Genomic DNA, 66858 nt, shown 5'->3' with positions numbered 1-66858 from the left:
TGTTCCTTGGCTCACAGTAACCTAACTCTAGTCTCTGCCTCTGTCTTCACATGGCGTTCTCCCTTAGTATCTGTCCCTCTGTATACTTCTCTTTTTTATGAGGACACCACAGTCATGGGATGAAGGCCCACCCTAATGACCTCTAAAAACCCTGTTTCCACATAAGGTCACATTGCATGGGACTGGAGGTTATGACATCAAAATAACTTTTTTTTCGGGGGGTAATGCAAACCCTATTCTGTGGCCCCTAAAATTTCATATCCTACCCACATGCAAAATACAGTCACCCTATCCCACTATACCCCCCAGTTTTAATCATTCCAGTATCCGTTCTAAGTCCTATATTTTATCTAAACATCAAATTAAATCATCTAAATCATTCAAGTCAATTATGGGTAAGACTTGATATATGATTCATACAGGAACAAAATTCATTTTCATCTGTGAACCTATCAAACCAGACTAGTTATCTGCTTTCAAGGGGGACAGATGGAGGATAGACATTTCTATTTTAGAAGGGAGAAGAAATCCAAAGGAAAAGCCTGGGTCCCAAGCAAGTCTGAAACCTAACAGGGAAACAGACCACATTCAATTTTAAGGCTCAGTGAAAGTCCTCATTGACTCCATGCTATGACCTGAGGAGCCTACAGGGGTGGTGGAGTTGCCTCCTCAGAACCAAGGAGGTGGCCCAAAGTCATTGGACCTGCAGCCTGGGCCTGGCCCCCACTCTGGCCCATGGTGGCAGGCAACAGCAGCCCTGCTGTTCTCTGAACTGCCCTCACATCATTCTTCCCTTTTCTGAAATAGATTGGATTTGCAGCCAGACAGCTATGTCAGTCCCTTTCTTGCCCATAGAATTCCAGAAGTCTGATGGCCTTCACCTAGCCCCACATCTGCCCCCTTTCAAACTGGCACAGTTTCTGCTGAGGTCTTTGATTGCATCCATAAGTCACATTTTGGGTGGTTTTCTTTCTCCCCATTTTTGGCTGCCTTTTTGTGTTTGTTTCTATATAGTAGATAGATCTCCTGTGATTCCTATTCTTTATGGGGTAGCCTTATATAGTAGGTATTCTGTTGGGTCCAGTGGTGTAGACTCCTTGATCACCTGCGCTGGGTGCTTCAGGACTATCCCTTGTGTGGGTTATATTGGCCATCATGTAATTGAGTCTTGAATTCTATTAGCCTGTTATGCATGGGATCAACCCTCAGGCTGGCTCTGAGGCTCTACCTTGACCAAAGCATGCAAGCAGAATATGCCTCAACTGGGTTGTTGCCTGAAAAATCTCCCTTTACATGTGCTGCTCTGATGTCTAAAGCTGGCCATTGGGTGTGTTGGTTTAGGCCAATGTAAGACCCTCCCTGTGACTGGCCCTCTGTCACCTGTTTGGAGCTACAAGTGATCCACAGTTTGTAGCTGTCTCTGCATAACTAGGGTGGGCATGGGAAGGATCAGGCTGCACACCAAGGCCCACTTTTACCAGCACTGGGCCCAGAGGCAGGTCAGCAAAAGTCCCAAGGCACCCTGTGACTCACCTCTGGCTGCCTCAGCTTGCTGACTGCCTGTTAGGTCTGTCACTAAGAGAGTCTTTGGTAGAATCGGGATGACGGGGCTGTTGGATCTCATCTGAGAGGGAGGTGCCTGTTCGGCTTCAGGGAGGGTGGTGGATGTGACCCCCATCACATTGCCACAGGTCTCAGTCTGTCCTGGATCTTGACCTGACCTCAGCAGAGCAGAGCCACTAGGAGTCAAGCAGGTCAGGCATTGGAACCCAGAGCGTGGGTCTACTGGAAGCCAGGAATGTGGTTCTATCAAATCTCTCATGAGGAGAAGCACCAGTCAGACTCACAGGAAAGTGGGGGGAATAGCTCCCACCTCAAAGCCAGACAACTGAGGCACTCTGTCCAGACCTCACTCCTTGGCCAAGCAACTGAATTCCCAGCAGGGCCTAATCTTCAGGGTGGGGCAAATTTCTTTCCCCCAGGCTGTTGCCAGATGGAGGGGAGTGCTCTGCCCAAGAATGATGGTGATTGTGGTATAGGAGAATGCCTCTGTACAGGGATTTTGGTAGCTGTTCCCCTCTCTCTCCCCAGAATCAAGCAGCAGACTCCTGAAATGATTCTAGTCTGCTCAGCCTTCCCTCCACCAGAGCCAAGGGTAAGTGACTGCATATGAGATTTCTGCATTGGCTCTTTAAGAGGGTGCCTGAGTCTCTGCAGATTCCCATCTCTTTCCAGCAGACAGAAACCTTGCTACTTTTTACAGCAAAATACTATGTGGTTGCCTCATGGTTCTGGTGCTCTGGGCTGGGTAGCCTGGCTTGGAGTTTAGACCCCTCCTTCTCAGGAGGATTTCCCCCACAGCTGAGATTTCCCTCCTGAACCTCAGCTGCAGGTCGTGGGATTGGGACCAATGCTTTTTGCATCTCTGCCCTTCCTGCCAGGCTCGATGTGGCTTCTTCCGTGAATCCTTGGTTATAAGACTCTTCTTCATTTAGTCTTGAGTTGGTTATTCGGGATGGTTTTTCTTAAATTTAGTTATAACTCCAGTTTGGTCCTGAGAAGAAGTGAGTGTAACATTCACCTACTCTGCCACAATCTTGGATCCTTCCCGCAAGTATATCTTTATGGTGTAAAAACACTTACAGAAAGAAAAAATAAGCCTGGAAGAAAATAAGCCAAAAACGATATAGCTAGAAGGTGTTATGTATGCTTTAAATAGTTTTTGCTATGCTTTACTTTGTTTTCCAAGACTTCTGCATGACATGTATTGATTTAAGCAGAGAAAATCTTGAAATGCTAAAGTTGGTTTTAAAGGTTTGGTTCCCCTACTTCTTGCAATTTATGTGAAGTAGGGACCAACAAACCTTCAACTTATTGAAGGCCATTTAGCTGAGAACTGACCTCTACATTGCAAATCCTGTGACTGGGTCTGTCTTCAAGCTGCTCAGCTTGTCAGCAGCATCTAGAACGATCAGTTCCTCCACCTTGAAATAAAATGAATTGAAAGCGGGACTTGCAGGACTCCTGATTTTCCTGTCTTACACTCTTCCCCAACCGGGGTTGCCCAATTCTCCTTCTCATTTTCTAGCCTCTTCACTAAAATGTTCTCTGATCTTTTCTCTTACCTGGGTTCATTCCCTAGGTAACTTCAGTTAGTTGTAATGGCTTCAATACCATAGATATGTTGACAATTCCCAAACTTATCGTTCTAGGTCCCAGAACTTCAGACTTAAACCTAGCTGCCTTCTTGACACTTTATTTGATTGTCTAACAGGTTACTTCTATGGTCTGAATAGCATCTTACCCACAATTCACATGTCAAAGCCCTAACCCCTAATGTGACTGTATTTGGAGACAGAGCCTGTGAGGAGGTGATAAAGGTTAAATGAGGTAGTAAGGGCCCTGCCTTTTACCCACCCTTATTGGAAGAGACACCAGAGGGCCTGCTCTTTCTCCAGCCCATATGTGAGGATATAGGGAGAAGGCCAGAAGTCACTCATCTCCAAGCCAGTAATAGAGCAGGACCTGATCATGAACTTCCAGTCTTTAGAACTTTTGAGAAAATCAATTTCTGTTGTTTATATCACAAGTCTGTGGTATTATGTTATTACCCTGAAGCAGACTAATACACCTACTTAAAACCTGTACCTTCCATAAGGTATATACTTTCTGTAGTTTCTTCAGCCAAAAATCTTGAGTTAATTTTTACTCCTCTCTCTCATTTTTCCATATCTAGCCAGTCAGCAAATCCAGCTCTAACTTCAAAATATATATATTTAGAAAGGAACCACTTTACCCTACCACACTAGTAAAGCCAGTGATTTCTCTTTTTTTCACCAAAATAACCAAATACTTTATTTTTTTTAAGCAGATAAACAGCAAAGTACAATGCAGTATCCAGATTCATTATAAAAATAACTACTGAAGCTTCCAAAACATCAAAAGAAGCTGAATCAATGGTTACAACTCTATAATTTTTAGCCATTATAAAGAGTTTTGTTCGAGATCTAAGCTTGATTTCTACATAATATTCACATGCATTCCTTGTGCCGATTTATTATCAAAATGGGGACACTTGAAGGGCAAGTCTGGCTTTGTCTTGATTTCAAAGATAACACAGCAGCAACTTGTCTTAGAAATCCTGTCTCCTGATGTTATAGCACAAATTCTGTTTCTGAAAATAAGATCAGACTAGATTCCTTTGAACTAGTTCAGGTCCCCAAGCTTTTCAAGCACCATGGTATCTGGATATGCTCACACATAAATTTTTTTTTTTTGTCTTTCGACCAGAAATCCAAAAAGGGGCCCCACTTTCAGAGTCCTGTTATTGAGGATTTTAAGAACCACAGTAAATCCAAGTAAAGGCAGTGGATGCAATTATCCATTACATTTTCTATTAAGGAAAAATATATATGAGAGTACCCTGTCAAATGGGAAAATGATACCAATTATATGGTTATTGAAAAAGAGTTCTACAAATTCCTTCTTTCAAAATTGTGTTCGGAGGTATTTAAGACCAAAAAGTCGAGAAACTGTTCATATAAATAATTTCTTCACAAGGAAAAAGCCCTCATAAAAAGTGGCTGAGGATCCAGCACAGTGGACCAAGGGAAGATGGACCAATGATGAGCTCGGGCTCTGCATCTCCAGCATGTGTTTATGACATGGATGTGTGCCTAGACCAGTGATGGGCATCTTTTGAGCTCGGTGTGTCAAAATTCGCCAAAAAACCGAGCATAGCTTGGGTGGTGTGTCACTTCGAGAAAAAAACCATAATTTCGTGATATTTATAGTTTAAATAACAAAAATGTATAATTGTAATATATAACTATTTAATAAACCAAAAACTAATTATTTAACTTACATCCTTAGTGACTTCTTTGTTCATCTATCAGTCGGATTCTTTTGTTGGTCTTGATATTATTTAACTTGTGTGGGGTGCTGTGAACTAAGATAAGTGAGGGGGAGGGGGAATTCTTTAACTAAGCTGCCTATTAGTGACTTTTTTGTTGCTGAATTTCATTGGCTAAATCTTCAATTGAAGGTTGGTATTTGTACACTTCAAGCCCAAGTAAGCGCTACTAACTTCATCAGTCAATCTGTTTCTTTTGTTGGTTTTGATATTATTTAACGCTGAGAATAAAGTCTCACAAAAGTACGTAGAGGGAAAAATTGTGAGTAAAGCCATTGCTGTATTTTTCAGGGTGCTAAAAGTGTCTGGTAATCGGTTCCAGGCACTCCAAATTTCCTGTTCGTAGTGGCACTCCTCTTGATTCGTCAAGCAGCACCTTTCCAGATTCTCAAGCTTTGACCTCAAGTCGACAAACACCTGAGCCCAGATGCTGTCTTGAAATTCTGCAAGTTGCATCTTATGTAAATTAAGATGGCTGCCGCTATTTCTAATGGTGGGAAACGGCACCCATAGGACAGGCCCTCGCCTCTCCCAGCTGCCCCTCACTTATCTCAGTAATGATGGTCAATTAGAAATCCACGACACCCCAGAACAGTAGATTGGATGATGACTGCTGTGGTTATGTGGTTGCTGGTAATGGCGAGCGTCCCCTGCACGGCATTCCGCTGCTCCCTTCTCTGCCAGCCGGAAGTGAGGTCAAAGATCCCCTAACGGCCTAACCGGAAGTCCCAGGACTAGACGCTCTGTGCTGGAGTTCTGTTGTTTTGGCCTACACACCTCCCGCACAGACTGTCTACACTACCGCAAATGCTCGGCATGTGGCCCCATACTTCTCTGGTATGCGGCTGCATGTCATTGAAAATGGCTACGCATGTCAGTGCTGACATGCGTGTCATAGGTTCGCCATCATGGGCCTAGACAGTGTGGATAGTTCCTCCGTGTACTTAAAAAACAAGTTAAGACATTAAAGTGAATTTTTGTGTTAGTGAAAAGCCTGCATACAGAAATTGAAAGCCAAGGCCTGAAGGCAAGATTTTTGTCGTCAGACTTGAGAACAGTTGGACATGATGGTAGGCACCAAAGGCTGGCTTAGCTGTATTCAGGCTGGAACAGTATCAAAAATAAGGCAACCTGTGCCTTCTCAGTTTGAGCACATCATCAGAAAGGCCCACTGAGGCAAGAAAAGAAGCTGGCAAGGCAAGTCATAAGATATTCAGACAGGGTGATGATCACAGTTAGATGAGATGATTTGGGTTGTGGGCAGGTGCGAAACCCTTGACCCAGCACCCAAAGTAAATGTCTCTGCATGTCCTGTGCACAACTCTGAGCAGCAATTTCTGTGTTTTGGAGGCGACATTTTCTCCCCCAAAGACACAAAGTTGGAGCCCCCTGAAGAGGTGAGACCACCAAGGTGGAACCTCCATCAGGGGTGGAGCTGAGTGAGAATCACAGAGGACTTCCTGCCACAGATGGCTCCTTCCAGGTCTGGTCAAGTCCTATGAACGAATGTTTGTAGGTGCCTGGAAGAGCTTTGCAGGAATGGTTCATGTCCTGCAGGGTGTCCACACAAAAAGGGATAAAGCAGCAGTTCGCTGTGCACCTGAGTAGGCATATGCTCCCACAGGAGAGCAGGTGAGGGCACTAGTGTTATAGGACAGCTGGTTACAACCATCTTGTTGCAGGAAGGGCAACACATTTGGACCAAGTTGTCGAAGAAAGAGATTGTCTGCTGCACATAGATAGACCGTGTTGTGTTTGGATTCCTTTCTCTATTTCTTGTGTATCTCTTGTATGCTTGTGTTCTGTAGTTATCACATGCTTCATATATACCAGACTAGGTTTATAGCACTCTACTTTAAGTCAATAGTGGTTTAAGTGAACACATTTTAAAATCAGTACGAATTTTACTCATTTCCTCCGTTTGTTTTTGTCATTTTTTAAAACTTCTTTTGTGTGTATGTATACCTTAATTTACTGTTGTAATTGCACATAAATTTACTACTTTTGCCTTTTAACCTTTGTACTAGCTTTAGTGTTGGTTAACACACTGATTTTATTATTTGCCTTTGCCAGTGAGAATTTTTTCTTTGTGGTATTTCCTTATTTATATTTTTTTATGACCCCCTCAACCCCTAATTTTTAAAGAAGTCCTTTTAACAGCTTTTGTAATACTGACTTAGTGGTGATAAATTTTAGATTTTCCTTGTCTGGGAAGCTCTTCATTTCTCCTTTGATTTGGAATGATAGCCTTTCTAGATAGAGTCATCTTGCTTGTAGGTGCTTATTTTTCATCTTTTTGAGTTGTGGACAAAAATGGGGAGTTCCATGAAAAGTAAACTCATAGATGATCTGATCATAAATTTCTAATGGGGACAGGTCATAGTAGGTAGTCATGCCCCAGGTCTATAACTTTTTAGTAAAAGGTTTACCTTTGCCTTAAGCAAGTCCTATCCATTGTTTCTGTGCATCTAGGTTAACACACTTTTTTTTTTTGGTATTTTTCTGAAGTGAGAAGCAGGGAGGCAGAGACTCCCACATGAGCCCTACCAGGATCCACTGGGCAAGCCCACCAGTGGGTGATGCTCTGTCCATCTGGGGCATTGCTCCTTTGCAACCAGAGCCATTCTAGTGCCTGAGGCGGAGGCCATGGAGCCATCCTTAGTGCCCGGGCCAACTTTGCTCCAATGAACATTGGCTGCATGAGGGGAAGAGAGAGAAAACGGAGAGGGGGAAGGGTGGAGAAGCAGATGGGCACACTTGTCCTGTGTGCCCTGGCTAGGTATCAAACCTAGGACTTCCACATGCCGGGCCAATGCTCTACCACTGAGCCAACTGGTCAGGGCAACACACTTTTTTATAACACAGTTTTGTGTTCACCACCCCAAGTTTCCGCTCATCACTATTTATCTCTCCTATGCCCTCCTCCACCTCCCCTCACTACCTCCCAGTAATCACCACACTGTTGTCTATGTCCACAATTTTTTCTTTTCCCCTTTTGCTCAATCATTCCACCTTATTCATCCAGCACTCCCTCACTTTTTAAATAAGCTGTAACCACCCTTAAGAGCACATATAATATTTTTTTTAAAGGTGCTTCTTTATTATTGGTCAGACTAATGCATAATTTTTCCTAATGAGGAACTCTGGTAAGGCTGAGTGGTCGTATGTGTCCTAGCTAATTGCAATGGCAGTATTCAAGGTAAGCGATGGTGGCCTAGATTAGAGTAGTGATGGTAAAGATGGAGAAGAGTGAATTGATTCAACAGATATTTATTCTGTAGGAATGAAGTCACACTAGAGCTATAAAGTAGGACATAGAGGAAAAGATAAATGGAGGCTTCATGGGAATGCTGACATTCAAGGCAATGTGGTATAACTGAAAAATCCCTGGACCAGAGCCCAGGTGCATTTGAATCTTAATTCCAGCTCTGCCCTTGAGCTGATTATGTGATCTCTGAGCCTCTCTACAGTGAGTGAATTGAAGTAGATAATTCTCCCCATTTCTGTTCAGGGGAAGGAGCATAACATAAGAGCTATGGTCTTGGGTCTGGGAATTCCATTTATGGAATCCACTGCCTGGATTCCATTTATGAAGAGTGCATATAATCTTGTTAACTATCCTGTAGTCCAATTTCCACCTTGTCACTTCCATGTAATCTTTATAGTCCCTCCTTAATTTTAAATGTATAAAAGAAGCTGCAAAACTGTTATTCTTTGGAGCACTTGAGATCCTGTTCCCCAACATATGTCATCAGTTTGGCTCAAATAAAGTCATAAAAATTCTCTTCAGGTTGGGACACTTCTTATATTGACAGAATATTTCATGTCAATCCCTTTTGACCTGCAAAATTTCTGTTGAGAAATCAGCTGAGTCTTATAGAAGCTACCTTGGAAGTAACTGCTTTTCTCTTGCTGTTTTTAAGATTTTCTCTTACTAAGAGACATGGACAAGAGTGTGGTGGTTACCAGGGGTGGGGGGAGGGAGGACATGGGAGGGAGGGAGGGAGAGAGTTAGGGGGAGGGGGAGGGGCACAGAGAACTAAATAGAGGGTGGCGGAGGACAATCTGACTTTGGGCGAGGGGTACGCAACATAATTTAATGACAAAATAACCTAGACATGTTTTCTTTGAATAAATGTACCCTGATTTATTAATGTCATCCCATTACCATTAATAAAAATTTATTAAAAAAAAAAAATTTTCTCTTAACCTTTGGCATTTTAATTATGATGTTTCTTGTGTGGGCCTTTCTTGGTTCATAAGCCAGTCATTTCTCAACTGGAGTGCTGCAAAAAGAAGCATTTCAAAGATATGTTAACCTAGATGCACAAGAACAAAGGACAGGGCTTGCTTAAGGTAAAGACTGACCTTTGCTAAGGATGCTAAAGTCCAAGGATGTCACTGCCTACTGTACCTGCCCAGTTAGAAATTTATAATCTGATCATCCTGTGAGGTTACTTTCAGTAACTGGACTCGTTAGATTTATTATAGAGCCCAATTTTGACCCATACTCTTATTACCAAATCTGTTGGACCCTGAAAATAAGATACCTACTAAAAAGGGCTATTGGTGGCTAACTGGCTCAAATTAACAACAAACAAAAAGCAGAGCTTAGCAGACATTTCTGCCCAGGAGCCGCTCATGCAAATTGCAGTTCAGGGAGAAGGTTGCACTGAACTACCCACCTTTGTGCTCATCTGCCGGCCTACAGTGGGTTCCTCCCATGTAAACCCTGCTGAAGGTCTACTGGAATCCTGTTTCAACCAATAGGACTGAGGCTTTCTTCATCCAATCAGAGCTGTGCAGCTACATGGCCCCTCCTCATAAACTTAATCAAGCAGAGCGGCTCCATTCTGACTAATCAGGACAGTGCTTTCTGGACCAATCCGACTGTGAGGCTTTGGCGTTCTCATTTGATGAGGAGGGGCCTCCTGTCTATATAAGTTAGAGTGCACGTCCATTTGCACGGGGTACTGAAGAATGTTTCCCAGACTGGAATGAGATGGCGCCAGAGCAGAGAGCAGACAGCACAGCACAGGGTAGCGCCGTCCAGCTGGAGAGGGGCCTGGCCCCAGGGAGTGTCACAGCGCTCCTGCTTCATAATGGAGCTGAGGCACCATTGAGCTGTTCTTACAGCGGTGCTCTCTAATAGCTGAGCTGTTTGCACTGAATCAAGTGTCCTTCACTGCACCCCACATTGGGGATTCCTGCTGGTGCTGAGTCGGCTCCTGGGACCATGGGCTGACACTGCTGGCTCACATCTAGGCTGCTGCAGCCCAGGCCCACCCACACAGACCCACCCACACTCCAACTCCTTGGTGTTTACACGACAGTCTCGTGGGCTGCACTAACCGCACCTGTGTGAGAAACGCCTGTCACCAGAGCATTGCTCAGTTCCTCCTAGCTCAGTGCCCACCTGTGAGCGTCGCAGTTCGTTCACTGTCCCACCACAACGGCACACTTGTGCCCGCCGGTCCTCACCAGCGCTCAGGAGGAAAGTACGGAACAAACAGACCGTGTAACATCACATACCAGCGTCTCTCCCAGAGGCCTGCAGTCCCATCCCGCCTCCTGGAGCGCAGAGGCGGGACTTTCTGTCTGGTTGCCGACAGCTTCCGGGGTGGGCCGGAAGTGCTTGGAGAGGAGTTGTCGCCCGGGAGGCGGCACGGAGCGGCTGCTGTGTTGGGCGCCATGGGCAAAAGGGACCGGGCGGAGCGCGGTGAGAGCTGGCTAGGGCGCGCGCGCGCTGGGGTTTGCCCGCGAGTCCAGCGGCTCCCAGCGGCGGTCGACCCGCACCCTGGGGCTCGAGACGAGGGCAACCCCGGCGCTGGGTCTGCGGCCGCGGCTGAGGGGGAAGCCAGCAGCAGTCGAACCGAGGGGGGGTGCGCCGGCTCGCGGGGTCCGCTTGCGGTCGCCAGGCGTCTGCAGAGCCCGCTCCTCTGTCCGCGTCTGCAGATAAGAAGAAGTCCAAGAAGCGGCACTACGAGGAAGAGGACGAAGATGAAGACGACGTCCCGGTGAACGACTCTCAGGAGGCGGTGCCCTCTGCCGCGGGGAAGCAGGTGGATGAGTCCAGCACCAAACTGGACGAATACGGGGCTAAGGACTACCGGCTGCAGATGCCGCTGAAGGCCGACCACGCGTCGCGGCCGCTGTGGGTGGTGAGCACGCGAAGGCGGGCGGGCGGCCTCCCGGGCTGCCGCACCCCGAGGTGCGGGTGCGGGTGCGGGATGGGCGGGCGCGCGCCGGTGCTGCCGCACCTGTCTCCCTGCTCTCCAGTCCCGCCTTTCAGGCCGTTCTCCTTCCAATTCTGCCACAGCTTTGCGTTCTTCGCTGTAAAAAAATTAACGGAAGACATATTCGTTAGGCAGCTGTTTTGCTCAGCTGTAAGTAACTAATGTTCTGCAGTCATCTGAATTCTAGTCTGAAGGTAACCCGAGGAAAGCTGGTACGGCGGACTTTTCTGTGGACAGCAGTGGGAAGCGCTGCTGATTTATGAACCTCGTCTGTTCTCTGCCCTTTTTGTATCTGGTCAAAGTCACAGGTCCAGGTTGGCTGAGGCATGCTTACAGCAATAGCCCTAGTGTTGGGTTGGTGGTGACAGGTTGCTTTTCCGGCAGCTTCTCTTTGATGCATAATGACAAGGAAGAGTCTCATTGTCAGGAACGCATCAGTGTCTTTGTGTCTGGTGTTTTCCAGGCTCCAGATGGTCACATTTTCTTAGAAGCCTTCTCTCCAGTTTACAAGTATGCTCAAGACTTCCTGGTGGCCATCGCGGAGCCTGTGTGCCGGCCAACCCATGTGCACGAGTACAAGCTGACTGCCTACTCCCTGTATGCCGCAGTCAGCGTTGGGCTGCAGACCAGCGACATCACGGAGTACCTTCGGAAGCTCAGCAAGACAGGCGTCCCCGAGGGCATTATTCAGTTTATTAAGGCAAGTGGGGGGCTTGGGCTGGCACTTTTGCCCTCCAGATTGGGAACAGGTGTGACACATTGTTAACTGGGGCATTCAAGACAGTGCCATTCAGGTCTAGTGTGTGGAGCATAATGACTGACTCCTGCAGCTGTTTCTCTCTGTTTCTGCTGAGCTCATGTTTCCCAGGAGCTGTTCACAGCCAGTGGGGGCTCATACAGTGGGGAAGTAATTCAAATCCATTCTGGCCAGGGGTATTTGGGAATGCAGTCCAAAGTTAATGGTGTTCTAGGCTGCTTCCTATTCTCTCCAAAATTCATATTTTGGAGCCTAACTACTAATGTGTTGTATTTGGTGTAAGGAAATAGTAATTAAGGTTAAGTGAAGTTATAGGAGTAGGCCGCTGAGTCAAAAGGATTAGTGTCCTTATAAGAAGAAACTCCAGAAGGAATGTGTGCGCTCTTTCTCTCTTGGCATGTATGCAAGGAAGGGGTCATGTGAGCACACTGTGAGAAAGTAGCCCTCTATAAGTCAGGAGGAGAACCTTCACTAGAAGCTGCACCACTGGCATATTGACTAGACTCCTGGAAATAACTTGCTGTTATTAAACCACCCAGTCCAGATTGTTCTGCATGACAGCTCAAGTAGACTAATATGGATGGTAAACTCCGACTAAGGCTGAATGCCTGCATTGGACAAATAGTCAACAACTCTCATTAGGGAGAGGCAGAGAGAATTTCAGATGTTGAAGTGGGTAGGGTTCCATGTGCAGAGCGGTTGAACATGGTTGGGTTTGTTCTGAGAGATAGCTGAATGCCTTTCAGAAGAGATAGGCAGTGTCCTTTGTTGCCCTCTGCTGATCTAAGGGGAGTTGGATTCAGACCCCAAATCTGGAGTTGCATAAGAGGAGTTCCACAGACCTCCAGCATAGTAATATATCCAGCCTCAGAGAAGCTGGCAGGGGCCCTGGAGGGAATTCTCTTCACTGGTGATATGGAAGGCCGCCTGAGAGAGCCTGCACCTTGCTGAAATGAACCACATTGGAACCCTGCTGGGAGCTTCCTGTGGAAGGGTTGGTACAGTGCAGTAGCTGATCCAAGAGGGCAGCAGTGGAGGCAGGCAGCAGCCCTGGGTCTTAGTGGTGGCTTTTCATGACTGCCACACAATCTCTGCTGCATTCCACCTTAAAGACTGTTGGGAACCTAGTAGGATGTACCTTGTATTCTCTACCATAAAGAAGCTTATATGCTAGTTGGGGAAATAGGGACATTGGTGAGGGGGCCGGAAGAGCTGAAGTAGTACCGACGTGGTGGGATGCACCTGTGGAATAGGGTAGGGCCTGTTGAAATGGAGAGGAGGGGAGAGGGAAAATAAAAGATTTCAGCTGTGTTTTATTAAAAGACATGCATTAAAATTAGCCAGGCAAGAGGTATATTTTGCTCTGAAAAAGAAGAAGCTAATAGAAAAGGCTCAGTTTAGGGAGCTCTGATCTCATTAGCTCACACATTGGGTTTTCCTACAGTAACACAAACTCTTCATTTGGTTGGTAAGTGGTAGAAATGTGCTGTGAGTGAGCTGCATGTTGCTAATTCACCTGTTTTATGTGTCACTTTTTGTAGTTATGTACTGTCAGTTATGGAAAAGTCAAGCTGGTCCTAAAGCACAACAGGTAAGGGGTCCTGTGACAGGCCCATTCAAGGTACTTTCACTCTCTGTGCTCTGATGTTAAGAAGCTAACAGTGATGTCCACTCTGTACCAACACCTGCTCCCCGAGTAAGGTGAGAAAAGCAGTCAGCAAAGTAATGTGGGCAAAACTGGAAATTTGTTCACCGGTCACCATGTTCCACTAAGCAGTGCAGCTGGGGCTCAGAGCCCAACCTACTTGTCTTTAGAAGATGGCATTGCCCACCACCCTCATATGTTGTGTCATAGCCAGTAGTGCATATAGCTCAGATTTGGCAGAGGGTTGTGAGAGAGTGAGAGTGTGGAGAGAGTTAAGAGACCACTGTTTGTACACTGTTGAACAATGGAACACTCTGAACATGTGCTGGTAAGTAGGCACACCTTTTCTCTTGTAGGTACTTCGTGGAAAGCTCCCACCCCGATGTCATCCAGCACCTTCTCCAGGATCCAGTGATTCGAGAGTGCCGCCTGAGGAGCTCTGATGGGGAGGAGACCGAGCTCATCACAGAGACCTTCACGAGCAGATCAGCTGTACGTGGGCTTTTGGGTCACCCCGGGCAAAAGCATTTAGTACTGAAGCTTCTGTTTCAGAAGCACTGGTTACAACCCAGTGGCCATGCAATTTTCTCGCAACATTCAATCTTGCTTGGTGACAGTGGGGTTAAATGTTGCCTGCAAATCCAAAGTCTTTATCTTACAGATAACAAAGACTGCTGAAGGCAGTGGTGGGCCCTCCACTTCCCGGATGACAGAGCCACAGGGAAAATCTGATATCCCCACAGACCTATTTGACTTTTATGAGCAAATGGACAAGGATGAGGAGGAAGAAGAAGAGACACAGACAGTATCTTTTGAAGTCAAGCAGGTTAGTGGACAGGTTTCCTAGTTCCTTCCCTAAGCTAGTGTAAGAAGCTGATCCAGCCCTGCACAGACACTTCCTATGGTCTGTGTGAGAGGAAGGAATGCCCACCTGTTCCTGAATTGCTTTTCCCTTCTTGGTGTTTGGGCTGTAGCACCAATTTTCCTATTGGAGTTAAGTCTGGATGTCTCAATCCTCACATTGGTGGGTCAGACTTCACAAGTTCTTAGGGAAGTACAAGAAATGGTGCCGGTAGGGCATTTTTGGTGGCTGGTTGGGTTTCATGTTGCCTGTGCTCCTTGTTTGGGTTCCTTTCCCGTGGTGTAGCCCGGCTGTTATTAAGCAAGATCCGAAGTTGTAAAAATCTAGATAGACTGCTATTCTTTTGACCACAAGGCACCGTAGAGTGTGTTCTGATTATGAGCATGCTTTGGAGTTAAGAAGGTTATGAAACTTCCCTTGTGCTCTCCCCAGGAGATGATTGAGGAACTTCAGAAGCGTTGCATCCACCTAGAGTACCCTCTGTTGGCAGAATATGACTTTCGAAATGATTCCATTAACCCTGATATCAACATTGACCTGAAACCCACAGCTGTCCTTAGACCTTATCAGGAGAAAAGCTTGAGGAAGATGTTTGGGAATGGGCGTGCACGTTCAGGGGTCATTGTTCTTCCTTGTGGTAAGTGATACTTAAATGAAGATGTCCAGGCTGCCTCCCATTCTCCCTGGGCACATTTCACTAAGTCACTGAGCTGGCTAGGAAACAGCCATGGTCCGATGCCTCCCTAATGCCTGACTTGACAGATACTTGAGTGCTTGCTTTATGTGGGGCCCCAACTTCCACCCTGGAGATGGAGTGGTGGAGAGAACAACACTCCCATCGCCAGCTTGTTCTGGGGAGTTGGAGAGAGGCAGTAGACAAATCACCTAAGCAGTGTGTGAGATCTTGGATGGTGAAGCAGAGCAGAGTGAGGGGTGGGCCTGTGGTATGGGGAGGGTGTTATTTTACATGCTGGAGTTGGGTTCTTGTCCTGTACAGTTAGTCTCATGAGGCTGTCTGTGTGGAGGCCCCAGCACAGAAACTTGGGCCTGTTATGCTCTGCACATTCATGAAGGGGCAATAGCAGCCCCCTTGGCTGCTCTTTAAGGACACTCAGTCATGTCAGCTCATGGCTTAGATTCATGGCCAGCAGTCACACAGACTTACCCAGAGGCCCTGCTCCAGATGTAGGGAGGCAGAAGCTCCACAGGAGGGACCTGTGCCTTCAGGTGGTAGTGGTTCTTTTTTTGAGGCTGCATGAGTTATTTTGACATGCATCCCTGGTAAAGGAAGAGTTGCTGTTTGAAGGAGTAGCTTGATTTTTATCTTGATCTTCAAATGATGGATGGCTGTAAATGTGGAAGCTCCTGGAATTCCACCTTCTCTGTCTTTACCATGAGTATGTAACCATAACCGCCATCTTTCACTGACCCCTGCTTTGTGCATCTGTGTACTGGGCTCATGGACCCAGCAGCACCACTTTCCCATGGCTTTGAGCAAGTCATGCCTTGGTTTTAGTCTTACTGTGTTTAAAATGGCCATAATAGTGTCTCTTATCTCTGATTTGTTGTGAGATTTCAGCATTTGAACAAGATGCATGTAAAACACTACAACAGGGCTGGCACTTGTCTCTTTTACTGCTTACATTTGTGTGTAAAGTGGGCATGTTTTCTGTTTGTGAAGAAGTTAGGCTCTGGAGCAGTAAGTGTCAGCTGTGTGCAGATAACGGGGTCAGATCTGTGTGTTGATGAGTCTGTTTGTCTCTGTCCTTCACTTCGGCCTGGCCTTGGTTAGGAGTTGTCTTTGGTTTCTTGTAGGTGCTGGGAAGTCACTGGTGGGCGTGACAGCTGCATGCACGGTCAGAAAACGCTGCCTTGTGCTGGGCAACTCAGCTGTGTCTGTGGAGCAGTGGAAAGCCCAGTTCAAGATGTGGTCCACCATCGATGACAGCCAGATCTGCCGCTTCACCTCCGATGCCAAGGACAAGCCCATAGGCTGCTCCATCGCCATTAGCACCTACTCCATGCTGGGCCATACCACCAAAAGGTCTTGGGAGGCTGAGCGGGTCATGGAATGGCTCAAAACCCAGGAATGGGGCCTCATGATCCTAGACGAAGTGCACACCATCCCAGGTGAGCAGGAGGAGAGCTGGGCTGCCCACTTGTTGTGAAACGGAAGCTGATTTTCAGCTGTTGGGTTGTGGGAGGGGCTGCTGTGTAGCGTGCCCATTTTGCCTGAAAGACTTAGCGGGGAACTCTCTTAAATAAATCATGAGCATATGGAGTGAGGGTGGGGTGGGCAGGAGCATAGCCATAGCTTCCTCAGTCATTGGCCCAGAGTGACTGTTAGAAAATGATTTTTTCTTTCTTCTTCCATCTTATGCTTACTCTTTCCCCAGTCCTGGGAAAGTGACTAGGAGTCCTGCAGTGTGTTGGTTATTTCATTTGAAGGCTAAGGTATTGGTCTGTAATATGTTACAGAAGCCCTACTTCCAATAGGCAGTCTGTTTCTAAAAACAACTATATTGAGCCTGACTAGGCGGTGGCGCAGTGGATAGAGCATCGGACTGGGACGTGGAGGACCCAGGTTCGAGACCCCGAGGTTGCCAGCTTGAGCGCGGGCTCATCAGATTTGAACAAGGCTCACCAGCTTGAGCCCAAGGTCGCTGGCTTGAGCAAGGGGTCACTTGATCTGCTGTAGCCTCCTGGTCAAGGCTCATATAAGAAATCAATCAATGGACAACTAAGGAACCGCAATGAAGAATTGATGTTTCTCATCTCTCTCCCTTCCTGTCTGTCTATCCCTCTCTCTGACTCTGCCACAAAAAACAAACAAAAACACACAACTGTATTGATATAATTTATATATCATAAAATCTCCTCGTAAGGATACAATTCAAGACTTTTAGTCAATTTATGGAGCTGTGCAGCCATCTCTGTGATCCAGTTTTAGAACTTCTTCCTCACATGTGCTTATTCAGTACTTTCCTCCCTGGGCCCAGGTGGCCACCGTGCACCGCTCTCTATCTCTATGACCTGGCCTTTTCTGGAAACACTGTGTTACAGGGTCATGCATGCTCTCTTGTGTCTGGCTTCTTACACATCATATCCTGGTTCCCCCACATAGTACCTTGTATTGATAGTATGCAGTCCTGACAGAGCACAGAGCAGACAGAGGAAGTGCAAACCATATGCCTCAGCAGTCCCACTGTGGCATCTGTCCTAGTGAAGTGGGTCCCACAAAACCTGGTGTGTGAATGGGTAGTCAGCTCTACTCCAGTCTCCAAAACCAGCCCTAATCTACATGCTCACCAGTGGGCTATTGGAGAGACAGATTTGTGTGTGTGGACATAATTAGTAGTGTAAAGGGACACACTTGCTGCATGTGATGCCCTGGCCGAATGTCAGGCAGTGTGCTGAGTGCGTTGGCCTGTCAGTTTGCAGAGTGTGTGCTGCCTTTGATAGGACAGTCTTGCAACAAAACTCCAGTGATGTGGACAGATTGGCATTTGGGTCAGGTGGGGGCAGCTGTGACTATAATGGGAGGGCACAAGGAAGGTTTTCAGGGTGATGGATTAGTCTGTGTCCTGATTGTGGTGGTGGTTACACAAATCTCATGGGTCAAAATTTATAGAACTGATCCCTTCCCCACCCTGAGAAGGGTCAGTTTTACCATGTGATAATTTAAAAACTAAATTAAAAGAACATTTGGAAGAGGGTGGGTATTTGGTCTGATTGGATTGGAAATCATTGATAACTGAGAATCATATCATATGTGTTTGAAGCTTAGGAAGGCTGAGGCTTTCTGCTGAAGTATCAGGTCTACCGGAAAGTTCTGTCCGTTTCTATCACAAGTTTCGACACGTAAGCACGTGTTTATTTGGCGCATGTGTGCCTCTCTATTTTTATCACTTAATGTATACATACTGACGTAGCAAATTAACTAAAACAAAGTTGATTCACATTAGTCTTATGTGTGAAGTGATAGTTTACCCATGGCTACTGATAAAGTTCATTTACGCCACTGTATTTGATACGAATTCCAACAAGGAAGAAATGCTACAGAAGCATGTAGAAATTTATTGAAAGTGTTTGGTGAAGGTACAGTTTCTGATAGGACATGCAGAAGATGGTTCGAAAAATTTGAAACAGGTGATTTCGACCTTTCTGATAAGCCACGTTCTAGGCAACCATCTTTGATCGATGACGATGTTGGTAAGACCATGTTGGAGCAAGATCCTTTTCTGACAACATCGGAGATCGCAGAAAGGCTTAATTCAGCTCAGCAAACCATTTTGGACCATATTCGGAAGATAGGATTGGTGTGGAAATATTCAAGATGGGTGCCACATGAATTAAGTCAGAAGAATTTGGATAATCGAGTCGTCATATGCACATCTCTGCTTGCTCGTAACAAAATCGAGCCCTTCTTGAACCGGATGATAGCTGGGGATGAAAAGTGGATTACCTACGAAAACATCGTAAGGAAAAGGGCATATTGTGAACCCGGAAAACGTAGCCCTTCCACTTCTAAACCAAATTTGACTCTGAGTAAGAGAATGTTGTGTGTATATGGTGGGACATTCGAGGACCAATACATTATGAGCTTTTAAAACAGAACGAAAAGCTCAATTTGGAGAAGTATTGTCAGCAACTGGATAATTTAAAGACAGCAGTCCAAGAAAAGAGGCCGGCGATGTTCAATAGGAAGAAGAACATCATACTGCATCATGATAATGCCAGGCCACATGCTGCTTTGGGGACTTGTCAAAAAATTGCAGAACTAGGCTGGGAAATTCTGTCGCATCTACCATATTCCCCAGACTTAGCACCCTCCGACTATCACTTGTTTTTGTCCTTACAAAATTTTTTGAAGGGCAAAACATTCAAAAATGAAGAAGATATCAAACAGGCACTGGTTCAATTTTTCGCATCAAAAGATAAAACATTTTTCAAAAATGGGATATACAAATTGCCCTCATGCTGGCAAGAAATCATTAATAATAATGGCAATTATATTATTTAATAAAGTTTATTGACGGTAAGAAAAATTTGTATTTTGTTTTATTCCAAAAACGGGCAGAACTTTCTGGTAGACCGTATATATAGGTAGTATCTTGATGTTCCTCTTTAACCTGAGTCCCAGGTCCCAGAGGGTGGCAGCCAGGCTTGGGATTGGGTATCTGGTGATGAGGCGGTAGCAGTGTACCTCACAAGTTTATGTGTTTGTCTTTCTCCTGTGGTTCACTGGAGTACTCTGTCTCTGGTTGGGGAATAGTGAAGCTAAACGGCTCTAAAGAATTTTGAGCCTGACTGGTGGTGGTGCATGGGATAAAGCATCAACCTGAGATGCTGAGGTCACTGGGTTTGAAACCCCGAGGTTGCCGGCTTGAGTGCAGGCTCACGAGCTTGAGTGTGGGGTTGCTGGCTTAAGCGTGGAATCATCAACATGATCCCATGGTCACTGATTTGAAGGCCATAGTTGCTGGCTTGAGCAAGGGGTCACTGGCTTGCCCTGAGTCCCCTGGGTCAAGACACATGAAAAGCAATCAATGAATAACTAAAGTGCCGCAACTAAGTTGATGCTTCTCATATCCCCTCTTGTCTCTGTCTTGAAAAAAAAAAAAAATTTTTTTTTTTAGTTCAGGCCCTCACCAGGGCAGAGAACAAATGTTAAATAAGGGAATTTGAACAAATCAGAATGTTTCTTGACTGTTAAATATTTACCACACTGGACTAGGTAAAATGATAAATTGTTGAGATTTATTAAAAAAAAATGAAGATTGCTGTGTTCCTTTACAGATCTTCCAAAAGGAGCCCTGCTGGGGACAGAATAAATAAATGGTATTTTTGTAATCTGGACAGAGGTGCTAGGCTCAACCTCCACCTCATCTGCCTAGTTAACAAAGAGCTACACCTGTTTCTCGTTTGTCTCAACCATGTTCTCTGGAGGAGGCTAGAAGCTAGTTTCTTATTAGTGTAAAGTTGGATTTCAATGGTATGGTATGGATTGTCTTTGAGTTGCCTTGGAAACTTAATTGAATTGCTAATGGACCATGTTTTTTCCCATGAATAAAGGCGGATGCGCTTTTGGGAGCAGTGGTGTTACAGCTGAGGAACAGTAGAGACTGTTCGCAGTGGCGTTTTCCTGAACCCATCTGTGTATATATATATATCTTTAAGTCCCTATCATTTATTTCAGTTCCATACCTTTTCCTGTTTGGGACCCTGGTATATACTTGTTGTGGCTGGACCATGACAGAGCCCTATTGTATCATTATATTAATAAGAAATTTCTATTACAGTACTTGTGTATCCTAAGGGCTTGTGAATACTAATTGCTTGCACCATGGGCGGCACTGTGCCAGTTTCATTGTTTTCACAAGTAGTTATTGAGAACCTTTTAAATAGCAGTACTTTGCTTGGCACTGAGACAAAGTGGGAGGAACAAACAGTCAAAGAATCACAAAGTAAATGTCAAATAACAACTGTGATACAATGTGCAATGAAACAGGCCACACATAAACAGTAATACTGTGATTCCATTTATGTGACATTCAAAACCCAGCAGGCATCGTGTCTGATTACTGAAGCCAGAGTCACAGTGCCTCTGAGGGAGAGTGCTGGGGTTGACAGGATGGAGGAGAGACTTCTGGATGCTAAGATCACTCAGATCTTGACCAGATGGTCCCAGAGGTGAATTTATCAAGCCGTGTATTTCATCATATGTCCATTCTTCCCCTGTGACAGCTGTCACGGCTGTAAGAGAATATAACAGCTGTGTGACTAGTTTGCAGGGTAGCCCTAGGGCAGGCTGTTTCTGGCTACTGTATGCCCAAAAAGGGTCCAATGCATGCTTCCCTGGAGTGGGTAATCCCTGGGCTATCCGCTGCCTCCCAGGGCCCATGTTAGGTTGGTGTCTCATTGCTTTGGCTGCCATTTCTTTCTGACATGAGAAATTTTCCCTGGGGTCCTTGGTGACCCTATTTTGGAGCTGGCAGAGTTTTCAGAGGTAACCCCGAGCCTGTTTTTTTCTTTGTTTTCCAAGTATGTAATCCACATTAGGCTTTGGTATGCGAAATTGTAAGACCTGGATGTTTACTTGGGTTAGACAGCCCTCCGTTATTTCAGGATGACTTTTTTGGTGCAGTCTGACTTCATTCTGCGGATTGTTATCATTAACCTTACCTTTCATTGTTGTAAGGGAAGCACTTCAGCTTTCCTTCAGGGGGTGCAGTCTGACCTCATTCTGCGGATTGTTATCATTAACCTTACCTTTCATTGTTGTAAGGAAAGCACTTCAGTTTTCCTTCAGGGGTTAGGGGTTGGGATTAGGGACGCAGGTCCATGTGAATCAAAAGTTGGAGTATAACCTATGTGGTCTTCTGCATATGCTGATTCCCTGCCTCAGGTCACAAATACAGTCGACTCTTTTGGACCACACAGTTTAAACCTATGTTATTCAAGGGTGAGCAATTTGAATTTTTAAAAGATGAGCCCATGTAATTCCATATATTGGGTCTTTTAAGATGAATATTTAATACCCTTTTATGTGTTTGTTTAATTTGATAAGTCAGAGAATTATAACATTCTAAAGAAAGGAAGACACGCCTGACCTGTGGTGGCACAATGGATAAAGCGTCGACCTGGAAATGCTGAGGTCGCCGGTTCAAAACCCTGGCTTGCCTGGTCAAGGCACATATGGGAGTTGATGCTTCCAGCTCCTCCCCCCTGTCTCTCTCTCCTCTCTGTCTCTCTCTCTCCTCTCTAAAATGAATAAATAAAAGTAAAAAATAAAATAAAAAAAGAACTTAAAAAAATAATAAAAAAAAAAAAAAAAAAGAAAGGAAGACAGAGGAGGTTGGTGATTTACCAGCTAATTGGAGGAGTGTGGCGAATGGAGTTTCCTAAGGCGAGCCTGGGCTCCTGGAGTTCATCTTTCCGTTTTGTCCTTGGTTTCTGGGAAGGTGAAGGGAAGTCTAGTGGATCTGGCTTCTTTTGTTCCTCTGATTGCCAGGTGCCCAGCCCTGTCCCTGTAACCTCAGTGCTAGTTTCAGGGTGACAGCTCCCTTGGGAAATGCAGGGCTCAGTGGTTTGTCAAGTGCAGTGCCGCTGCTGCAACCCTGTGAGAGTGCTGGATTCGCTCACAGGGAGCTTCCTCTTCTCTGTCCTTCTCTTGAGGTCTGGCCGTGCTGATTCAGATTCCCACACAGTTGTTCTTGTCTAGAGCCAGGTCCCTGTGGTTCAGAAACCTGGAGTGTGCCCACACAGTGTCACAGGCCCGCGTGAGGTCACAAGGCCGTGTGTGGTACTTGAACATTAGAAAGTGACAATATGAATTGCCAATTGTTTCCCCAGCCAAGATGTTTCGACGGGTGCTCACCATTGTGCAGGCCCACTGCAAACTGGGCTTGACCGCAACCCTCGTCCGGGAAGATGACAAAATTGTGGACCTAAATTTTCTGATCGGGCCCAAGCTCTACGAAGCCAATTGGATGGAACTGCAGAACAGCGGCTACATCGCCAAAGTCCAGTGTGCTGAGGTAGCTGCCCCTCCTTTCCCCTTCCTGGTCAGGGGGCACAGATCAGGTGGAGTCCTCACAGGCATGTGCACAGGTCAGGGCCTGAGCACAGGTGCTGCTGCCTCATGTAGTCCTCTCCCCCCTGTGAGGTGGGTGGTGCTCTGCCACTTCACAGATGTGAGACACAGTCACTGCCCAGAGCATACAGGGCACGATGGCCTGGGGTGGGGGGGGTGCACAGGACATGGTGAAGTGAGGGTGCCCATCCGGGTGCTTGGGTGGCTCTGCTCCACAGGCCATACTCCTGCCTTCTGGGAGTGAGTGCTACAGGGTCTTCTCCCACCTTCCCTTGAGTGTCGTGCATGGACAATCATGTAGTCACCGCAGGGCCAAAGCATGTTGATTTTGATGCCCCAGAAGGCACTGGTGGCCTTCATCATTTTATTTCTAAGAAGACATTCCCTAATGTTCTATAGTGAATACCTGCACATGTATATTTAAAACATACATCCTCAAAGGTAAGGCTTCTCAGAAGGAACAGGAGGAACCCTTTTTGGCACTTACAGGTGTCTGACTCAGTGGTTAACATATGGTGCCTTTGTCATGAAAGGATAGAAAGGATCCTATTTGGTCAGGGTGAGTGTGAGGACCAGGTGCATGTAGACTTGCTTTGTCGAGAAGTTTCCTTACCTTTTAGTTGCATCTTTGTATTCTACACCCATGGTCTGAGACAGAGTTGCCAGGGCCATTTGGGCCTGTTCCTTGCTAGATACGCTCACCCTGCCAGGGTTACCGCAGGCTTAGACATGGCTCTCCCAGCCCCCTGCTTTCCTCTGTTGTTTTACCTTCTGTTTATAATTGCTTGAGCACGTGCTGTTTCGTGTTACTTTGATAAAAATCCTTATGTATATATGAGTAGAAACAGGTTATTCATACTGTGTGACTTCTGTCGTTTGCTTTACTTTTATTCCTTGCACAATATGTTGTTTTGTGATGATGAACATAGCTATAGTTCATCCTGCTGAATGACTCTATATTATTCCATTTTACAAATATGCCACGATTTGACATATAATGGAATCTTACACAGCAGTAAAAAGATCTTTACCAGTGTTGATAGGCATTTGGTTTGCTACATTATTTAAAATTTTTAACAGTTCTGTCAAGGTTTAGTTTACATTATTAACCTTCACCTGTTGTAAGTAAATACTGTGCTTTATAACTTCAGAACATTTCCATTAGCCCCAAAGTTCCCTTGTAACAGTTTGCATTGAATCCCTGCTTCTACTCCTGCCATAGAAAGAATTTATTATCTGTCTTTGTAAATTTGGAGCTTAGTGTTTTGTTTTGTTTTGTTTTGCTATTATGAAAAATATTACTGCAAATGTTTTAGTAACTGTTTTGTACCTGTGTCAGAGTTTTTCTAAAGCATTATTGTTCACACTGTGGACTGTGACCCTGTAATAGATGATGACATCACTTTGGTGGATCATGATCAGATAGAATAAATAGAATCTACCAGAATGTGTAATATTTATTAAGTGTATGTATTGTTCCATAAAACTGTGTGCATGTGTGAATGTTTAGTTTGTGATGTAAAGTAATCCCAAGTGTAAAGGCCACTGCTCTAACAGGTAGACCTAGAAGTAGCATTGCTGGGTCAAAGCTCTGTGGAGGTTCACTGTATGAGTCCTGTCATGGCAGACTGCTCTTTAGCATGATTGTACCAGACAGCACCCGTCTCCTCTCCAATACCTACTATCTCATTGTTGTCTTTTCATTTTTGCTAACCTGGTAAGTGAAGTGCTATTCCTTCATGGCCTCAATTTGTGTTTTCTTCTTTATAGTGACATTGAGCATCTTTCCATATATTTATTGGCCATTTGTGTTCCATATTCTGTGAAACGCAGGATTTTAAACAGTTATGGTGAGAAAAGAATTACTGTGGTTATGAAGAACTGCAGACTCTCGTGGAGTCCTAACAGAATATGACTCGGAGGGAACCAGAGAACATTAACAGTAAAGTTTATGGACTTGAGATCAGCATGGAGTTTGACATAAACTTGGATTACTTTATATCACATACTGAACATTCACACGCACACACAATTTTATGAAACAAGTATGCCTCATTCCACAGTGCTGGCAGCATGAGGAAATGGTTTATGGTAGTTATACAGAAGTGGCACTGGTTACAGCCAAATGTTGGAGTCTGCTAGTGTAGTTTGTGGCCTGTTCAGTGCCAAGCTCCCAGAGGTCCACTTTGTGTGTACCTAACCCTGATACCTTTAGAGCTTGTGGTACTTCACATTTGCCTGTGCTACTTCAGCATGGCAGCAGCCTAGGCATGGGGTCAGTATGGAGGAAACTCTTGGGAGGGCCACTCTCCTCGTCCAGGTGCTCAGACTGGCTTAGCTGTGATCAATGGGACCAACTTCAAACTGTCTTCAGTGTTCTTTGAGCAGTTCCTTGCTCCCATTGTTCTTTGAGCACTTTCTTGCTTTTTGGCCCAGCAGGATATTTCTGACTCATCTGGGCTTGTCCTGCCCTAGCCCTGCCATCGGCCATTCTCCATGGATCTCTTTCAGTAGAGGATGTAATTTACAAACATACATCTTGGTGTTGGGTGTGTTCATTGCCACTGGGGTACTGCTAGGTTCACTCAGTAGACAGTGCTGGAAGTGTATATGCAGTTCTTCGTGTAGCACTGTGGACCGCATGGAGGTGTGATGTGAGTGAGAGGGGCTGCTTGTACCACTGGTTGAGAGCCTGCTGTCCTTCCCTTGGAGCTGGTGTTAAAATCACTCCCTGGATATCAGTACAGTTAAAACTTTGAAGTAATTAGCATGTAAGAGTGTCCTGGTTCAACACTAAATGTTAGGTTTTATTTTGAGGTCTCTGTGTGTATGTGCTTATAGTTACAATGAGGTATAATTCACATACTGTTGGTTTTGTTTTGATGTGTTTTAATGTTAATTTTGCTAAATGAAAAGTCTTAATAAGTTTCAAAATTTGAATTTGCAGAATAACCCTGATCCTTGCTGTGCCACAGGTTTGGTGCCCGATGTCTCCTGAGTTTTACAGGGAATATGTGGCAATCAAAACCAAGAAACGGATCTTGCTGTATACCATGAACCCCAACAAATTCAGAGCTTGCCAGTTTCTGATCAAGTTTCATGAAAGGAGGAATGACAAGATTATTGTCTTTGCTGATAATGTGTTTGCCCTGAAGGAGTATGCCATTCGGCTAAACAAGTAAGAATTGATCAGTTGAAATTGTCTCTTAAGCCAGTCTGTCCTTCCTTTGTGAGAGTTCAGAGGTACCTGTTTTCTTAAGCTCTCAGGAACTCGTAGGATCTAGGTCTGGTTCTGTGGCCCCAGTCCCAGGAACCGATAAGACAGAGGAGCAGGTGGTTGGAGTCTAAGATCAGAATGTGTAGGGAAGAGAATCTGGTTTCCCTGAGTGCAGGGAGCAGTGGGCTACCGTCATGCTGTTTTGGAGCTAGAATCCAAAGATAGGCACAAGTTGGCACTGGGAATTTGGGCCGAGTGAGCACTGTGTGGTGATGAGTCCAGACTGTGGGCCAGGACCAGAAGGCAAAGCAGACTGGGCCAGCAGCCCGGTTATGGCCTGGGATTGGGAAAGAGCATCATAGGAAATACCCACCAAGGCCCTCAGTAGCCCTCAGCCCCAGCCTGTGTTTAATCCTGCTCTATAAATTCCCTGCCAAGTATGAGGGAGAGGACTGGGTTTCCCACTGGAGTGACTGTCACTGTCGACCCTGGAAAGCTGCAGAAACTAAGTCATTCCACGAGCAGCAGGGGAGTTGTAGTGCCAGGTACCAAGAGGTGATGGATGACCAGTGAGGCTGTCACATGGGGTTGTACCCTTTGGCTGAGAGCTGGGAATTAAATGGAAGGATTTGGACTTAGTGTTTTAGGAAGTTGGTGGAGAAAAGTCTGGAAGGGGCTCTTTGTTTCATTCTACCCCTCTTTTGGAGAAGGCCTGTGTCATTAGGAAACAGTTGTTTCCAAACTTGTGCTTGCAAATAGCAGTGTTTCCTTTGTCACCCTTATTGGCCTTCACAAAATCCAGAGGATTCTCTAGAAACTAAGCTAAGAATAGAGACCTCAGTCCAAAAACAAAGGAAAATGTTAAGAGAGAATCCAAGAGAGGGGTGACAGTGAACCTCAGCTCAGTGGGGAGGGTGGACTGTGTGTGTTCTAGTAGGTAGGGTGTGTTGCTGCTCCTCTTTATGGGGCTCCGGTAATCCTGTGTGACAGGGCTTCCTGGAAGAGAGTGTTGCAGGAGCTCCTCTTCCTCTGATGTGCCTTCAGGGTAATGGAGGAGTGTCTCTCTGGTTTTCCTGACACAGCTTTGTTCTTCCTCAGACCCTATATCTATGGCCCTACATCCCAGGGAGAGAGGATGCAGATTCTCCAGAATTTTAAGCACAACCCCAAAATCAACAGCATCTTCATATCCAAGGTCTGTGTGGCATACAGGGAGGTGGCACAGTCCCAGCAACACCAGGGTAGGGGAGGGGGCACTGGATGATGTCTGGACACTGCATTGGTGTTTGTTGAAGAATACCGCATGTCAGTTTTCTTTTCTGCACATCTGGGTATTGGAAGAAGCAGATTTAGCATTTTATGACTAAAGTTTTTCCCACCTATTTTGGGGATTCAGGAATTTTAAGTTATATTTTCTTTATAAAAGGGATAAAAGTTTATCACCTACTCTGGCAGGAGCAGGCATTTGGATGAGACTCCCTTTGAGGAGTTGGAGATTGCAGTGGGTCATGGGCAGCATTTGTCCTGGCTCCTGGTGGTGGGCGGTGAATGTAAGCACAGTGCAAGCTCATGTAGGCCTAGTTTGGGGCAGTTTTAATTTATAGTTAGAAGCTGTGGCCAGCTGTTTAGAACAGTCATTCAGATTAGGCTAGACCCAGAGCCCAAAAGAAATCGGATTTCCCTATAAAGTGATCTTGGTTGGGTCTATAAGTACCAAACTCTGAGAACTGTGGGGGAATCTAGTATATGGTTGGAGCCCCCAAACAGAGGCAGCTCCCCTGAGTCAGAAGCCAGCTCAGTGAAGGCGGTGGCACACACTAGGGCATCCATCTGGCACGTGTGCTGGTCTCAGTGCCTCTATTGAAGAGTGTGGCTGGGCCTGACCTGTGGTGGCGCAGTGGGATAGGCGTCGACCTGGAGCACTGGGGTTGCCGGTTCGAAGCCCTGGGCTTGCCTGGTCGGGGCACATATGGGAGTTGATGCTTCCTGCTCCTCCCCCTTCTCTCTCTCTCCCCTCTCTCTAAAAATCAATTAAAAAATCAATAAAAAAAAAAAAAAAAAAAAGAGTGTGGCTGGTTTTAGGCAGACCTGCTTCCGTAGCAGAAGTAAGAAGAGTCACTTACAGAAAGCTCTGCTGACAGGGCCCCTTCCGTCTCTGGGCCCTACTCCTCACACTGGAATGTGTGGGATGCGCCTCACTAGATGGATGGTGGTGGCTACTGGTGCTGATGGCTGCTTATGGACATCTCTCAGGAGAATTTGCACTAGGTTTGAGGGGCCTGCCTGCACCTTAGGAACCAGCAGAGATAGAGGAGGATAGTAATTGTTTTCCTAAACTATCTATAGACCTTATTTAGACTGGAGACCAGTGGGCTGTTTTTTCTTTTTGTCTCATGTATGAGCGCCATCCCAGATGCAGCTGCTTCATTTCCATAGGTGGGTGACACATCCTTCGACCTACCTGAAGCAAATGTCCTCATTCAGATCTCGTCTCATGGGGGCTCCCGGCGACAGGAGGCCCAGCGGCTAGGGCGAGTGCTCCGAGCCAAAAAAGGTAAAGGTGATCTCCCTCTGCTCAAGAGGCTTCTCCTTCTGGACCACCTGGAGAGGAAGAGAGTAGCAGGGTCATGTTACATGTGTGTTTGCGATGGCAGGCTTGTGCTCCAGGCCAGGTGCACATGGGGGGAGGGGGAGAGAGTGGTAGGCACAGCAGCATCCAGGGTCTTCTTGGCCCTGTAATTTCTTAGGCTTTGGGGGTGAGTATGTGGGTATTTCCTCTGGCAGCTGCCTGAGCTCACACAAATCTCCTTTAACCCGAGCTCTTCTATTGGTAGATAGTGAGAGGAACCAGGACAGCAGTGTTCAGGGATGTCACAGAGAAGGGAGAAAGCAGAGCTGGACTACCCATGGAAGTGTTGGAGCTGGAAATTGTCCCCTGAGCCTCGAGTGAGGAGTGAGGAGTGAGAGGAGGCCCGAGGAGCAGCTTGAACAGCTTGAGCAGCCTCAGGTGGATGCCTCCTTCATAGCCTGTGAATCGTGGTGGTCTAAGTGGCAGCTTGTATTAGGGGTGTCAGAGGCTCAATGAATGAGGAAGCAAAGGTGTGGGTGCCTTGCTAGCTAACTGCACTGACAGGGCTTAGACTTGAGCTGTAGGCATGCAGGAACGGACACTGCTGCTTAGAGTGAGCATGGCCCTGAGACTAGGCCAGTCCTCAAGGAATTAACCTCTCTTGGGAGGCACTGGGACTGGTAGGTGTTTGAAAATAACAAGATTAGTGGGCACATGATGGGATTATACTCTTTGAATAGGTTTAAGAAGCAGCTGATTGATGGTTTTAAAGTGAGGAACAGGACAAGGTAGAAATAGCAAGCATGAACTTAGGCACTAGACCAGTTGTGTGACCTGGGACAAGGAATTGGCTCCTCTGAGCCTTAATGTCCTATCTAAAGTAGGAGTGGCAATCCTATCTTATAGGACTATTATGAGGAATGAGGCTTACCTAACAGAGTATGGTAGGCTGCTGGATAAGTTACAGATTTTTATAAACTGAGAAGCATATAATTGACTAGCATCTGTGAAAGTAAGTCATTGCTTATTCCTTACTCTTCACCATAAAAAAGAAAAAATATAATTTGTAAACCCCTTTGAATTTGATTTAGAATTTTATTTATTTATATTTTTGAATACTGTTTGACTTATTTTCCAAGGCCATAACCAAAGCCAGAGAAGGACACTACAGAAAAGAAAATGACAGACCCAATATCCCTAATGAATTTAGGTGCAAAATTCTTAGTAAAATCCTAGCAGACCGAATGCTAGCAGACAGCAGTGGTGAAGGGCTGAAAGCTCTCCCTCTAAGGTGGGGAAAAAGGCAGGAGTGTCTACTCTTAGCACTTTCATTCAGTACCGTACTGGAAGTCCTAACCAAGTAATCAGTCAAGAAAAGGAATTAAAAAGCATCAGAATTGGAAAGGAAGAAGTAAAATTGTTTTTCTTTGGTGGTGATATGATTTTGTATATAGAAAATCTTAAAGACTCCACCTAAAAACTGTTAGATTTAATCAACAAATTTAGTAAAGTTGCAGTTTATTAAAATTTAACATACACAAGTTAACATAAAAAAAACACTAGTGGAGAGGAAGTGGGAGGAAGGGTATAAAGAGGGATTAAATAGAAGGTGACAGGAAGTGATTTGACTTTGGGTGATGGGCACACAACATAATCAAAGTTCAAATGCTATAGAAATGTTCACCTGAAACCTGTGTACTCTTATTGATCAGTGTCACCCTGTTAAAGTTAATTTTCTAAATAAAATTTAAAAAATAAATAAGTAAATAAAACAGTAGTGTTTTTATATACTAACAACGAATTATCTGAAAGAAATAAAATTATTCTGTTTACAGTAGTATCAAAAACAACAAAATCCTTAGGAAAAAATTTAATTAAGGATGTCAAATGATCCCTACACTAAAAACTGCAAGAAGGAAATCAAGTACAAGTAAATGGCAGGTTATCCTGCATACATGGATTAGAAGAATTAATATTGTTAAAATGTCCACACTACCCAAAACCTATAGATTCAATGCAATACATGTGAATACTCCAATGACATTTTTACAGAAGTAGAAAAAATAATCCTAATTTACTACATGGAACCGCACAAGACCCCAAATAGCCAAACCAATCCCAAGAAAGAAGAACAAAATGGGAGGCATCACACTTTGTCATTTTGAACTGTGTTATAAAGCTATAATATCAGAATGGTGTGGCACTGGCATACAAACAGACAGATAGACCAGTGTTACAGAATCAGAGCCCAGGAAAGAACCCAAGCCAAGAATACTCAGTGGAGAAGACAGTCTCGTCAGTAAATGGTGCTGGGAAAATTGGATATTTGCATGTAAAAGAATGAAACTAGACCCCTATTTACATTACTTACAAAATTAAAGACTTAAATGTAAGACCAGAAAATATAAAACTTGTAGAGGAAAACAGGAAAAAAGCTCCTTGGGTCTTGGCCATGATTCTTTGGCTAGAACATCTATAGCAAAAAATAAGCAAGTTGGCATTACGTCAAAGTAAAAAGCTTTTGCACGGCGAAAGAAGTTATCAACAAAATTAAAGGCAACCTGTGGAATTGAGAAAATATTTGCAAATCATATATCTAATAAGGGGTTAAAATAAAGATCTTATATAGCTCAATTGCAAAAAAACCTAAATAACCCCATTAAAGAATGGGAAAAGGACCTGAATGGACTTTTTATTTTTTCCAAAGAAGACATACAAGTGTCCAACAGTCACATGAAGAGATGCTCAGCATCACTAATACTCAGAGAAATGCAAATCAAAACCATATGAGAGATCACCACATGCCTGTTAGAATGACTGTCATTAAAAAAAGATGAGAGGTAACAAATGGGAAAGATGTGAACAAAACACAACCCTTGTGCCTGTTTTCGGTGGGATTGTAACTTGGTATAGCCACTATGGAAAACAACATGACAAATCCTCAAAAAAAGTAGGAGTAGAACCACCATATCACCCAGCAGTTCCACTTTTGGGTGTGTATCCGACAGAATTGAAATCAGTGGGTGGGAGAAAACTGCACCAGCATGTCAACTGCAGCACTATTTGTAAAACCAAGACTTGCTAACAAGCTAAGTGCCTTGACAGGTGAAGGCCAGAAGAGAATGTAGTATCTATACATTAAAATACTGTGCAGTCATCAAAAAAGGAAATCCTGCCATTTGCAACATGGATGAACCTTGAAGGCATTATGCTAAGTGAAATAAGTTAGAGAAAGACATATACTGTATGATCTCACTTATATGTGAAATACAAAAAACCCAAAACCAAACTCAGAAAAAGTTCAAATTTGTTATTACCAGAGACAGGGTAGGAGTGAGGTCATTGAGTGAAGGTGTTCAAAGGATTAAACTTTCAGCTATAAGGTAAATAAGTACTGGGGATATAATGTGCAATATGGTGATTATTATTTAAAAAATTATAAAAACGGAGCCCGTCTATAATGAACTTCCATCCCAGAGGAACTGTCTTCCACGTCCTCTAAATCCTTTGGAACTGTTAAAACAGAAAAATAACCTTTGGGCTAGGCCTAAAGCAACACTGGAACTATTTACAGAAGATAATAGGAAAGCAGATATTATGACTACCTGACTGAAAATTGAAAAGTGTTTAGAACTAACATCACTATGCTAGCTCATCTTCACTAATAAAAATGCCTTCCCTCTATTGATGTCATTGTTCTCCTTCCCTTCTCATCAATACCCATGGCCTTGGTCTCTTAATCTGAACACTATTTGGGCTTCTGCTTACATCACTACTTGAATAGCTATCCTTTTTTACTTCAAATAAATGCTTGTTGCCTTTCACTTGGCCTTTTATTTTTAGATTAACATAGTTAACACTGCTGTATGGTATATTTGGAAGTTAAGAGGTGTAAGTCCTAAAAGTTCTCATTGCAAGAAAAAAGAAACACTTTTTTTTTTTTGTATCAGTATAAAATGATATTAACTAAATTTATTGTGGCAATTATTTCACAATATATTTAAGTCATGCTGTGCACCTTAAACTTACATAGTCTCTATGTCAGTTTTATTGAGATAAAAAAAAAACTATTTCATAAGGACTTTGGCCTCTGTCTTTGTATCTGAGCTGTTAGACTGACTAGAAGACAATTGAGTTCAGAAGTAGTACACAGACAGCCACTGACATTTGAATTGTGAAGTGTAAGTGTTCAGGTTTTCCTGAAAGATCAGGTATTATAAGCTACAGTATTTTCTGTGCCTAAATCTCCTGTTTTATGTTTTCTCACTGAGCTACTTTTTGAGCAGCCTTTTTGAGATATAATTCACACACCATACAATAGATCTATTTCAAGTGTACACAATTCAGTGATTTTCAGTATATTCACAAAGTTACATAATTGTTGCCACGATCTATATTTAGAAGCTCTTCCACTGAGTTACTTGATTACTTGCATTTGGGCCCTGAATGCTCAGGTTCTGCATTCTTACAGCTGATGTTCCCCTTTTTCTTTTCTCTCCCCAGGGATGGTTGCGGAGGAGTACAACGCCTTCTTCTACTCGCTGGTGTCCCAGGACACACAGGAAATGGCATATTCAACCAAGCGGCAGAGGTTCTTAGTCGATCAGGGTTATAGCTTTAAGGTATACTTCCATTCTGTCTCTGGTCAGAGTAGGACCACAGCTGATTTTGTACTCAGGCCTCCAGGAAAAGTGGGGCTAGCGTGGGGCAGAGCTCAGGCAGGCACGGAGCATGGGGACAAGAGACCTACTGTAGATCCCCTAGTCTGGGCAAGAAACCAGGGGCCATGCGGGGAACACTGTAGGGTTGCCCTGTCCCAGCTTCCCTCAAGAGTGGTCAGAGGACAAGCCTCTGAAGCAAGAGGCTGTGCTCTTTGCTTATTGACCTTGTTACAGCTGTCTTGTGCACAAAACACTAGGTATCAGTGGGAACATAACTTGGGAAATTCTAAAGCTTTGGCTTTCATTTCCTGAGGCATTTTCTTTCTTTCCTATTGACACAGTAGTAAGTTTATATCAGGACTTTATATCCTAAAGTGTTTTCATTTGTGGGTTGGGTAGAAGATACTGGAAGTAGGGAACTAAAAGAACCCCACTCGAGCTTGGAGGAACAGGTTCCCCGGTTCTTGATTTGAGGAGGACTATAGGCTGTTTCATACACATAGTTGAGGTGGTATCTTTTTATAAGTTGATGAGAGTTTTGTTCTTAGCCTCAGCCAAGAGGATAGGGTTGTCTGACACCTTCTTTAGCCAGAGACAGTGACACTTTTCAGACTTCTCATGCTGGGCTAGAGGACAGGACTTGGGTCAGTTTTTTTGAGGATTGCATTGTGACCGTTTTCTATATCTGTAAAGCATGTACTGCTGACAGCATTCATACCTACTCTCAGAGAGTCATAGGGCAGGAGGAGCCTCCATTCAGGAAGTGCTCTGGGTTCTCCAAAGGGTGAGCTGACGCAAAGGCATCTGACATGTCTGTCTGTGTGGGCTGCAGCCTCTGTCTTTCTCAACCTCAGTGTTGCAGCTGGGAGCAGCCGGGTCAGCTCCAGAATCAGGACTCTGGACGGGTGACCAGGCCAGGGCAGAGCTATCCCATGCCAGTACTTCCAATCTGTGGCCTCCAGAAGGCTCAGCCAGATACTTGCTTCTAGCCATTTTCTTTTAATTAAAATTATGATATGAATTAGAGAGGGGCAAAAAGTTCCTTTTATAAAATGAATGCAAGCTTTCTGCAGGGATAGGTAGACTTTTACCCTCAACTCCACACTTTGTCAGTCTACTCTCAACACTTTGTTATTGGTGTGTGCTCCCTCCTGCTGGAAGTCCTGGGTCCCAGCTGGGAGGGTGAATGCCCTTCAGGCTGCACCTTTCAGTTTGGTCCCTTTCTTCACCTGCCAGAAGATGGGACAACTACAGGAGCGGGTGTTTCAGAATCACCATGATCCTGTTGATACTTTGTAAGTGTATGTAGCTGCCGTGTGCAGTCACTGGATATAGTTCATTTTGAAGATGACTTTTATTTCTTGTGTGTGTGTGTGTGTGTGTGTGTGTGTGTGTGTGTGTGTGTGTGGCAGAGACAGAGAGAGTCAGAGAGAGGGACAATAGGGACAGATGGGAAGGGAAAGAGATGAGAAACATCAATTCTTCATTGCAGCTCCTTAGTTGTTCATTGATTGCTTTCTCATATGTGCCTTGACTGGGGGCTACAGTAGACTGACCCCTTGCTCAAGCCAGCAACCTTGGGTCCAAGCTGGTGAGCTTTGCTCAAACCAGATGAGCCTGTGCTCAAGCTGGCGACCTCGGGGTCTCGAACCTGAGTCCTCCACATCCCAGTCCAATGCTCTATCCACTGCGCCACCGCCTGGTCAGGCTTGAAGGTGACTTTTGATTCAGGTCTCTGGCTGCCCAAAGTAGCTCTGCACTGTTATCCATCTGCACCACTGGGCTGAGGGCAGAAAGTGAACAGAGCACGTGGAACCAGGAGAAGGCAGCAGGCTAGAGCCAAGGGGGAGAAAGCAAAACGGAACAGTGCCTGCTGGGTTTGGCTTTGCAGGTGATCACAAAGCTTGCTGGCATGGAAGAGGAAGAGCTGGCCTTTTCGACGAAAGAGGAACAGCAGCAGCTCTTACAGAAAGTCCTAGCAGCCACAGACTTGGATGCTGAAGAGGAGGTCGTGGCCGGAGAGTATGGCTCCAAATCCAGCCAGGTGAGTCCCCTGAAGGACTGAATTCTCAGACACAAAGCTGTACATAGTGTGCCCAAGTAGTGTTGTGAGAACCGTGAAGAGAAAGGAGCAAGACCACCCGCTGAGCTGTCATGTGTCTCCTGCATCCTGTTCTCCTGGCCGAGGCCTGGAGCTTTGCCTGGGCTTTTGCTCTGCTGGCACACAGTCTGGCCCAAGGAGTGCTGGTGCTTTTGTGTTGGGGCTCCCAGTGGCTGCAGGAGTGACGGGCCTGGGCTGCCACCCTGGGCTCGGGTAAGTCACTCCATCCCTGGGGTCCTCCTCAGTCCATTAGGTGAGCCCCCAACCTGGAGGGAGAGGTTGAGGAGCTGCTCATTGTAGTGTCAGTAATTTTTTAAAAATTTAGTTTTGTGAAAATGCTCAACTTTTTATTCAGATATTTATAGAATGCCTGCTGTGTGTCAGGCAAACATAACCTGGCATAATTGATGCAAGTTTAGTTATGGGGAGGTCTTCATGAAGCGCTGCAAGGAGGGAAGTCTAGTTGGGTGACTTTGGAACTAAGTTGGTGTTGGAGCCAACCAGTGAGCAATGACTGGAACAGGAAGGAGGGAAGCAGTACCATCTGGGGCTGGGACTGCCTCTCTGGCACTTGACATGGGTGTCCCAGAGAGCATCCTTCCTCTGACCATCTCAGAGGCAAAGGTGTGTTGGTTCATGTCATAGTGGGTCACCTGCAGTCAGGCTGTGAGAGCCATTGCTTCAGTGCCTGTCTGTCTAGTCCCTGTAGTCTGGTCCGTGTGGTGTGCCAGACTCTGAGACAAACCCTGGATAGGAGCAGTTTCTGTCCATACCACACATCTCGGCAGATGTGGCTGTCCCCTGTAACAGATGACTTCCCTGAGGTAAGGCATTCACTGTTGGCCCACAGTCACCCAGTGAGGTGTAGTGCCAAGATTCAAGCTCAGGATTTCTGGTTTTCCACTTAATTCAGAGCCTTATGGTGAGTCTCAGAAAATTTTGAGAGACTGCCTCACTGTTAAAAAATTCTCTTTAGAAGTTGCAGGTTAGGGTTAGGTTGAGTGTGGGGGATCTGAAGCCAGACCACCTGTAGTCAGGGCCAGTGTCTTTAATGGGGGCCACATCATCTCATGCAGCCCTCTCCTCCTCATGAAGTGCAGGTGGGAATGGGATGAGGATGACACAGTCAGTAAGTGTACTTGTGTGCATGCTGTTTAGAACCATTCCTGAGACATAGTAAGTGGTTGTTGTTAAAAGTAGTAAAACTTGTTTAACTTAAAAAATTTATGAAATTATTATAAATGTTATATAAGGTGTGTCTTTCCCATGAAACTAACAGTGGGCGCCCCCCCCCCCAGGTGTCCCGGCGTGTGGGCGCCATGAGCTCCATGTCTGGGGCCGACGACACCGTGTATTTGGAGTACCAGGCAGCGCGCAGCAGGGCAGCCTCCAAGCACGTGCACCCGCTCTTCAGGCGCTTCCGGAAATGACGCACGGCTGTGAGGGTGAGACGTGTTCTCTCCTCCAGTGTCAGCCAAGCCCACCCAGACATAGTACCTGTGACTGTGTTCAAGAAAGGCGTCAAGAACTTGGTTCTGTGTTCATGGGGTATCCAGCATTTAAAAAAGAAGGGGAAACTGTATTTTTGGTCTTTAAGGCCACTTTTCAAACGTGTTGGGGTGTGGTTGTCCCTGTATATAAAACTTTGTAATGTTGAAGGTGTATTTATCTTACTGTTTTCTTGAGTAAACAAATGGCCCATTTAATACTCTTTGCTATAGATGTCCTTATTTCTTGTCATAGCATGTCCTGTCTGGTTGTCAGCCCTCTCCCTGGGCCACCCTTTGTAGTGGGCAGAGGTGGGAGGTGGAGCCCACTCCCAGGGGGCTGCTGGGGCGATGAGGAGACTTGCTTCTTGGTGCGCAGGTGCTGACAGGGCCTGGCCCCGGGAGCTGGGGGAGGCTGGCAGTTTTCAGGGCTGCCTGTGCCTGTTGAGCTCAAGTGGAGTCACAGGTGCCGCAGTGTGCAGGTCTTGTAGGTCACCTGATGGCCGTCACCTCCTCCGGACACTGGTGCACACAGCTTCTGATGGCTGCTCTCTGAGAGAATGACCACTGCTCTCATTCTCAGATACAGTTCTGATGTTTCGAGAAGGCTGGATTCTTCTAACAGTAGCTTGGTACCCTTGGGTCTTTGGTAGCTAGTTCCTTTCTTCCGAAAAAAAAGTATTTGAACTTTTTTCTTTTGTTTCTGATATGAAAGAATAGGCATAGGTCATGAAGAGAAGCTTATTTGATGTGGAGGCTCATTCTGATGGGCTTCATCATTCACACGGGTGGTGGTGGTGCAGTACTGAGAGCTGTGTGAAATAAGTAAGGCCTCTACCTTACCTGTGGAGCCCCAGGTCCCAGTGGTCAGTGCCCCACTCAGCAGTCACTGGGCAGCCCTAGGGAGCTGGCAGTGTTTATTCTGTCAGGGTGCGCTGAACCCGTGCCCATCTTCCCTGAGTTCCACTTCTCTGATCCGGCCTTTTGGGGACACACATGCACTCACAGGCTGGCCAGCAGCTGGTGCTGACCAGCAGCTAGGCTCTGTGTCACCCTGGAAATGGCTCTGCCTATGCTCCAGCTCGTAGGTGCTAAGGCCCGCTGACCTGCCTGTCGCTCCCCAGTGGGCTGCTGCCACTCTGTTTCCTTGTTCCCTAACCTGTCTCTTGACAACATTGAATTTTAACTGAGCCTTGTGATCTCCAAACAGGGACTGTTAAACCTCCAATCTTTTGTGTGCTGAAAAACATGAGCCCCTTCACATACGACTTGGATAAGAGTCATGGATGCCCCCTTGATTACCTGGACAGGGCCAGACACAGACCTTCTAAATACCCATTCTTTGCCTCAGATGATGAGTTTGCTTGTCCCCTGGTCAATTGGAACAGAATGCCTGTTACCCAGACATTGTTTAAGATGATCTCCTCCCCGCTGGCCCACCCTTGGCCAACAGCCCCTCCTGAGAAGAGGCTAGGCTCTAGGGTAGAATATCAGCTGATCTGCCTGACTACGCCTTCCCATTCATTCTACTGATGCCATTTCTGTAACTGGAAAGTCAGCTAGTGCTGCCTGTCACACACAGATAAGCCAGAGATGGGTCGAATCTTTGTGGGTGTTTTATTCAGATGGCTGGCGATCTGAGAAGATGGGGATTTGTACCCTAATAACTGTCTTAATATCTCTGCCAGCCTTTTTATAAAAAATAAGGGGTGGGTAAAGGGTTTGGAATTCAAGAGGTTACTTGCTTGTGGAGTCAGGGCTCAGGGAAGAATTGTCAGTGCTGCTCAGCCTCCTGGAGACAGGTCCAGTCCGGCATTTCAGACACTGACTGCAGCTTTCCTGAGAAACATGGTTAATCACTCTCAGGCCTGAAACAACTAATTTACATGCCTTAATCCCTAAACCCATCAATTAATACTTAAAATTTAAGTGTTAAACACTAAGCCTATTGACTACAGCCAAAGCTAAAAACTTAAAACTGCAGAGTTCCCCTCTCATTTCTACTTGTTTCATTCTCCCTGTAAAAGAAAATCATTTTTTGCTTGAGCCTTTAAGACACAGATCCGCCCTGGCCGGTTGGCTCAGTGGTAGAGCGTCGGCCTAGCGTGCGGAGGACCTGGGTTCGATTCCCGGCCAGGGCACACAGGAGAAGCGCCCATTTGCTTCTCCACCCCTCCGCCGCGCTTTCCTCTCTGTCTCTCTCTTCCCCTCCCGCAGCCAAGGCTCCATTGGAGCAAAGATGGCCCGGGCGCTGGGGATGGCTCTGTGGCCTCTGCCTCAGGCGCTAGAGTGGCTCTGGTCGCAACATGGCGACGCCCAGGATGGGCAGAGCATCGCCCCCTGGTGGGCAGAGTGTCGCCCCTGGTGGGCGTGCCGGGTGGATCCCGGTCGGGCGCATGCGGGAGTCTGTCTGACTGTCTCTCCCTGTTTCCAGCTTCAGAAAAATGAAAAAAAAAAAAAAAAAAAAGACACAGATCCTATGGTCAGGACATTCTTCCTGTTGCAATTGCTGTCCCCCACCCCCTTTGAAATAAAGCACAGGAATATAGCCAATAGTACTGTAAGAACCATGTGTGGTGTCACATCGGGGTTGTCTAGTTGGGGTGATCACTTTGTCAGTTGTATAAATGTCTAATTCAGGGGTCCCCAAACTTTACACAGGGGGCCAGTTCACTGTCCCTCAGACCGTTGGAGGGCCGGACTATAAAAAAAACTTTGAACAAATCCCTGTGCACACTGCACATATCTTATTTTAAAGTAAAAAAACAAAATGGGAACAAATATTTAAAATAAAGAACAAGTAAATTTAAGTTAAAAAACTGACCAGTATTTCAATGGGAACTATGGGCCTGCTTTTGGCTAATGAGATGGTTAATATCTGGTTCCATATTTGTCACTGCTAGCCGTAACAAGTGATATGACGTGCTTCCAGAGCCGTGACGCGTGTGTCCCGCGTTACTGAAAGTAGTACCGTACGTGAGTGATGCCACGCTTTGCAGCGCCGCCACATACAGTACTCCAGTACTGACCACCAATGAAAGAGGTGCCCCTTCTAGAAGTGCAGCGGGGCCGGATAAATGGCCTCAGGGGGCCGCATGCGGCCCGCGGGCAGTAGTTTGGGGACCCCTGGTCTAATTACTATTTGTATGCCTGAAATTAACATGCTATTGTATGTCAACTCTAATTGAAAAATAAAACATAATAAAAAGTATGGGCTTTAAAGGTATGTAAGATTTAGCACCCATGACTCATAGAATGATTTGAATTAAATCATTAAATCTGTGACTTTTAGAATTAAAAGACACAGAGGTGCCTGGTTCCATCTCCGTCCCGTCTGGCCCTTTTCTGAGCTCTCAGTAGGTGGCTTGATGGTTCCTTTCCCCTGCCTGTGGCTGTCCTTTACTGTGAAATAGGCTTTGAGTGAAAAGCACTCCTTATCCAGGCCAGGTCTGTGTTCTTGGCAAGGGTCTCCTCCCTTTGGACATGGTAGCCTCTCAGTACACACTTGAACTGACTTGTCTTGTGTATTCTCTCAGCCCTGACTCCTATGCCATGCCTTGTCACCCCTTGCCACCAGGGCCCCTTGGTTCTTCTTTTGGACATGCTCCATCTGATGTCTCCATGCCTTAATTATTATTTTAAGTGAGAGGAGGGGAGATAGGCTCCTGCATGCAGCCCCACCTAGATCTACCCAGCAACCTCCATCTGGGGCCAATGCTCAAATCAATGGAGCTATCCTCAGTGCCTGAGACTGATGCTTAGACCAATCAAGCCACTGACTGCTGGAGGGGAAGAGAGAGAGAAGGGGGGGAGGGAAGGGAAGAGAAGCAGATGGTCACTTCTTCTGTGTGCCCTGACCGGGAGTCAACCACAGGATGTCCATATGTGGGGCTGATGCTCTGTCCACTGAGCCAATCTGCCAGCCCTTTTTTTTTTTTTTTTTTCCATCTTTCTGAAGCTGGAAACAGGGAGAGACAGTCAGACAGACTCCCGCATGCGCCCGACCGGGATCCACCCGGCACGCCCACCATGGGGCGACGCTCTGCCCACCAGGGGGGCGATGCTCTGCCCATCCTGGGCGTCACCATGTTGCGACCAGAGCCACTCTAGCGCCTGAGGCAGAGGCCACAGAGCCATCCCCAGCGCCCGGGCCATCTTTGCTCCAATTGAGCCTTGGCTGTGGGAGGGGAAGAGAGAGACAGAGAGGAAAGTGCAGCAGAGGGGTGGAGAAGCAAATGGGCGCTTCTCTTGTGTGCCCTGGCCGGGAATCGAACCCGGGTCCTCCGCACGCTAGGCCGACTGCCAGCCCTTTTTAATGTGTGGTCCTCAGAGCTGGTCCAGGACATGGGAAGCCTGTGACATGGCCAGTTCAATGATCAGGTTGATCAGCACTTCTGTGACATGGACATTATACATCCAGTAACCCAGATAGGATGTGGGTAACCTTCTTAACACCCCATCACCATTAGCTCTCTTGGAGCCTGAGAAAAATGTAACCTTGTCTTTCCTTCCACATGAGGAAGTAACACCCTTCTCCAGCACTCCTCCACCCTGCCAGACTTAATTCTTTTTTTAGCGAGAGAGAGAGAGAGAGAGAGAGACAGAAAAGGAGAGAAATGAGAAGCATCAACTCACAATTGCAGCACTTAGTTTTAGTTGTTTATTGATTGCTTTCTCATATGTGCCTTGATGGGGCAGGGGTGGGGGGAACAGCTCCAGCTGAGCCAGTGACCCCTTGCTCAAGCCAGCAACCTTGGGCTTTATGTCATCAGCTTTTGAGCTCAAGACAGCAACCATTGGGTCATGTCTATGATCCCAAGCTCAAGCTGGTGACCCTGTGCTCAAGCTGGTGAGTCTGCACTCAAGCTGGTGACTATGCTCAAGCTGTTGACCTCTTGAGTTTTGAACCTGGGACCTCAGCATCCCAGATAGATGCTCTATCCACTGAGCCACCACCAGTGAGGCTGCTCTGCCAGACTCTTGTCTTCACGGGTGTTAGCCTGTTGTTCTGTGGACTGTATCATTTTTATAACTTTGGTTTTATTAACTCAAATGTTGACTGACCCTTCGGGCACTGTGTGGGCCATAGTTGTGGCAACCATAGTTCTGATGTTCATGCAAGTCACTGGCAGAAACAAATGGGACTGATTGCTTCACAGCAACCCAGCAGTGATCTCCGCATTTCATTGCTCAGAGCCCTGTTGCTGCAGTCATGTACCCCTACCCCAGGTCTCCCAGGCGGACCCACGTGTGCCCATTGGAGTTCTCTGGGGCTGTTGCTCTCCTGAAGCCTTGTTTAGGTCTACCAGTGGCTGTGCCCCACGCGTGTGTGGTTATTACCTGGTGAACGTCATCTCTGCTTTAGACAAGCTCTTCGGACAGCCTGAGCTCTGAGGCCTCACCACCAAAGCTATTGCCTTCCTTCTATGCTTTTCATGGAGCTCTGCCTGGTTTGCCCCCTGAGTGTGTGCACACAGTGCAGGGACACTGTACTTCCCACCTTCCTGTCTTCTTGGATTACCTGGGGGCTTCTCCAGTGTGGTTCCTTTAGGACAACCACGGCTGAGATCAGGCTTGCCTCCACCAGGCTTGTGGTACTCCAGGACCCTCTGCCTCCTTCCTCTGCTTTACTCTTCACCACCACCCTTGGGATGCATCCAGTATCCTCACTTTTGGCAGATAAGAAAACAGAGGCTCAGAGATACTACAAAGCTTGCTCAAAAAGGACGGTAAGTGACAGATCTGGGTTTTGATCCAAGCCATTCGTGCAGTCAGCAGGCATTTAGTCAGCATCTACGAGATGTTGTTGCTTCCAAAGCTCTTCTGCCTGATGCCTCTCCAACTGTTGACTCCCACTGAGTGGGTGGGGAGGCGTGGGGCAGTGCCAGGCACCCCGAGGAGATGCTCTTGTCTCTGTCATACCACCAGGTGGGGCTGCTGGCCCGCTGTCTCAGGCCAGTGCTGGGGAAGCTGTCCTCCCCCACCAGCCCCTCCCAAGGCCCACAATAGCCGTCTGAACAGGACTCCCCCAGCCGTGCATGAAGAACACATTAACAGGTCCTGGAAACCACCATGAGTGACTGCATCATGAGAAGCTACAGCCAAAGGGGACTCAGAGACCTGTTTCAGGACATGCATTTACCTTTCTCAGAAGCTGCAACTGTGGGAAGCCCCACAAAGCTGGTGGGCCTAAGGAGATGCTGGAGCACAGACCCTAAACCCAACTTTTACTAGTTCTACTGGCAGGAGGTAGACAGGGGTAATCCTGGAACTGTGGGATTCATTTGTAGTCTTTACCCCCACCAATAAAATTTTGAAAAGTTTCAAGCTTATACAGACATTGAAAGATCAGAACAATGCTTAGTCATTTCTTTGTCACCTAGATCTGCTGGGTAGCACGTGCTTGGCACTTCCTCACTATATGTGTGTGAGATGTGAAAATCAGTTGAAGACAGCCCTGTCCAGTCAGTAGTAGAGCATCTGCCCGGTGTTTGGATGTCTCGAGTTTGATTCCCAGTCAGGGCACACAGGAGAAGCAACCATGTGTTTCTCCACCCCTCCCCCTTCTCTCCCTTCTCTCTCTCTTCTGTAGCCATGGCTCGATTGGTTCAAGCGAGTTGGTCCTCGGCACTGAGGATGGCTCCATGGAGCCTCAGTCTCAGGAGCTAAAAATAGCTAGATTGCAGAACAACCAGCAATGCCCCAGCTAGGCAGAGCATCACCCCCTGGTGGGCTTGCTGGGTGGATTCTCGTTGGGGTGCATGTGGGAGTCTGTCTCTCTGTTTCCCCTCCTCTCACTTAAAAAAAGAAGAGAGTCTGACCTGAGGTGGAGCAGTGGATAAAGTGCCAACTTGGAATGCTGAGACTGTGAGTTCGAAACCCTGGCTTCCCTGGTCAAGGCACATATGGGAGCTGATGCTTCCTACTCCTCCCCACTTCTTTCTCTCTTTCTCTCTCTCTCCTCTCTAAAATGAATAAATAAAATCTTTTTTAAAAAAAAAGAAGAAGAGAGAAAATCAATTGAAGACATGATGATGCTTCTCCCTAGGCACTTCAGCATGTAGACCCTAGAAACAAGGATAGTCTCTGACATTATCATGTCCTGGTGGCCCCGTGGTGATGGATTTGAAGGATGGTCAGATGACTTGCTACTTGCACCTGGGAACAGCACACCACCCCTCTTTAGATGTCCAAGGTGAAGCTGATGAATAGTCTTGGTGCCAAAGTGAGACCTAAGGCTGCCTGGCCACTGTCATGGAGGAGTCCTTCTCTAATAGTCTCAGGAGATACTTGAACTCTTAAAAATTACAAAACTCTAAATAACATTAGCTGATATGGGTTATATGCATAGATACTGAGCATATTAAAAAGTTAAAATTTAAAAACATGAATTTCAGCCCTGGCTGGTTGGCTTAGTGGATCAACTGTTGGCCTAGCATATAAATGTCCTGGGTTCAATTTTAGGTCAGGTCACACAGGAGAAGCAACCATCTGTTTCTCTTCTTGTCCCTCTCTCCCTGCCCCCTCTCTTCCTCTCTCTCAGCCAGTGGCCCAATTGATCCAAGTGTGGCCTCAGGTGCTAAAAATAGCTTGGTTGGTTTGAGCACTGGCCTTAGATGGGGTTGCCAGGTGGGTTCCTGTCAGGGACCATGTGGGGGTCTGTCTCACTATCTCCTCTCCTCTCACTTAAAAAAAAAAAGTAAAAACATTGGGTAATTTCTTTCACTGAGTATTTTTATACTTTGGCCCTCAGTATCCTCAGCTGCTTCAAAGTGTGTCCTCTGCCATCTGTCACCTCTGCTATTGCCTCAGAAGCTACAGGCTTTAAGACGATCTATCCCTTTAGTGCATGCTCACATGCAGAAAAAAGCTCATGCGTCCAGTGAGAAAAAGCCACAAGGAGGTTTCCTGAGAGCTACAGTGTAAATGACTGTTGGCCCTGGAGCTTCCAGGAAAACCCGATCAGGAGAGGAGGCGTATATTAATATAAAGAATTCTCTCTTTCCTTAGCTGTTCTAGCAATGTGACAATAGAATGAGCGTGCCACCTACTTCTGTGGGGGTGAATGTGCACCCCTTAGATTCTGATTTCTACACTTCCTGCTGCTCAGAGGTGCTTTCACTCTCCCACTTCTGAGCTCTTGCGACAATTCCCTTGATTGGTCCTTGAGCATCCTTGTGTGTGTCTTCCTAAATGAATATGCAGCCACTGGCATGCTTTACACAAGGTTGGCACCCAATCGCAGCCCTTGACCTAATGGGCTAAAGGTTTCTGCAGCAGGACAGCCAGCTTCATCTCTGATGTACTGGCTTTAGGTGCATTTAGGCATGAAAATTAAGGTCTAAAACTCCTGGGTCTTAGGCTGTCTTTTCAGTCTTAACAGTTACTGAGGATTCCAGGGAGTTTTTTTTTTTTTTAAATAATTTTATTTAGAAAATTAAATTTAACAGGATGACATTGACCGACAAGAGTACATAGGTTTTAGGTAAACGACTCTATAGCATTTGAACTGTTGATTTCACGTTGCGTACCCATCACCCAAAGTCAAATCATTTTCCATCACCGTATATTTGTCCCACTTTACACCCTTCCCCCACCCTCTCCCTCATATCTTTTCTCCCTGGTAACCACTTCATTTTCATTTATATCCATGAGTCTCAGTTTTATATCCCACCTATGTATGAAATCATACAGCTTTTTCTGGTTTACTTATTGCACTCCGTATAATGTTCTCAAGGTCCATCCATGTTGTTACATATGGCAATATATCATCATTTCTTATGGCTGAGTAGTATTCCATTGTGTATATGTACCACATCTTCTTTATCCAATCCTCTATCAAGGGGCACTTTGGTTGTTTCAATGTGTTGGCCACTGTAAATAAAGCTGCAACAAACAGATTATCCTTGTTTTATTGTGGCCTTGTTGGTCTTTTACCTGTAGTTTTGTTCTTTGTATTTGGTTGAATAACTCCCTTGAGTATTTCCTGAAGTTGGGGTTCTCTGTTGATAAATTCCCTCAGCTTCTGTATGTCTATAAAAGTTTTTATTTCTCCTTCACATTTGAAGGATAACTTTAATGGATATAGTATTTTTGGCTAGCAATTACTCTCTTTCAGTACTTTGAATGTTTGGGTCCACTTTCTTCTGGCTTGTAGAGTTTCTGCTGAGAAGTCTGAAGATAACCTAATGGGCTTTCCTTTATATGTTATGTTCTTTTTTTCCCTGGTTGTCTTGAGGATTCTTTCTTTCTCATTTATTTTTGACAATTTTATTACAATGTGCCTTGGGGTAGGTATGTTTGGGTTGAGATAACTCAGTGTTCTGTTTGCTTCTTGGATTCGAGGCTCTAACTCTTTCCACAGGCTTGGAAAAGTCTCATCAATTATTTGTTTGAATAGACTCTCCATTCCCTTCTCCTTCCTTTTTTCTTCTATATACTCATTATTGTTATATTGCTTTTTCTGATGGAGTCACACAATTCTTGTACAGCTCTCTCATTTTTTAAAATTCGTGAGTCTCTCTCCTCTTCTCTCTGTAGCATCTCTAGTTGCCTGTCTTTGATGTCACTGATTCTCTGCTCTATCTGGCGTGTTCTATTAGCTAAACTTGCTACTTCAGTTTCCAATTCATGTATTAAGTTCTTCATCTCTGCTTTTAAAGTTTCATTCTCCTTGGTGAGGTATTTGTTTTGTTTCCTGAGCTCACTAAGTTTCCTGTTGGTGTTTTCTAGCATCTTGTAGAGTATTTTCAGAACTTCAATTTTTTAATTCTCTATCATTTAACTCAGAGGTTTCCATGTGATTGAGATGTTTTTCCGGAGACTTTTCATTTTCTTTATGAACTATATCTCTGTCTTGTATAGTCACACAGTATTCAATTTCTTCTTCCTTGATGGCATTTGAGTGGTATTGTTAAAGACCCCAACAACAACAACAAAAAAACCAACTAAAAAATAGAAAATTCTAAAGTAAAAAAAATACAATAAAAAGTGTAAAAATTTAAAAAAATAATGATAAGTAAAACACAACCACAGAAAACAAAGATCAAAAGCAGAAAAAACCCCAAAACAAACAAAATACACAAAAAATAAGAATAAAATAATAAAAATTAAAGAAAATGAAATTCAAAAGAGAAAAAAGAAAAAAGAAGAAGAAGAAAAGGAAAAATAAATTTCAGGTTTGAGGGGTTACTGTTTTCTTCCAGTAGGTATTGCTGTACTACAGGTTTTAGCTCTGTGAAATTCCTGGGCTGTCTTTTGCTGAGATGTTGCTGTCACAAGGATGTAAGCGAGGTCGCAGTTGCATTGGTGGGTGGGGCGTGTTGTGAGGACTTACTTTACTGCTTTGGCTTTATAGCTTCCACTTTCCAGCTTATGACTCTAGCAATGGCGATCTCAGGCCTCTGGGCACTCTCCCCATGTCTCAAGAGACCAGACCAGGGACCAGACGCAGAGAGCACTTCTGTTCTTCAGGGGAGAGAGCGGCTCTGGAGAGCTAGCTGTGGGGTTTCTCTCTGCCACTCTCTGTAGCCACGAGATGAGGGAGGTGGTATCTGGGAGGCTGTGGGCCACACTTTAGCTTCCTCTGTCTCTGCCGAGTGCAGGCTGCAGGCAGACTGTGGGAACACTGGCCATAACCCTGTGCTCTGGCCGCTTTGGTTTATCTCTGCTTCTGCCCCTCTATCTCCCAGCTCCTCCCAGCAGAAGGTGACTCAGTCGCTTAGTATTTCCCTCTCCATACCCCTCAAACAAAACCCAGACAGTCCAAGCTTCCCTAGGAGAATTCTTGAGATTCTAAGAAACCCTGTCCCAGTGGAGAGCCCTGTCAATATATCACCAGATGAAAGAGACATCTGAGAATCTTTGTGGGTCCTGTAACCCATGTTAGAAGAGAGGTGAGTCTGGAGTCCCAGGCAAAGTTACTGTGATGAAGACTATCTTGCTTTTTGGTTGTGCAACGCATAGGGACAAAGGTCCTTCCAAGCTGTCAGGATGCATCAGCTCCACCCCTTGGATTTCAAGGGGCATGTCAAATGGATACACTTTCAACTCAGGCACTCTCAAGAGAGGCCTCCTGGGGCTCCTCAGCTTTATTCCCCATGCTGCTGCATTGTGAGTCAAGTTCACACTGCTGAGCTCACTAACTAAGCAGGACAGCACAGCTGAGGAGCCAGCTCATCTTTCTCCCAGGATGTAGCCATGGGGATCCGGAGCCCTTCCTGCACCACAGCATGCTGCTAAGAATAGTGAGAGTACAGCATGTGTGCCTTCAAGGACTTACCCTGAGTCACGAGTCTTTGCGGCCCTTCCCGGAATGAAGAGACAGTCAACCTCCAGTGCTTCTTGAGAGCCTTCTGGCTTCTCCCCTCAAAGCTCAGCCTCAGTTCCCTCCTCCAGCAGATCTGGATTTTAGCAAGCTTCTCTGAATTTCTGGCTGATGAATAGATCAGTGTTGCCTGAGGATTAGGTCTGTTGGGTTGTGTGGAAGGACTAGCCCCAGTACTTTCTTTTCAGTCCATTTATTCTCTTTTTGGGTAAATTGATATATAACATGAATATTAGTTATAACTTTTTGTTGCAAGTGTCAGAAACCCAAACTAAACTTAAATAGTAGCTGGGCTGATGGAACTAGGGACTCGGTGCTACCAGGATGTTCCCTCCATTGTGACTTCTACTTCTCTTTGGATGCTCCCTTTTTTCTCTCCCTGGGCACATGGGCTTTCTCACACTGGGAAGAGCATGACCCTAGAATCTTCCGGGATGACTTCCTCATGTATTTGCTGGCCTGACCTGAGTCAGGTGCTGAGGGGAGGGGAATTCTTCCAAGGAAGGAGGTACCTCCCATAGAGGAATAGGAGCAGCAGTGGGCAGGTAAACAAAGGACCTTTCTGGATGCTTTGATGATGAAGCTGCCTGTGGTGGTCAGCTCCTGAGAGAGCAGACTGAGGGTGACATTCGCTATTTTTTGTCTGCTTAACACTGATCCCTCTTTTCCATATAGCCACCTCAGTTTCCTTTGGGGGACCACCTGGCTGCTCTCAGCCTGTGTGTTGAGATGGGACCCACCCCAACCAGGAGTGGGACACATGGCCCAGATGGGTCAGTTAGCATCTTTTATTCCCTGTGAGTAAATTGAGGGCAGGGCTATGGGCCACTCAGTTCTGGACCCCCTCTCCCCACAGCAGTGGTTCCCAGACCTGGATGACTTAGGGGCCCTCCCCAGATGCTCTGAATCTTCAAACTTGGGGCTGGCCCTGGGCATCTGTATTTTTACTGAGCTTGCTAGCTCATAAGGATGGCTCGGTTTGGGAGTCATTGCCCCCACAGTGTCTGCATACAGCAGGTGTTTTATAGTTGCTGGTATAACGAAAAGGCTGGAGTCAGTTTTTTCTGACCCATGTGACCATGCTAACAATCGAATCGCCCTTAGAAACAGAGCTGCCAGGACTCTCTATCTCTCTGCGCGTGCTTTGAGGTGGACCTGCCATTTTCATTTGGTGAACCAGGTCCTTCCCATTGGTGAGACGGCACTTGCTGTTGAGAATAATGCCTCTCAATTCCAGGAGCTGGCAGAGGCCAGAGGTCTGGGACACCTGACGAGAAAGCCCAGTTAGTTCCAATCAGGCCACCTCAGGATGACTCATTTGGAAAGGCAGGGCCTTCTAAAATTAATCCACAGCCACCCTGAACTCAGCAGCTTGCACAAAGTCACCAGCCTCTTCTGAGCCCACAGAGGGCTTGGAAACCTGGAGAGCTGGGCCTGCTTTGTCTCTATCTGCTAGTGCCTGGGACAGTGGTTTGATTTTAGACGTCACTAACAGACAGTTTCCTTCTGCATTTCCTCTTATTTTAAAGCTCTCTTCTAACTGCACATGAAGGCTATTTTTATGGCCAGGCATTTCATTTCTCAAAAGGGGCATGACAGGTCACAGATATTTTAGCACCGTGTCCTTCATGCTGATTAAAGGAATTTGGGTATGCATTTAATCCAAGATATTCAAAGCTTAAAAAAATTTTTTTATTCAAAGGATTGAATATAATCATTGTAAACAATCAGATATTACTGAAACCTCTAAAGAAGAAGACCTTGATTTCCTCCTAATGTGTTTTAACAAACCCTTACATCCCACAGATTAAAATAATGTATAATTTGTGCAAATAAATGGTCAGTCCAAGCAAGTCCTTGGATTTGTTGTACAGTGCAGTCTCCTGGAGGGAAGAAGTCAGATATTTGGAGTCTACATCAATGTTGTCCTAAACTTTCTTACACTTTCACAGTCTGTTGGTTACAATGTAAATAAAAACCTTCTGGAAGGCAATTTGGAGTTATGTATGAAAAAAACCACACCTGCCTTCCTTTTGATGTGGCAAATGCCATTATATAGGAATTTATCCCAGCGCAAAGCTGCCCAAACTTTCTCGGTTCTGGGTGCCTTCAGAGTCTCAGGAGTTTTTTTCACAGATCCCCCTGGGCCAAAGAAAGCATTAATGAAGAAGTTAGCTCCAAACTTTAGTATTTCTGTTTTAACAACTTAGTGGCCATTTGAAAAAAAGTAATATACATAATATGAAAAAAAATGCTTAAGTAATACCGAACAGTAACATTGGAAACTAGAAGGCAATGGAGCAATGTTATCAAAATTCTATAGAAAAATGATTTGCCACCTGAATATTCTGTCTTCCATTGTTCATCCTGCCTACCATGCACCTAACCAGGTTTTTGCTCAAAGCAGGTACTCAATGAGTATGTGTTGCATACTCAGGGAGTATGGATGAATGAATGAATTTTTAGGGCCTGCCAGTTTCTAATTTTTCCTGAAAGTCTGGGGAAAAAAGGCTTTATGTATCACTGAAGGCCAAGTCTTAGGAAGGTGCTCTGCATCAGAAACCAGGCAGAAATGTAATGGGGAGAATATCATCCCCTGGCACCCCAAAATATGCCATTTGACAGTAGGGAAGAGGATGGGGAAGCAGGCACAGAAAACAAATGGGCTTTTGCCTTTAAAGCCTGGTTTGGAAGAGAGCATGATTCCATAGTCAAGGAGACCAAAGATCTGATTTCAGTCTCTCTCTCACCAGCTCATTTATTTATTTATTTTTATTTTATTTTATTTTTATTTTTTTACAGATACAGAGAGAGAGTCAGAGAGAGGGATAGATAGGGACAGACAGTGTCTACGGCCATACCACCCTGAATGCGCCCGATCTCATCTGATATGGACAGACAGGAACGGAAAGAGATGAGAAGCATCAATCATTAGTTTTTCATTGCGACATCTTAGTTGTTCATTGATTGCTTTTTCATATGTGCCTTGACCGCGGGCCTTCAGCAGACCAAGTAACCCCTTGCTCAAGCCAGCGACCTTGGGTCCAAGCTGGTGAGCTTTGCTCAAACCAGATGAGCCCGCGCTTAAGCTGGCGAGCTTGGGGTCTTGAACCTGGGTCCTCCACATCCCAGTCCGATGCTCTATCCACTGTGCCACCACCTGGTCAGGCTCTCACCAGCTCATTTAAATTATCTGCCAAACAGGGATAAGAATGGTATTTATTCTCATAGAATTAAATGAGTTTAACAGCATCTTGGCAAGATGATTGGCACTCCATAATATTAGAACCATTTTCTTGTTTCTGCAGTGGAGCTGACATCCAGCTCACAGCGAGAACTGGGGAAGACCCCTGTGCACATGGCCTAGGCTCGCTGTGGTGCCTCTCCTCTAGGCTCTGACGCCAGCTGCCTGGGCACACTTGCTGTGTTATAAAGTACTGCACCCCAGATTCTGAAAGGCACTTGTAAAGCCAGTAGCCAGGGCTACCATCACAGCAGCCTGGACCACGCAGGTTCACATTGGATTCGGACAGTCGGCAAAGAAACAGCAGAGCCAAAAGCTGGTGGGACATCATCTTTAATTCTAGCTTGCACCCGGCGGGCAAGTAAAAACACACACTGGGCTCCAAAACCCACTGAAATTCAGTGCTCACAAAGCTACTGACTTATCCGAGTTTCCTAGAATCAAAGGTTTCTAGCTCACCAGACTTATTCACCTCTGTTCCCCATCTCCTTCCTTCTCCCTGCACAAACTGCACTAACTGGCTTCTCACTCAACACTCCGCCATCTTGGCTGTTTCTCCTGGCCTCCTCCACATGGCCTTTCTCTGCTCTGCTCTCTAATGCTAATCCCAGGAACCGAGAGAGCAAGCTCCTGTTCTGCCCTCATTTTATACTGTAGATTCATAACCTTTAATCCAATATACAAAATAGGGAAGTCTCTAATACAAAGTCACTTATCTGGGGCATGATGGGATTGCACCACCCCACATCAAAAAGGGTGGGAAAGGCTTAGTCCTAAAACCAAGCCCCAGGCTACAAGGATCCTGCCTGCCCACAGCCCCCCCACCACATTAATATCACCTGGGCGACAGCTTCCACGTGGGCAGCGCCATCTTTAACAAAGCGAGCACTCCACCATCTTGGCTGCCTCTCTCTGCTCTCCTCTCTGCTTTCTCCTCTAATGCTAATCTCAGGAACCGAGAGAGCAAGTTCCTGTTCTGCATCCATTTTATAGAGTAGAAATCAAAGCCTTTAATCCAATATACAAAAGAGGGAAGTCTCTAATACAAAGTCACTTATCCTGGAAATGATGGGATTGCACCACCCCACATCAAAAAAGGTGGGAAAGGCTTAGTCCTAAAACCAAGCCCCAGGCTACAAGGATCCTGCTTTTCCACAGCCCACCCCTAACACACATTAATATCACCTGGGCAACAGGCTTCCATGTGGGCAGCGCCATCTTTAACAAAGTGAGCATAATATATTTTATCTGCCTAACAAGTCCCAAATCATGTGTGTCATTAATATTCTAGGGGCTGGTTATACACCCTTAATTATACATGGGCGGGAAAAACCTGACATCACGGCATAAGCTTATAACCTTTGTTTTCTCCTACACAGGTTTGGGAAAGGATGAAGGGAGGGGCATGGGACACAATTCATTAGCAAGTTTATAACATTTGTCTATAGGATTCATAAAAAACATTACTACACATTAAAACTTACAAGATAACATAGTAGTAAAAATGTCACTCTACATATTAAAAGATATTCCTATATTTTCTAGTGTTCACCTGCCACTCCTTTGTTCAGATATTTATATACTTTAACTACACGCTTTCAGGAGGGGAAGGATAGTTTCCATGAGGACAAATGCCTGTAAATGGCCCATCAATATAAAAAAAGGTTTAATTTAGTCTTTTCTCTTCCTGCACCTGGCTAGCTATTCACTCGCTTCCTCACAGGTGTGTGTGTGTGTGTGTGTGGGGGGAGCAGCCAGAGAATTCAACTCTCCTTCCCCTCTGCATTTACAATACAATGCCATCAGCCATCCTGGTTTTATGCTAATCACACAAGCATAGAAATCCCATCTACAAAATCTCTGTGCCTAGCCCAAATTAATAAAATGTTCTTTAAGCTTCCTAAAATATTATTATTAATTCTGTAACTTTTGATAACTTACAACAGCTGTATTCCCCTCTGGCCTTTCTCTTTGTGTCCCTGTCTTTCTTTCTACTTTCTCTTCCACCCCTCCTGCTTTACACACCCAAGAGGAACAGGAAGTGAAAGCAATTAAAGTAGAAAAAGAAAAAGACCCTTTCCTGTACATTAAGGCTGTTTCCTGACATGCTGGGCTCTTGTCCACCCTAATCTTGGATTTGGGCTCTTTGTGGGCAACCAACAGGCTTTCTCGTGTGTTCTTTGTGAAATTTCCTCGGTCATAGGCTTAAGACAAGATCTAGCTCTCGTAAGATACAGGTCTTGATGAGCTTCCTCACTCATGAGCTGAGGGGTCTGATGGACCTTTGCCCTGCAGCCCCCAAGCTGCTCACTCCTGGAAATCCTACCAGTCTAGGGGCTCTGTATGGCCAGTGGCTGCTGCAGGTTCTCATTGGATTTTTGCAGACAGTAAAGAAACAGTGGAGCCCCAAATTGGTGGGCCATTCCATTTATTAAAGTCTCATACTGGCAGATGAGCAAACAGGCAGGGAAGACCACTTCCCTCTCATTCAGAGCTCCCAAAGCCCTGACACATTCTCTGGTTCCACAATCTGGAAAATCATCTCTGGTTCCTCCTCGAATCAAAGGCCAGTCTCAGCGGAGCTCTCAAAGCCCCTCAGCTCCAGTCCCCTCTGCACTTCTCCTCTTCCTGCAAATCCCAGGCTGGGGAAAAAATCCCTTCTCCAGCAAATTTCAGCAACACAATGGCTCCTCCCAAGCAGGAAGGTAATCCGCAATTTGCAATCTGCCGCACTGAGAGCAAGCACCACAGCCTTTCACAGACTACATACACATGGCGCCGCCCAGGCCAATGCAAAATACAAATGAGCAAACCTAAAAAATACATTTTACAAATTTATTTGCCCAACAGGCTTCCTGGCAGTGACTGGGGTTTTGAGGGCTGGGGGTGGTGATGGAGGAAAGCTACTTGTAACACCCCTTGGACACTGGGTTCAAATAAGCTAATTGTTTTGGGTAATGATTGAAGCAGACAGGGGCAGTTACTAGGCAGGAATCCTAGGAGAAAAAACTGGAAATCATTATCATAGCTATTGCAGAGTAGCTGCTAATTTGTCACCGTGAGTGAACTAGAGCCATATCAGGCCTTTCATGTACTTCCTCTCACTGAATAACAACAGGTAGTACATGCAGTAGATGTCCTCTATCTCATTTTTTTTTTTGGTTTTTTTTTTTCATTTTAGAGAGGAGAGAGAGAGAGAGAGAGAGAGAGAGAGAGAGAGAGAGAGAGGAAGGGTGAGGAGCAGGAAACATCAACTCTGGTATGTGCCTTGATCAGACAAGTGCAGGGTTTTGAACCGGCGACCTCAGCGTTCCAGGTTGACGCTTTATTCACTTCACCACCACAGGTCAGGCATCCTCTATCTCATTTTGCAGATGAGGAAACAGGTTAAAATTTGTCCAAGGTCACACAGGTGGCAAAGTTATGTGAAGATTAGTAATCATGGTGGCTCTGTCATATAATTTGAAATCAAATAGTGTGATATATCTGGCTTTATTCTCTTTTCTCAGGATTTGCTTTGGCTATTTGGGGTCTTTTATGGTTCCTTATAAACCTAGTGATTTTTTGTTCCATTTCTTTAAAAAATGACATTAGGATTGTGATAGGGATTGCATTAAATTTGTATATTGCCTTGGGTAATATGGCCATTTTAACTATGTTGATTCTTCTATCTATGAACATGGAATATTTTTCCATTTCATTGTGTCTTTTTCAATTTCTTTCAATAATGCTTTGTAGTTTTAAGTATATAGGTCCTCCACATCCTTTGTTAAGTTTATTCCTCCATATTTTTCTATATGAATTTTAGTACAGAGAGAGGAGAGAGAGAGGAGAAGCACTGTAAAACCAGTAGTTGCAGCCATCACGGCCACCAAGCACGTGCAAGTTCGCATTTGATTTGGACAGACGGTAATGAAACAATGGAGCAAAGACCTGGTGGGCCATTAGCTTTAATTCTAGCTCATACCCGACAAGCGAGTAAATACACACAGTGGGAAAAACACTTCCCTTTCCATTCAGGGCTCCCAAAGCCACTGACTCATCCAAATTTTCCTAGAATCAAAGGCCTCCACCAGTTCAGTGGAGTTTACAAAGCCCTCACCTCTGTTCCCCTTCAGCACGCCTCCATCTTGGTTGCCTGCCTCCTCTGCAACCACGTGGCCTCTTTCCCCTGCAACAACTTGATCTCCTCTAAAATGGCCTCCTAGATCCTCCTTTTAAAACTTTTCAGTGGGACAACCTTTTCTTCAGCACACATTAGCAAAACCTAGCACGAAGGCAATTAGCTGTATCACCTGGGTGATGTCCATTCACATGGGCAGCACCATTTTTAACAATTAAAGAAAATACCAGAAAATACAGATTTTTTTTTTTTTTTTTTAAATACAGCACATTTAATGGGTTACACTTCTTCTGTTAGGAAATCTTATTAGTGATAACATTTTTTTTTTTTATAATTTTATTTTTTTAATGGGGTGACATCAATAAATCAGGATACATATATTCAAAGATAACAAGTCCAGGTTATCTTGTCGTTCAATTATGTTGCATACCCACCACCCAAAGTCAGATTGTCCTCTGTCACCTTCTATCTTGTTTTCTTTGTGCCCCTCCCCACCCCCTATCCCTCTCCCATTCCCCCCTCCCCCCCATAACCACCACACTCTTATCAATGTCTCTTAGTTTCAGTATTATGTCCCACCTACGTATGGAATAATACAGTTCCTGGTTTTTTCTGATTTACTTATTTCGCTCCGTATCATGTTATCAAGATCCCACCATTTTGCTGTAAATGTTCCGATGTCATCATTTCTTATGGCTGAGTAGTATTCCATAGTGTATATGTGCCACATCTTCTTTATCCAGTCATCTATTGATGGGCTTTTTGGTTGTTTCCATGTCCTGGCCACTGTGAACAATGCTGCAATAAACATGGGGCTGCATGTGTCTTTACGTATCAATATTTCTGAGTTTTGGGGATATATACCCAGTAGAGGGATTGCTGGGTCATAAGGTAGTTCTATTTTCAGTTTTTTGAGGAACCACCATACTTTCTTCCATAATGGTTGTACTACTTTACATTCCCACCAACAGTGTATGAGGGTTCCTTTTTCTCCACAGCCTCTCCAACATTTGCTATTACCTGACTTGCTAATAACAGCTAATCGAACAGGTGTGAGGTGGTATCTCATTGCCGTTTTGATTTGCATTTCTCTAATAGCTAAAGAAGATGAGCATCTTTTCATATATCTGTTGGCCATTTGTATTTCTTCCTGGGAGAAGTGTCTATTCATATCCTCTTCCCATTTTTTTATTGGATTGTTTGTTTGTTTGTTGTTGAGTTTTATGAGTTCTTTGTATATTTTGGATATTAGGCCCTTATCTGAGCTGTTGTTTGAAAATATCATTTCCCATTTAGTTGGCTTTCTGTTTATTTTGTTATCAGTTTCTCTTGCTGAGCAAAAACTTCTTAGTCTGATGTAGTCCCATTCATTAATTTTTGCCTTCACTTGTCTTGCCATTGGAGTCAAATTCATAAAATGCTCTTTAAAACCCAGGTCCATGAGTTGAGTACCTATGTCTTCTTCTATGTACTTAATTGTTTCAGGTCTTATGTTTAGATCTTTGATCCATTTTGAGTTAATTTTTGTACAGGGAGAGAGACTGTAGTCCAGTTTCATTCTTTTGCATGTGGCTTTCCAGTTTTCCCAGCACCATTTATTGAAGAGGCTTTCTTTTCTCCATTGTGTGTTGTTGGCCCTTTTATCAAAAATTATTTGACTATATATATGTGGTTTTATTTCTGGACTTTCTATTCTGTTCCATTGGTCTGAGTGTCTATTTTTCTGCCAATACCATGCTGTTTTGATTGTCGTGGCCTTATAATAGAGTTTGAAGTCAGGTATTGTTATGCCCCCAGCTTCATTCTTTTTCTTTAGGATTGCTTTGGCTATTCGGGGTTTTTTATAGTTCCATATAAATCTGATGATTTTTTGCTCTATTTCTTTAAAAAACGTCATTGGAAGTTTGATGGGAATTGCATTAAATTTGTATATTGCTTTGGGTAATATAGCCATCTTGATTATATTTATTCTTCCTAGCCAAGAACAAGGTATATTCTTCCATCTCATTATATCTTTTTCGATTTCCCTTAACAATGGTTTATAGTTTTCATTATATAAGTCCTTTACATTCTTTGTTATGTTTATTCCTAAGTATTTTATTTTTTTTGTTGCAATCGTGAAGGGGATTATTCTTTTGAGTTCCTTCTCAGTTGTTTCATTGTTGGCATATAGAAAGGCTATTGACTTCTGTATGTTAATTTTGTATCCTGCGACCTTACTGTATTGGCTTATTGTTTCTAGTAGTCTTTTTGTGGATTCTTTGGGGTTTTCGATGTATAGGATCATATCATCTGCAAAAAGTGATACCTTTACTTCTTCTTTTCCGATATGGATGCCTTTTATTTCTTTGTCTTGTCTGATTGCTGTGGCGAGAACCTCTAGTACCACATTAAATAAGAGTGGAGAGAGTGGACAACCCTTTCTTGTTCCTGATTTAAGGGGGAAAGCCTTCAGTTTAGTGCCATTTAATATGATGTTAGCTGATGGTTTATCATATATGGCCTTTATCATGTTGAGATATTTTCCTTCTATACCCATTTTGTTGAGAGTCTTAAACATAAAATTGTGTTGTATTTTATCGAAAGCCTTTTCTGCGTCTATTGATAAGATCATGTGGTTTTTGTTCTTTGTTTTGTTGATATGGTGTATTACATTAACCGTTTTACGTATGTTGAACCATCCTTGAGATTCTGGGATGAATCCCACTTGATCATGATGTATTATTTTTTTAATATGTTGTTGTATTCGATTTGCTAGTATTTTGTTTAGTATTTTAGCATCTGTATTCATTAGAGATATTGGTCTGTAGTTTTCTTTTTTTGTGCCATCCTTGCCTGGTTTTGGGATGAGGGTTATGTTGGCCTCATAAAATGTGTTTGGAAGTATTGCTTCTTCTTCAATTTTTTGGAAGACTTTGAGTAGAATAGGAACCAAGTCTTCTTTGAATGTTTGATAAAATTCGCTGGTATAGCCGTCAGGGCCTGGACTTTTATTTTTGGGGAGGTTTTTAATGTTTTTTTCTATTTCTTCTCTACTGATAGGTCTGTTTAGGCTTTCTGCTTCTTCTTGACTCAGTCTAGGAAGGTTGTATTTTTCTAGGAATTTATCCATTTCTTCTAGGTTGTTGAATTTAGTGGCATAAAGTTTTTCATAGTATTCTACAATAATTCTTTGTATATCTACAGTGTCCGTGGTGATTTCTCCTCTTTCATTTTGGATTTTGTTTATATGAGTTCTTTCTCTTTTTTCCTTGGTAAGTCTTGCCAAGGGTTTGTCAATTTTGTTGATCTTTTCAAAGAACCAGCTCCTTGTTCTATTAATTTTTTCTATAGTTTTTCTGTTCTCTAATTCATTTATTTCTGCTCTGATTTTTATTATTTCCTTTCTTCGGCTGGTTTTGGGTTGTCTTTGTTCTTCTTTTTCTAGTTCCTTAAGGTGGGAAGTTAAGTGGTTCACTTGGGCTCTCTCTTGTTTGTTCATATATGCCTGAAGCGATATGAACTTCCCTCTTATCACTGCTTTTGCTGCATCCCATAGATTCTGATATGTCGTATTGTCATTTTCATTAGTCTGTATATATCTTTTGATCTCTGCACTTATTTCTTCTTTGACCCATTCATTTTTTAAAAGTATGTTGTTTAGTTTCCACATTTTTGTGGGATTTTTTTCCTCTTTTTTGCAGTTGAATTCTAGTTTCAAGGCTTTATGATCAGAAAATATGCTTGGTACAACTTCAATTTTTCTGAATTTGCTGATGTTGTTTTTGTGGCCCAACATAAGGTCAATTCTTGAGAATGATCCATGTACACTGGAGAAAAATGTATACTCAGTCACTTTGGGATGAAATGTCCTGTAGATGTCTATCATATCCAGGTGCTCTAGTGTTTTGTTTAAGGCCACTATGTCTTTGTTGATTCTCTGTTTGGATGACCGATCTAGAGCCGTCAGCGGTGTATTGAGGTCTCCAAGTATGATTGTATTTTTGTCAGTTTTTGTTTTAAGATCAATAAGTAGCTGTCTTATATATTTTGGTGCTCCTTGGTTTGGTGCATATATATTAAGAATTGTTATGTCTTCTTGATTCAGTGTCCCCTTAGCTATTATGAAATGGCCATTTTTGTCTCTGAGTACTTTTCCTGTCTTGTAGTCAGCATTATCCGATATGAGTATTGCTACACCTGCTTTTTTTTGGATGTTATTTGCTTGGAGTATTGTTTTCCAGCCTTTCACTTTGAATTTGTTTTTATCCTTGTTACTTAGATGAGTTTCCTGTAGGCAGCATACAGTTGGATTTTCTTTTTTAATCCATTCTGCTACTCTGTGCCTTTTTATTGGTGAGTTTAATCCATTTACATTTAGTGTAATTATTGATACTTGTGAGTTCCCTATTGCCATTTTATATCTTGCTTTCTGTTAGTTTCGTGTCTTGTTTGATCCTTCTCTTTCGTTTTTCTATCTTTTGTTTTTATTTGGTTGTATTCCATACATCTTTCCTCTGTTGCTATCTTTTTTATCTCATGTGCTTCTGTGGTGGTTTTTTCAATGGTGGTTATCTTTGAGTAATGAAAAGGGTCCCTACCCTGTTCATTGTAGCGAACTATTTTGTGAGTACTTTTGCACTCCATCGTCCTTTGCTACTGTTAATCTCCGTCTTCTCCCCCTCTTTCTTTTTGTTGTTGTCACAGTTTAAATTTGGTTTTATTGTGTTCTTCTTGGAGCTTTTACTTGTGGCTCTGTTTTTTTTTTGTTCTTTGTATCTGATTGGAGAACCCCCTTTAGTAATTCCTGGAGTGGGGGTTTTCTGATGATAAATTCCCTCATCTTTTCTGTATCTGTGAATGTTTTTATTTCTCCTTCGTATTTGAAGGATAGCTTTGATGGGTATAGTATTCGTGGCTGAAAGTTCCTCTCTTTCAGGACTTTAAATATTGGGGTCCACTCTCTTCTAGCTTGTAGAGTTTCTGCTGAGAAATCTGATGATAATCTAATGGGCCTTCCTTTATATGTTGTATTCTTCTTTTCCCTGGCTGCCTTGAGAAATTTTTCTTTGCTGTTGGTTTGTGTCAATTTCATTATGATATGCCTTGGAGTAGGTTTGTTGGGGTTAAGAAAACTTGGAGTTCTGTTTGCTTCTTGAACTTGAGGCTTTAGTTCTTTCCACAGGCTTGGGAAGTTCTCATCTATTATTTGTTTGAGTATGTTCTCCATTCCATTTTCTCTCTCTTCTCCCTCTGATATACCTATTATTCTTATGTTATTCTTTTTGATGGAGTCAGATAATTCTTGTAGGGCTATCTCATTTTTTAAAATTTTTGAGTCTCTTTCTTCTTCTCTCTGTTGTGCCTCAAGTTGCTTGTCTTCTATTTCACTAATCCTCTCTTCTATCTGACCTGTTCTATTAGCTAAGCTTGTTACTTCGTTTTTCAGCTCGTGAATTGAGTTTTTCATCTCTGTTTGATTTGTTTTTATAGTTTCAATTTCCTTGGACATATATTCTTTGTGTTCACTGAGTTGTTTTCTGAGCTCCCTATATTGCCTTTCTGTGTTTTCTTGTATATCTCGGAGGAGTTTTAGGATTTCTATCTTGAATTCTCTGTCATTTAGCTCCAAGGTTTCCAATATATTAAATTTTTTCTCCATAGATTTTTCCTCATCTAGCTGTGTTACCTCTCTTTCTTTTGTATCCATGATATTCGATTTTCTCTTCCTTAATAGCATCTGAGGGTGGTTTTGTTGATAGTATTAATGAGATTTAATAAAGAATAAAAAGTTAAAAAAAATAAAAAATAAATAAAAAATCGAAAAGAGTTGTTTTTTTTAAAAAAAATTAATAATGAAATAAAGAAAAATAAAATAAAATAAAAATTTTTTTAAAAAGGAAATTATTCCCCCCCTCCTTTTTTCCTCTCCTCTCCTCTCCCCTCTTTCTTGAGAAAATCTTGTGGTGGACTGTGAGTTATAACAAACAATGCCTGTGATGGAGGGCCTGAATTGGGGAAAAGTAATAAAGGGGCAAAAAAGAAAAAAAGAAAAAAAAAAAAAAAAAAAAAGGAAAAAAAAAAAAAGAGCGTATGGACCCACAAAAAGCAAATAAGGAAAAAATTTGGGTCAAGAATAAAATGATTTGCTTTTAGGTGTTGGTTGTCTAAGAGTTATGATGAGAGGAATAAGAGGAAAACGGAAAAATGGGGGGACAAATTAAAAACTTACTATTGTATTTAGTGGAACAAGAACTAGATAATATGGAGAACCAGGGATGGGAGCACTGCTAGTGAGTTAAAAAGGTGAAGTAAAAACCCCTCAAAATGCCACAAACATAGGTTTGAGTCCCAGATAAGATAATTTGTTTGTTATTGAGGTTTGAATGAGAGGAGATGTAAAGGAGAAAGGAAGAAACTAATATAGAGGGAGAAAAGAAAGAGAGAGAGAGAAAAAAAAGAGGGAACTACTAAAAGAAGAAAAAAGAAAGGAGAGAGAGAGAGAGTTAAGGGTTTTGGAGTGCAACCCTCATAGAGAGAAAGGAAGAGAAGAGAAAAGATAATGGGAGATGTAACACTTATGGGTAGTGTAGTTCAAGGAGAGGAGAGAGTAAGACCAGTAGAGAGTTAATCGGCCAAATTGGAGGAAGAAAAAAAAGTATCAAGAATGAAGATAAGAGAAACAAACGAACAAATATAATAAAATGTGATAGGTTATAAAGTCTGCAGATTATTCTTTATTTTGAGAGGTTATCTTCTTGCTTTTTCTTTTCTGTCCCTCTTCCTGGTCGGTGACTCTGTACCCCGGGTTCTGCCCCTTTGGCACGCTCAGGTAGAGGCTTGCAGTTGATAAGTCTCTATGGCAATGTCATGTATTGTGCTTTAGTCTTGTGGGAGTCGAGGCTCATTAGCATTTATAGGCTCCGACAGTGAGAGAGTCCGTGTTCCTGGAGCCTTTCTCCTAGTCTTTCCTTCCTCAATTAGTAGCCTGATAATCCAGCTATAGGGTTGCTGCTGCCTCTGCCTGGATAGTAAGAGGCTCAAAGAGCTGGCAACTCCCCACTCTATTTCCACTCAGCACAGGGCTCTGGGTAAGGCTCAGTCAGTCAGAGCTGCTAGCATAATCAGGCGGGCTTTCCGCCCACTCAAAGACCACTGGCTCTGCCACTCTGTCCGGTAACACAAGCGGGCGCCCACTTCTGGGGGGCGCTTGGAGGAAACTCTCACTCACTGTCTGCGACCAGGATATCCAGCCAGCAGTCTCATGCTCTGAGTGAAACCCCCAACCGCAGGGAAAAGTTGCAGCGTTGGAATTGAGTCTCGCTCTGTCCCCGTGTGCGCCTTTTGCAAGGCGCTGGGGCGGCTCAAGATTCCGCTTTGGCCCACACAAAGGCCCCTGACTCTGCCCCTCTCTGCGATAACACGGGCGCGCACTGCGGAGGCACTCGGAGGAATCGCTCAGTCCTTATCTGCGCGCGCACACCAGGATATGAGGCCGGCCGCGGTTCCCTCTGAGTGAAACCCTCACCAGCACGGAAAATCTCCACCGTTGGAAGTAGTTCTCACTCCCTCCCGTGCGTGGCTTTCCCAGGGTGCTGGGGCTGCCCAGAGACTCTGTCCTCGGCCCACAGAAAGGCCTCTGACCCTGCCTCTCCGTGGGGCAACACGGGCACCCACTCTCGGGGCCTAGGAAGAAATTCTCGCCCACTAACTGCGCACCGACCAGGAGACCGGGTAAAATGGCCGCTCCGCTTGTCTTTCTTTGTTTGGGTTTGGCGCGAGTGTTAGCTTGTATTGCCCGGGTTGCCACAGGATCAGATTTTTCTCGGCTTGGATCTGTGTGCCACAGCCTGGTTCGGCCGTTTGTGCCGCGGCGGCCTGGATCTATTCACCCCCTTTGCCCGCCTCAGTTTCTATATTCACAGTTACCAGAGAAAGCCGCCCTGTTTAGGTTAGTGAGGAAGGCGGAGCATTTCTTACTCCCTTTTTCCTTCGGGGTTTGGTTATATATTTATCCAATTTTTCACTCAATCATACCTTTGGGTGTATTGCGAAGCATCTGGAAGCTCCAAGTATAGGTTTTTCTGTTTCTGGTTGAAGATCTTGTTGAGTTTTGGGGGAGATTTATCGGTATCGCTTCCTACCCCGCCATTACTCTGACCAAATACAGATTTTACAAACTCATTTGCCCAACAAGCATCAACTCATAGTTGTGGAACTGTAGTTGTTCATTGATTGCTTGTCTCATATGTGCCTTGACTGAGGGGTTCCAGCAGAGCCAGTGATCCCTTGCTCAAGCCAGCAATCATGGGCTCAAGCTAGCAACCTTGCGCTTCAAACCAGTAACCTTGAGCTCAAGCCAGTGACCATGGGGTCATGTCAATGATCTCACACTCAAGCCAGTGACCCCTCATTCAGGCTGGATAAGCCCTTGCTCAAGTTGGTGACCTCAGGGTTCCGAACCTGGGACCTGAGCATCCCAGGTTGACACTCTATTCACTGCACAACCACTGGTCAGGCAAGGCAGTTCCATTTTTAATTTTCTGAGAAAAACTTCATACTGTTTTCTACAGTGGCTCTCTGCATTACCATCAACAGTTCACAAGGGTTCCCTTTTCTCCACATTCTCGCCAACACTTGTTTGTTGATTTATTGATGATAGTCATTGTGACAAGAGTGAGGTGATACCTCATTGTGGTTTTACCATATTTCCCCATGTATAAGATGCACCTTAATTTTGGGACCCGAATTTTGAAAAAAAAAGTTATTGAACTCAAGTTTTATTTATCATAAAATTCATACAACTCCTTATCACTGTCAAAACTCCTATCCATTAGCTTGTCCTCATCTGTAGCTGATGATGAATCACTGTCTTCATATATTGCCTCATCCTCAGTTCCATCTATGGCATTTGAAATGCCACACTTCTTAAATGACTTAACAATCTCAATCTTGATATTATCCCAGGACCTTTTCACCCAGGTACAAACTTCTCCTATAGTTAATTTCTTTACTCTTCCTGCTGGTATCAGATTGTCCCCAGAAAACTTCATCCATTGGTTCTTCGTCTCTCATGGCAGCTTTGAAGGGTTTGCTAATGCTGGCATCAAGTGGTTGGAGTTGGGATGTCAAGCCTCCAGGTATGATGGCAAGTTTTGTTTTTTGCTCTGCAGCAATCTTTGTGTTTTTTGTTATGTGTGCCCTGAAATGATCAAGCATCAATAGGGCAGGTTTGCGTAAGAGCTCACTTGCTCTCCTTCTCCAAACTTTCTCAAACCAGATCTTTATCCCATCCTGATCCATCCAACCCTTGTCATGAATGTGGACAATCACTCCTCGAGGAATGTCTTACTTTGGCATTGTTTTGCATAGGAGGCAGCTTGGTTCCATCAGCACAACAAGCTAGAACAACTGTATAATGGCTCTTTTCATGTCCACTTATCTTTACAGGTACAATTTTTACCCCCTTCTTATCAACAGTTCTGTTACTTGGGACATCACATTGAAGGAGGACTTTGTCCATATTTGCAATCTGTCCTAACTCAAACTGATGTGTCTTCCGACATTGAATGACAAAACGATGAAATTCAAGGACCTTCTGCTCATAGCTTTCAGGCATTTTTTGGGCAAGTCTGCTGAGTGTACGCATACTTAGTCCATTTCATTTCATGAACCTGAAGCACCAATTGTGTCCTTTAAAATAAGTAACTTCTTTTTCATCAACAATTCTTGCCTCATGTTGAACCATCTTTGTGGAACCAGAAATTCAAATTGTCCTTTGCTCTTCAATCCATATCTTCAATTCCCTCTCTAAATCAGGCCATTTTGCTGACTTGCCTCTCATGGCCTTCTTCTGCTGTAGTGTTTTCAGTAGGGTTTCTTCTTCCTGTAACCAGTCTCGGATTGATTTCTCAGTTGGAGGAGGACCAAACTTATGTTTAGCAGCAAAATTTCCATTCGCTTTTGCAAACTGGATCACTTTTAACTTGAATTCAGCACTGTACGAAAATCTTTTTTGAGCTATTTCTGGGCAGAACATGGCAAAATGTAACCTACTGTATTGTACCAGTAACGAGTGCAAAACAATGAGCGCAAAGACAACAAGGGCAAAAAAGCGGGATGTGAAAATAAAAAAGATCTGTAACAATGAGCACAAAAACAAGTGCAAAAAAGCGGGATATGCAAGTAAAAAATACTACAACCACTGTATAAGATGCACCCAGGTTTTTTGTTTGTTTGTTTGTTTTTTACAGGGACAAAGAGAGAGTCAGAGATAGGGATAGACAGGGACAGACAGACAGGAACAGAGAGAGATGAGAAGCATCAGTCATCAGTTTTTTGTTGCAACACTTTAGTTGTTCATTGATTGCTTTCTCATATGTGCCTTGACCACGGGCCTTCAGCAGACCGAGTGACCTCTTGCTCGAGCCAGCGACCTTGGGTCCCAGCTGGTGAGCTTTGCTCAAACCAGATGAGCCTGCACTCAAGCTGGTAACCTTGGGGGTCTCAAACCTGGGTCCTCCACATCCCAGTTCGACGTTCTATCCACTGTGCCACCCTCTGGTCAGGCAAGATGCACCCAGTTTTTAGATCACAGATTTTTCAAAAATGGATGTGTTTTATACATGGGAAAACACAGTAATTTGCACTTAGATGATTAGTGACATTGAGCATTTTTTAATATGTGTATTGGCCATCTGTATGTCCTCTTTCTTTTTTTTTGTATGTCCTCTTTGGAGAAGTATCTATTCAGGTCTCTTGTCCATTTTTGAATTGGATTTCTTGTTTTTGTTGGTGTTGAGTTGTATAAGTTCTTTATAAATCCTGGATATTAATGTCTTATCAGATGTATCATTAGCAAATGTGTTCTACCATTCAGTGAGTTGTCTTTTCATTTTGTTGGTGGTTTCTTTGCTGTGAATAACCTTTTTAGCTTGGTGTAGTCCCATTTGTTTACTTTTTTCTTTTGTTTCCTTTGTGCACTGTGAAATATCAGAAAAAATATTACTATATGGAATGTTCAAGATTTTATTGCCCATGTTTTCTTTAGGATTTTTATAGTTTTGAGTCTAACATTTAAGTCTTTAATTCATTTTGAGTTTATTTTTGTATATGGTGTAAGAAGGTGGTCTAGTTTTATTTT

At 44.4% G+C, this 66858-nt stretch overlaps 1 protein-coding gene across 1 annotated transcript; it reads left to right on the top strand.

Annotated features, from left to right (window-relative positions):
* Positions 1-10480: 10480 nt before the first annotated feature.
* On the top strand, positions 10481-37262 carry ERCC3 (ERCC excision repair 3, TFIIH core complex helicase subunit). Its single transcript, XM_066280220.1, has 15 exons — positions 10481-10631; positions 10868-11073; positions 11612-11848; positions 13447-13496; positions 13907-14042; positions 14212-14376; positions 14845-15049; positions 16228-16542; positions 22768-22952; positions 25984-26186; positions 27324-27420; positions 28662-28779; positions 33298-33416; positions 35347-35499; positions 36855-37262. The coding sequence occupies exons 1-15, from the start codon at positions 10604-10606 to the stop codon at positions 36984-36986; spliced, it is 2349 nt and encodes a 782-aa protein (XP_066136317.1). The 5' UTR covers positions 10481-10603; the 3' UTR covers positions 36987-37262.
* Positions 37263-66858: the final 29596 nt, after the last annotated feature.

The sequence above is a fragment of the Saccopteryx bilineata genome, chromosome 5 (assembly GCF_036850765.1).
Source record: "Saccopteryx bilineata isolate mSacBil1 chromosome 5, mSacBil1_pri_phased_curated, whole genome shotgun sequence".
NCBI classification, from domain to species: domain Eukaryota; kingdom Metazoa; phylum Chordata; class Mammalia; order Chiroptera; family Emballonuridae; genus Saccopteryx; species Saccopteryx bilineata.
This window is presented reverse-complemented; position numbering and strand designations above follow the sequence as displayed.

Excerpts from the sequence above, each read along its gene's own strand:
- ERCC3 (XM_066280220.1), top strand. The coding sequence starts at position 10,604 with ATGGGCAAAAGGGACCGGGCGGAGCGCG. Across the intron at positions 14,043-14,211 it reads CCTTCACGAGCAGATCAGCT|ATAACAAAGACTGCTGAAGG; the intron begins GTACGTGGGCTT and ends TTTATCTTACAG. Across the intron at positions 27,421-28,661 it reads ACAGCATCTTCATATCCAAG|GTGGGTGACACATCCTTCGA; the intron begins GTCTGTGTGGCA and ends TCATTTCCATAG.